General features: G+C 38.9%; 5 protein-coding genes and 1 long non-coding RNA gene across 6 annotated transcripts; 4 read left to right on the top strand and 2 right to left on the bottom strand.

Annotated features, from left to right (window-relative positions):
• Window positions 1-3669: 3669 nt before the first annotated feature.
• On the top strand, window positions 3670-6060 carry LOC116601145. The gene is made up of 2 exons (XM_048731471.1): window positions 3670-4662; window positions 4786-6060. Exons 1-2 carry the CDS (start codon window positions 4345-4347, stop codon window positions 6058-6060), a joined length of 1593 nt encoding a protein of 530 aa, XP_048587428.1. The 5' UTR covers window positions 3670-4344.
• A 12125-nt stretch (window positions 6061-18185) lies between these two features.
• Window positions 18186-36476, bottom strand: LOC5509761 (volume-regulated anion channel subunit LRRC8A). The gene is made up of 4 exons (XM_048730922.1): window positions 36175-36476; window positions 28569-29895; window positions 26053-28523; window positions 18186-19075 (listed from the first exon to the last, which is right to left on the bottom strand). Exons 1-3 carry the CDS (start codon window positions 36432-36434, stop codon window positions 27075-27077), a joined length of 3036 nt encoding a protein of 1011 aa, XP_048586879.1. The 5' UTR covers window positions 36435-36476; the 3' UTR covers window positions 18186-19075; window positions 26053-27074.
• A 3030-nt stretch (window positions 36477-39506) lies between these two features.
• LOC116616677 lies at window positions 39507-41326 on the top strand. The gene is made up of 3 exons (XM_048731469.1): window positions 39507-40276; window positions 40596-40658; window positions 41081-41326. Exons 1-3 carry the CDS (start codon window positions 39830-39832, stop codon window positions 41324-41326), a joined length of 756 nt encoding a protein of 251 aa, XP_048587426.1. The 5' UTR covers window positions 39507-39829.
• Window positions 41327-41503: 177 nt separating this feature from the next.
• LOC125556798 lies at window positions 41504-42667 on the top strand. The gene is made up of 2 exons (XR_007312423.1): window positions 41504-42315; window positions 42525-42667. It is a non-coding gene; the product is annotated as an uncharacterized LOC125556798 (long non-coding RNA).
• A 1483-nt stretch (window positions 42668-44150) lies between these two features.
• Window positions 44151-46020, top strand: LOC116616695 (the record flags this gene model as incomplete). Its single annotated transcript, XM_032378738.2, has 1 exon — window positions 44151-46020. A coding segment is annotated over one exon (924 nt), but the record flags the coding sequence as incomplete, so codon positions are not given.
• Window positions 46021-51834: 5814 nt separating this feature from the next.
• Window positions 51835-57782, bottom strand: LOC125570194 (the record flags this gene model as incomplete). Its single annotated transcript, XM_048731467.1, has 3 exons — window positions 51835-54128; window positions 54678-55410; window positions 57732-57782. Coding segments are annotated over 2 exons (333 nt in total), but the record flags the coding sequence as incomplete, so codon positions are not given.
• Between the last annotated feature and the right edge of the window lie 5175 nt (window positions 57783-62957).

The raw sequence follows: 62957 nt of genomic DNA, 5'->3' as shown, positions 1-62957 counted from the left end.
CAAAAAAGCAGGCCACCATCCTACAGGGTGGGTGCACCAATGTCTAAAGCATGACTGGAGGTATGTTTGTGAATTTTAATTTTCTTGGTGATGGAGTTTTTACCAGTAATAAGTGATATATTAATCTTCCATATCGCACGTGAAGTGTATCTAACTGTATCATTTTATCTTTGGAATGCTGTTGCATCCATCATTTGTTTCTTTGCAAGGGCAAAGCTGGTCAGAATGTAGCTTTGATACAAGTGTACATTAATGAAACTTTTATCAAGGGTAGGGTTTTTTATTAGAGCAAGGTCCCGGGGGGGGGGGGGGGGTGTTTTAGGATTTTTCCGATTCTGATATCTTTTAGGGGTTTTCACGCCCGGGGAGGAGGATTTTTCCGATTCTGCTATCTTTTAGGGTGTCTCACGCTAAGTGGTGGCCCAATCGCTTGAAATGTATTTTACAATAAACCACAAGTCAACTGATCGGTTAATACTTTCTACTTTATTGTCGGTAACATAACAATATAGGATCCGTCAGCAAATTAAAACCAGCATTGTTTTTTTAATGCTATCTCTCAGGGTTAAAAATTCCTCTGACAACACCCAATGTGCTATCTCTTAAAGGTAAGAATTGTTGTTGACCATGCCTTTAGTGCTATCCCTTCGGGTTAAAATTGATTAGGCTGTCGAGCACCCCCGTCTCTCAAGCTCCCGTTTCTCAAAGTCCCCCCACCCCCCACCTCCCCCCTGGGAGCAAGGTACTTAAATGACAAGACAACATCAAACTTGTGCTTTTTCAATAATAAATCTGTAAAGAAAACAGTTTTATATCAAACCTATAGGTAAAGAGAAAGGGGAAAATGTTAGGAATATGCTCATTTAAGCTATTATTGCATTATTGTTATATATTTTTTAAAGTAGTCACATTTTTCCAATAAAGTCATTCATTTCTCCTTTTTCTTCTCCACATTAACTTGTTGTTATATTTATTTCTCTCTAACCCTAACATAGGTCAATGAACATGGTTTGGTTTGAAACTAGAAAATGGAATTAAGCACTTTCAGTAATAATTTAGGATTTGCCTCCATTGCGTTCATTTTTGATTAGCCAGTATGGGTGGATCCAGGGTTTCTAAAACCAACAGACCAAAGGGTGGGTGCACCAATATGTAATGTATGACAGGGGGTATATTTGTGGAGTTTAGTTTCAACAAATTTTTCTGAATAATCAGTTGTGGTACATGAAAACTACAGTAGTGGGTCTATGGGGGGGGGGGGGGGGGGTAGGGGGTTTAAACCTCCCCTTGGACTTTCTCTTTTTATTATTTTCAGTGTATCTTTTCACCCCAAAATCGTTACGAAGGTAAAATAATGACGAAAATTTTTGGGCCAAATCCCCCCCCCCCCCCTTGGCAAAAAGCTAGATCCGCCCCTGATCTACAGTATGGCATCTAAATCTTTGGAATGCTGTTACATCCTTGATATATTCTTCACAAGGTCAAAGCTTGTTAGAATGGTGTTTTGATAAAAATATACATAGTGGAACTTCTATAAAGGGATATAAGAATTGACCATTAGACTCTTGAAAAAACATTCTCGTCAATGTGACACCTTGAACTTTGAAAGCCAAGTTTTAGTATTTTGTTAACTTTCATACTGCATATTTAATATTATTGAATGAGTGCTTGCTTGATCCATTTGGAGGGGCCAATACAATTCATAATTACATGGCAGTAAAATTTGACATATTTTTAATATCATTAAAAAACATTCTAGAGACACCAAGATCCCCTCTTAAACTACCCCTATCAGTCAATACAAAAAGGTGTTAAATGCTGGCCCCGCTTTTAGGCAGTGCCTAAATCTATATATTATCAATATTTGAGTATCAATCTCTCTCGGTCAACCTTTTGGAGGCCTGGGTCTAATGGATTTTCAAGATTAGTGAGATGATGATTTGACCAAGCGATCAAGTTTTTCTTGACAACTTCTTGCCGCCAGTCTCAAATTGATAGGAATCAGCATTTTTCACCTTATGTTTTCTGGAGACCAGGGAGAGGGAAAACTTTAGCTCTTCTTAATATGGGCATCAATGTCAATATAAGGCAATACATACGAAGGATACTATCCGTGGGGAATATGTTTGATATGGCTCAGATTTTTGGATTTTTTTAGTGGAGCGCGGAGCGCTTAAAAAGAACACTAAAACATCTAACAAACGAATCCTACCATTCATAACAAAATACAACCTGGCAAGCCCGAATCGCAAAAAGATTTTAATGAAACACTGGCACATTTTCACGGATCAACCTTACACTGCTAGTTCTTCCGTACACCGCCTCTAGTCTCTTACAAACGGGAAAAATCAATCAATGACTTTTTAGTTAGAGCTACAAATCCCTAAAAAAAGACTAACTCGCGCGGTTAGCTGTTTCTTTATGGTGAACGTAGCGAGAGGGCAGTAGGCAATATTCTAAACACACAGCGGAGCCCCATACCTAAGATTGGTAACCCATCGACTCGAGTTTTCGTGACACGAACACGCTCTATAAAAGGGACTTTCCTTAGGCAAGCTGTTTTCGTCATTTGACTTCACTGAGTGCAGAGCTCCACCAGAAAGCTATAATAAAGCTCCAAAACACATCATTGAAGTAAACACAGTCTATTTATTAGCATTTTGTTATAACCAAACGAAAACAGGAGGGAGAATTGGATAGGTTTTGAAGTGATGAAATTTGAAAATGTGTTCGCGCGCGCACCTGAATGACTCCATTTCCAATGAGCGCGCGCACGCTTTTTTTGAATTTTATTTTTCAATTAAAAAAACTGTCTCCTCTATGCTGATGATTTGGTTATACTATCTGACTCAGCCACCGGTCTAGAAAATTGCCTCCAGAAACTAAAAATGTACGCAGATAAATGGAAGCTCACAGTTAATATGAAAAAATCTAAAGTATTAGTTTTTGGTCCGCAACAATACCGGCGGCAATTTACAACAGGTAAATGGGACTACGGTGGAGAGCCATTAGAATGTGTAGACGAATACACATATCTAGGTCTGAAGTTTATTTCTCGGGAAATTTTAAAAGTGCCCTAAAAACTCTATACAACAAAGCCACACGTGTATACCACCCTATTTTAAACCGTCTGTCAAATGTTGAAAACGTGTCAATACAAGTACTGTTGAAATTGTTTTCGTCACTCGTTGTACCAGTATTACTGTACGGTTGTGAAATTTGGGGTACATGCCTTTTAGGAAGGGCTTCATTGTATGATATTTTTGAGACTAAATTTTTCAAAGTATCCAATGATTTCGAAAAACTACAACTGAAGTTTTTCAAGCGTATACTAGGAGTCCACTCAAAAACTACAAATTTAACTATCATCATCATCATCATCATCATATACGTTTCCCTAATTTGATTATTCTGCATTTAATTTCGGTATGCGCAACGATAGAACGCAAAAGTTACCGTGATACTGCTTGAGGTAGTTTATGAGGGCTTGCTCTATTCGCGTTTGAGGTTTATTTTGATTGAGCTACACACGAGACGTTTTAAGATTCGAAAACAGTTCCGCGTGTTTTTTGTTGTGTTCCTATATCCGCGAAAGGAACTGGATAAATTATCACTTAACGGAACGGTTGTTCCGTTTAGTGGTGAAGAATCGAAACGCTAATGGCACGCTTCGGAACAAAAGGACTTGTTTGTACAATGAAGAACAAAATGTCCCCTTTTCGAAGTCCACAAAGGAACTGTTGGTCCTAATTGATGCAATTAGGAACAACAGTTCCTTTTTTGACGCGTTCCCAATTGAGGACCACCACTCAAAAAGAACAAAAGTTCCTGTTTGCTACGGTTAATAGACTTAAAAGGGAACGCCTGTTCCTAAGTGGTTAAAAGTATAGGAACAGTGGGACCGATTTGGCCTAAATGGTGCCGTTTCTTTGCGAAAAGGAACAACAAAAGGGCCACAATGGACCGAAGTGGGGTGTTCCCTTTTTCGAAAACATGAACAAAAGTTCCGCATCTGTGGTTTTGTTTCTCAATCTCAAAAGATATGATTTTTCAAAGCGATGCCTAGAATCGCACAAGCTGTGCAAAAGCAAGGGCATGCCGAGGCTTGCTTGGGCATGCCATTTTGGTTTATCGTGCCCACAACCAATAGACTGCTGCCACTATTTCGAGACTGTCGCGTGGCAGTGTTAGATTGGCTCTTTTCACGTATTTGATAGCATTAAACATGCGGTACGCCGCATACGTTTCTCATTCTCGCATTAACCGTTGCTGACAAGAGATGGTAAAGCAGGGAATGTGATAAACTGGTCGCTTCTTCCAAATGCTGCGAAGAAACCAAAAAGAATGCACTTAGAAGAAGACGAAAATGACGGGCTGTTTCACTGCCCTGTACCAGACTGCCATAACGATGGGTTTGGAACTCAAAGAGGGTGTAGAAAACACGTCAAGAAAAAGCACCCATGGTTTTATTACTTTGATGAGAAACCCAGCGACTCAGACATCGAAGCTTCTCGAAACCAAATGGAAAAGGAGAAGGGGCAACGACATTCAAGTAATGGCGTCCCATCGTTTGACATGTCTTGCACGTTTGCTGAACAATTCACCGCGTGGCTCAAGAGCAGTGGAGGGGGCTGCAAAAGTGATCGACAAGCGCAGCAACTGGTTAGCAAATGCTTGAAGTTTCTGAGATTTTGCAGCGAGGACGAAGATCATCTCACATTAGATATTGTGGACTTTTGCTTGTGTTCGCCTAATCTACTTTTCAAATTTGCCGATTCAATACAGAGCGAGTGGCAGTTGGGTCATGCCGGTCGAATCGGATACCTGGACGCCATTGCAGAACTAGTGACCTACAGGAAAGTAAACGGAGTATCGGAAGCGGTGTTTAGAGGGCTGTCTACGACGGACACATACTTGAAAAAGGTGCGTAAGACCGTCTCAAAAATGATGCGACTACAGTGGACTAGCGATTTAGACATCGATGTGCTAGAGGCCAAAGGGCACTGGGCAACCATGGACGAGCTCCTTGGTGTGGTGTCTCGCTACTTGCCCCGCTACCAGGCCGTGCTGAGAACATGCAAGGACACGCCCGACAGCTCGTCTCCGTTTGATCTGTCGTTTGCCACTAAATTTCTCGCCGTTTATCTGTTTATCCAAGTCAAGGGCTCGCGGCCAATGACGTATCAGTATCTGACTGTGGACATGGTGCGCACTGCCAAGACTAACGGAGGTTTTGTCGACCAAAAAATGTTCAAAACAGCGGGCAAGTACGGCTTCGACTCGCTCCTTCTGACCGACACAAACAGGAGTGTGCTCGAGGGATACATAACCCACATTCGCCCGCTACTCAAACCCAAGTGTGAGTACGTCGTAGTTACGAGAAACGGGGGTCAGCACAACAAGCTCGGTGAGCTGATGAGCAAACTTGTGTTTGAAGCGACTGGCAAGTATGTTCACCCCACACGATACCGACAAATCGTCGAGACGTCTAGTTGCAAAGTGCTAAAAAGTGCCGATCGAAGCGCCATCTCTGGAGATCAGAAGCACAGCTCGAACGTCGCCAAAGTGCACTGTCGCAAGCAGCGTTCACGCGAAGTCGCCACAAAGGCGCGCGAATGCCTCGAAAAACTACACGGCGACAGTGGCACCAAGCTGGACAAAGAGGTTCTAACGAGGCTCTTCGACCTTTCAAACTCTTCAGAGGATCAAGACGACTGCACGAAGTCGTGCTCTTCAACGGACGAAGTTCAAGAAATCTCCACACCGCCAGCAGCGAGAATTAAGCCTTCAGCCCGCGAACTACCGGCAAAGCAGAAGCGCGAAGACGCTTTTGTGATGACAGAACTATGCCCGGCTCGCAGAAAATCGCTCCTTTTTACGCCCGAAGAGGACAAGTATCTTAAAGTTGGTCTCAAAAGATACGGGTTCGTGCAGTGGACTTCGATCTTAAGAGACCCCGACTTCCATTTCCAAAAAGGGAGGAGCCCCAACTCGTTGCTCAATAGAGCAAACAGAAAATACGGCACCATGGATAACCACTTAGTGGACAGGAAAGGCTAGGTGGGACATGATGTACTTACAGTCATTCTAATTTTGGCGTTTCGACATGTTTCTTTGTATTTAGTAAAACTGAATGTATCACGCCACAAGATCGGACTAACAAGCGTCTTACAAAGTGTGCATTACGAATACCCGTAATTGTATTTGTGTAGGTAAAATACCTTTAATCTTTTAAGTAATCTTGACAATTGGTATCATTACATAGCGTTGTGCGTATATGCGGGCACACGACTTTATTCAGACTTTATGGCGACTTTGTTATACAGAGTATCAGGAAGAATACAGAACATTAAAAAGATTACATTTGGCTGAGAAAACCGTCCAGTCTAGTTTGCCCTTTGTCTGTCGGTTGCGGTTTACGAAACTTGAGTTTTTCATTTCATCTACCCTCCAGATGCATTTAAATGATATGACAGAACAGAGGTTCTGTATTGGTCCGACGAGGTGGCATTCGGCCGCATCTCTTATGAGCTTGCTGTTGAGCTGAGAGCACGGCTTACTCATAGTGAATGAACTGATTCTTGCCTTTTTCTGTCTCTTTATATGGAGTAGCCACATTGCTTTATCATTGGGTAGTTTCAGTAATGCCATTGTAAGACGGTTGTTTGTTCGTTTTCAATAGGGAACACAAAAATGATTACGTAACTCAGTAGAAATAAAACAAAAGTATGCATTTCTCACAACAACATACGTGAAACAACACCCGCTATGATTCTACTTACAAACTAACACAAGAGTAATAAATTCGATCAGTTCCCGCTATACCCGTCAAACCCGGAATACCCGGTGTATTCAGAACAAAGTTGAACGATTTCTAAATCGTAAGAAACTTACAGTTACTACTAATGTCATAGTATTGTTGAATGGAATAGATTAAGCATGAGGTCGAGACTGAATTCATTATCAAAGAACGTTCAAGTTTGTTTAGAATACACCGTATATAATAATAATAATAATATATATATAATAATAATATATATATATATATATATATATATATATATATATATATATATATATATATATATATATATATATATATATATATATATATATATATATATATATATATATATATATATATATATATATATATATATATATATATAATATATATATATATAATATATATATATATATAATATATATATATATATTATTATAATAATATCATATATTATAATAATATAATAATAATAATAATAATAATAATAATAATAATAATAATAATAATAATATTAACAGTAGTAGTAGTAAGAGTAGAAGTACCCGCCATTCCCGGAGTACACGGTGTATTCCCAGCCAAATCCAACGTACTTTAGTAATGAATTCATGCAATACCCGCTATATCCGCCTTATCCGGTGTACACGGTGTATTCTAAGCAGAATTGATGTGTTTAGTTGATGAATTCATGCCATAACCGCTATACCCGCCATACCCGGAGTATCCGGTGTATTCTAAACAAACTTGAACGTTGATTATGAATTCAGTCTCGACCTCATGCTAAATCTATTCCATTCAACAATTCTATGACATTGTTAGTAACTGTAAGTTTCTTACGATTTAAAAATCGTTCAATTTTGTTTTGAATTCACGGTGTACTCCGGGAATGGCGGGTATAGCGGGTATTGCAGGAATTCATTATCTCATTGATTGTTTGTTCCATTGATTTATTGATTGATCGATTGATTGATTGATCGATTGATTGATTGAGTCGCAACCCCATGCGTAATGTATTCCCTTCAATATTGATCCCAGTTGTACTGTAAGTTTCTTACGATTTAAAAATCGTTCAACTTTGTTCTGACTACACCGTGTACTCCGGGTTTGGCGGGGACAGCGGGTATTGATGGGATTTATCTCTCTGACTTGTTGTTTTTGTTGTTAGTTGATTATTTACTTTTAATTTAATACGAATTCTCAGTCTTGGAACCTGTGTTCCTGTTCATATTTGGCATAAGTTCAGCCTTTTGCTGTTGCCACAGGTCTTCGGTTGATGCTTGTCATTCGTTACTATTTGTTTACCACTGCCATACTGTACTGCATTCATTAAAATTGGTTTGATTTCTTGTGTGTTTTTCTCCTATTTTTACCACCACCACCACCACCACCACCACCACCACCACCACCACCACCACCACCACCACCACCACCACCACCACCACCACCACCACCACCACCACCACCACCACCACCACCACCACCACCACCACCACCACCACCACCACCACCACCACCACCACCACCACCACCACCACCACCACCACCACCACCACCACCACCACCACCACCACCACCACCACCACCACCACCACCACCACCACCACCACCACCACCACCACCACCACCACCACCACCACCACCACCATCACCACCACCACCACCACCACCACCACCACTTATAACTTTCACTTATAACTTTCACTTATAACTTTCACTTATAACTTTCACTTATAACTTTCACTTCTTATAACTTTCACTTCTTATAACTTTCACTTATATTTTCTTTTTAGAATTTTCTTTCCAAGTCTCTTGCCCATTACATTTATTTTAGATGTTTAGATTTATTTCATTGGAATAGTTAGAATGCATTACTGGAATGCATTACTGGATGTATATTTGTAGATATTAATTCCCATGGGGATGGAAAATCACCACTTGAAATGGTACATTAAATCTTCAGCATTACATCTTATCTAAAATTGTGTCTGACATTATATTCCATCTTTGAAATCCTGTTTCATCCATTGTTCTTCGCAAGAACAAAGCTTGTCAGAATGTAGCTTTACAAATGTACATTAATGGAACTTTTATAAACCCATTGACTCCTGGCTTTTTTTGAGCTGAATTTACAAAATTTACAGACTGAAAACAGATACCTTCCCTCCTTTTCTGAGCTTTATACAGCCCGTAAAAGTCAAACACAGCTGCACCTAGTCAGCGGTATCCAAGCTTTCCAACAGTGCTTTGCAGTCCCCACTTTTAATCCCTCGTCGTTGTGCTGAAGCCAGCACAAGTTGATGGTTGCTTATTTTCATAAAAAATACAGCTATGAGCATATTAGGAGAGTGTCTCAGGACATAATGAAGTCTTTTGGTGCATAATTGAGTGCTTTGCTTATGGATATTTGCAAGCAAAGGTGGATTCATGATGATTTTTTCTTGTTTGGCTTTGAGAAAATAATTTTCTAATAAATCACCACAGCTCTCCTAAATGCTGTCTTTTCTGAAACCAAATTGATTCCAAAATTGTTTACACTGCTATTCTGGGTCTGTATGACCTGGAATTGATTTCTTTGGCTTCGGGGTGAAAAGACTTATAAAAAACCATCTGACTTTGGGGAGAGGAGTGTTGACTGCCCCTCCCCTCGTGAATTTTCCCCTGGATCTCCCAAAATGCTTTGCAATACGTAAAGACATCTTCGTGGTTGTACAATCCTTCAAGGAGTGGACATTGTGTTTTGAGGCCATGGAAATGTACCTGGAGGATCAGAATAAAGGTATCTATTTGTGTCTTGAGCTGTGTTGGCTGATCTCTCTCCCTTGTGTGGTATTTTGAGCGTTTTATTGAGAGGGGTGATTCTGCTTTTCTCTCCTTGTTCGAATTGAGATTTGTCAAAGAACCTGTGCTATTATTTGGCTTAAGAGTAGATGCCAACACCTTGGTTGGATGCATATATGCAAGACCATTTATCCCTTAGACTGATGCCTGAGTATCTTCATCTTGTTGTGTTTATTTTGCATTTATGAATTTTTGGGGTTGTGGGTACTTCCCAAAGCCGGTACAGGCCGGTTGAGGGGTCAATGTGTTAAGGGGAAGGGTTTTTTAGGGCAAGATACTTAAACTTTATAACACTAGCAACAACCTTGCTCTTTTTCAATAATAGAATTCTGTTCACATAGCTTGGATAGCAAAGACATGGCCTCTTTAGAGGCCTGTTGTGGTGAAAGGGTTAAGATAATGGGAAAGGGGAAATGTCAAGAAATGCTCAATCAAATTATTTTCATTACTGTTATATTTTTTTCACCAAACCTTTCAAGTTGAGTCAATTCACTTTTTATCTCCTCTCCCGTCGATTATTTTTTAGTCAATTGATATTCTTTGATTCCTCTCTACCCCAAACATAGATCAATAAAAGGGTTTGGTTTGAAATTAGAAGTTAGCATTTTCAATCTGTTTTTTCTTCATTGCATTCATTTGGGAGTAGGCCACCAACAACAAGGCCACTATATGGTAAAGTAGGGTGCACCAATATGTAATGCATGAAAGGAGATATATTTTTGGATTTTAATTTCCAGACATTTTTCTAAATATTCGGTCCAATGAAGGAGAGAATTGCCACTAAATCAATACATAAAAAACACAGTATGGCATCTAAACAGTCTAAATATATTATTTTGAATCTTTGGAATGCTGTTACATCCATGACATTTTGTGCACAAGGGCAAAGCTTGTGGGAGTATTGTTTTGATTAAAAAAAAAGATATTCATAATGGAACTTCTATGATGGGACATAAGAATTTACCATTAGACTCTTGACAACTTTGACAGCCATATCCACACCAGGAATTGTGTTTGTTAACTTTGATGTACTGCATAATTTAAACTATTGAATAAGGCCTGGATCCATTTGGTTGGTACAATAAATAAATCTCAGTAGAGAGCAGGATCCTAGATCCCCCAATAATACCTTTGATCAGTCAACACAAAAGGTGTTTATGCTGGCTCCGCTTTTAGGCAGTGCCTAAATTTATATATTATTATTATTATTTTCACTACCTGCGCGCGCTGCAAACACCGAACGCTTGCGCACGCACTGAAAATTTTATTTCAAAGTAGCGCGCGCTGTATCAGAATTTTAAAATACTTTTTCAATTTTCATCATGACATGACACTATTGGAATTTGTTTTTAAACTTAATTTCAATTTCATAATGTGAGATATCAGTGTGTCTGAGCAGGCCGAATGAGCACGCGCGGGCTTTGTTTCACTTCCGGTTCAGCGTTTTCTAAAAAAAAGCTTTTTTGTTGCCAAGTTATTTCAAAACGCAACATTCTTTCTGTATTCCTTTTTATTAAATTCTCCTACGTATAGCCAAGCATGGATTTAGCGTTAATCTAACAGAAACCAAAGTTATATTAAATAATCTGGATTTAAGGACTTTGAAAAATCATAAAAAAACAATTACTCAATCATTTCTAAAACGCATGCTTGGCTTAATGCACCCATCCCTCAAGATTCATAAAACGTATTCAGTATTTGTTTTCGAGCAATTTTACTTGAAATATTTGCTTTTATCTATCTATGACGTCACATTATGACGTCACTGGGTAACGTCATCATAATAGTCAGCACACCTGTGGCTTGCTTGCTTGGTCAAATCTTTTCCTTTCTAATCCTATGAAGTCCTTAGACCCAGGCCTCCAAGAGATTGACCGAGCCGGTTCGAAGGTCACCCAAATATTGATATGTCACGTGATTTGTGACGTCATCGATGACGCTACTAGAAGCAAAAATATGCGGACGTCATCAAAATAGAAAATATTTATATTTCACCAAGGAGACATCGTATGGCAACCAAACTCGGTAGGTGTCATGAAGGTGTCAAGGAGGATGCAACGATATGGTCACGATTCATTTGAAGCAAAAATCGTGATTGAAAGCAAAAACATTCATATCTCTTGAAAGAAACATTGTTTAACAACCAAACTCGGAGGTTGTCATGTTGGTGTCAAGGGGGGTGCTCCATGGTAACGATGAGATGGTAACGTGACGCCATCGATGACGTCAATAAAGTTAAACTTCTCTGACGCCGTGATCTGTGAAATCGTTGACGTTGTCAAAGACAGCAATATAATGATTTTAATATTTCTTAATTATTAAGCTAAAATAAGCAAATATTTGGTCGTTTGTAGGCAATGTCTAAATCTATATCTGAATTTTACAAGATCCCTTAGTGCTTATATAGAAGAGATCGGTCAGAGAGAGAACTCCATTATGTGCAATTATCAAAGGAATCTGAAAACTGTTGTTAAATTTTCAGTAGATCCATAATCCGGTACGTTTTAGTGTAAGAATCCGACAATTAGTTCTATTTTGTCTCTAAATCCGCAATGCGCGTGCCATGTTAGGCCCGGATCCGTCCCTACCCCCCACCCCCCTCTTCAATGTTCGTTAAAGTTCTTAAAACCTTTCACTTATATCAATCTAGTAAAAAATAAAGAATAGATAAACTTTCAAATTCTGAAAAGGGAATTGAATTTGATTGAAATTTTAATTTTCTACAGATCTTTGAAAATTTACCTGGCCGCGCGAAAGGAGTAAATCGAGTAAATAATTCCAAGTTTTGGCGGGAAAATCTGAAACAACGTATTTTCCTTAAATCCGTTAAAATTCAGAGACGGCAATGCCACAAAATATTGGCGAATTGTTTTCTATTGCAATGCTACCCACAATGAAGCGAAGAATAATTTAAAGCCGAATTGCCGAATTGTATGCGAAAAAAGAAAATATCGTTTTGTTGTAGGTTTCAAAAACAGCGCGCGCTCGTGAGAATGTCGCCATTATTGATTGCGAATGCAGCGCGCGCGCACAATGCAGAAACAATTCAAAGACTAAAAAATATCTGGGGATATCTTGGGATTCTTTCACTTGTAAAAACCAAGCTTTCTAAATTGCCGACAGTAAATCCCTAGTCTTTTCGAAAAAGAACGTTGCGCGGAGGTCCAGTCTTACCACAAATCATTAATCTGTTAATTGGGATGTGACACAACCGCTGGGGACGCTGCCCGTGGTGCCATTTCAATAGTTTACACATTAACACTCGTATGATTGCAAAACAGCATTGAGCACCCATTATCTAGACAATGACAAGAAAATTATTCACAAGCGCATGTGATCGTGTCTCGTAATGTTACTTAGGCCTGTTTAAATACTAAACATTTCATTTTCGTTGCTACAATGTTCAGGACCCACATACCGCATGGGAGATTGGGAGAAGGTCTCATTCGCGGTCCAACTGATGATGTGATCCCGATGCGAACGGCAGAAAAACGTAGATAACCGCACAAGCGGCAAGCACGTATGTCCACCCCGCCATCTTCGTGATGTGCCTTCGCTCGGGGAATGTGCTATGGTTGATGAAATAAACAACGCCTATTCCACGAAATCAGCAGGAGACTGCCATTTGAAACAAAAGAGTAAACAATATTGGAAACGAGTTCGCGTGGGCCGAAAGGGAATGTGGGAAGCTGAGTATTGAGATATCATATAATTTAGGAAGAGTTCATCAACCATAGACTATTTTATTTTTTAGTACTGCAAGGGAGCCGAAAGATTCCTCTTTCTTCGTCACATTGTCGGCTATGAAAGATTGCTTTTCCTGTGATCGTGTCCAGGGTGCTGAATCAGAATAATTTGTTGTTCTCCCAACTTAGAACGAAGAATGTATCCGCTTCAAGACACAAGGCCCTCAATGGCAGCGAACAAGTGCAAAACTAGCCTTTAAGTAAAATACGTGAATTTGTAAAGTTTGTGAAGCGTTTTGCCTCGATCCAATTGTGCAAGTCCAGGTTCTGTCAACAAGAAAGACGTTTTTTTTTAACAATTGAGGAATAAGTGATTTAAGATGACAATCAAATGCGTAAAATCAACAGTCAAAACCGTCAAGCAACAAAAATTCAACCCGCTGTGACATTGATGTGAAATACACTCACAAGATAATCAAATATGCAAACAAATAATTATGGTGAAATATTAATACATCTCAATGTTATTTTTCTGAGTGATAGTTCTCTCTCCGCTACTTTTCTGCCGAAGCAACATTTCCTTGATCTATCATAAACAGCCTTTTTGAGACGGCTGTACATGTAATCCTAGTTGTAAAACACTAAGCAAACAAATAACCAGTTCAAAAAAAACCTTTCGAGTTGGGAGGGAAAATAGATGTGACCTTTTCATGTAGATACACTTTTACTTTCTTGATGATATATATTATATATATTAAATGTGAAGTGGGGAGAATTGAGTTTATCTTAATTAATTCTTTTCCAACATCGCTTGTGTGATTGACATTATGTTCCGGTATTTCGTGGAAATATTACGAAATAATTTATGCTTCTTGATTCTTTTCAAATCTATAGTCTAATCTTTATTATGAGGGCTTATTAATGATTGTCTCTTGGAGTAGCGCAAAAGCCGAAACAGAAAATTATCATAATCAGAAAGACAAAACATAAAAAAACTGAAACCATACAGTGAAATTCCGCTTCATCGTTGCGACCCATAAAACTGTATTCATACAGTGAGACCCCGTTAATAAGGACACCATTGGGACCCATAAAACTGTTTTCATACAGTAAAACCCCATCAATAAGGACACCATCGGGACCCATAAAACTGTATTCATACAGTAAAACCACACTAATAAGGAAACCAATCATAAAACTGTATTCATATAGTGAGACCCCGTTAATAAGGACACCATTGGGACCCGTAGAACTGTATTTAAACAGTAAAACCCAGTTAATAAGGACACCATGGGACCAGTAAAACTGTATTTATACAGTAAAACCCCGTTAATAAGGACACCAATCATAAAACTGTATTCATACAGTAAAACCCCGTTAATAAGGACACCATTGGGACTCATAAAACTGTATTTATACAGTAAAACCCCACTAATAAGGGTTCCAATCATATACACCTTTTGCTGTTCATTACCAGGAAATCTACATTCATTTGCGGCAATTTACGATCAATAACGCGAATATACATTCATTTTCGTCATAAAGCGCTCATTTGCGTGAACACAAATTTCATTAGCGATATTTACATCGCCAGTAACATTCAATCGCAAAGAGCGACAGTCATTCGCGCCTTTCGTCATTCAAAGGCGAAAAATATACTTTAATCTGCGTGTTTATTCGATCATTAACAAAAAATCTATAGACAAATGTGCGAATTGACAGTCATATGGATTTAACTTATATTTATTAGTGTTTATTGACATCTTTAACAACAAGAGTGAATTCAATTGAATTTATAGACAACCATTTATACGGACATGACATAAATTAGTGCGATTATACAAACATTTAGACCTTCTTTGCATTCATTAACCAAAAATCTTTTTTTAATAAAACAATAGATAATTTGAGTGTTTTTTTAATCAAACTGCTCGCAATCGGCCTCGACGTGGACAACTGGGAGAAGCTTGCCGAGGATCGCAGCAGATGGAGGTCTGAATGTGCTGCCGCACTCAACTCAGGGGAGTTAGAGCTGAAAAGAGAGGCCGAAGAGAGAAGGCAGAGGAGAAAGGCATCCGAAATTCGAACTGGATCAAACCCATCTCAGACGTCTGTCCTCGTTTGTCGTTCATGTGGTCGCACATGTGCTTCGCGCATCGGGCTTTTTAGTCATGGAAAGAAATGCCAACGTTCATCGCGCTGATGTCATGGACACTGACTGTCCGAAGACTGCCTACTACTAGATATTTTATAAGCTTTTGCATTCTGACAAAAGGTTATGCAACCCTTTCCAAACAAATAACGGTATAAATGTAGACAACATTGTACAGTTTTTTCTGTTCGGCAAGAAGAGGAAGATTATCTCCCGGTGGCGGACACATTGGGGGTCAACCCTTCCACAGCCCGTGGTTTCGTTGCTAGATACATACGAGAAGGGAGAATTGAAGAAAGACCACGAGGTGGAAGAAATGACGTAAGAGTAGATGACGAGATGAGAGACTGCCTAAACGATATCATCAACGACAACTGCCTTCTTACTCTCAGCCGTATCAACCAAGAACTAAGAAGGCGACTGCCCTTGAAACCAAGGATTTACGACCGCACGGTAGCGAGAACGCTAGATGGCATGTTGTTCCGTGTAAAGCTGGCAAGGCCCCTCCCAGCGGAAAGGAACAGGCCTGACGTTCTACAGAAGAGAGTAGACTACGGCAACTGGTTCATGAACCGTGGTGTCGTGCATCATTCGGTCTTTGTAGATGAATGCGGCTACAATATCTGGACCGCACGTCACGGGAGGGCAAGACAAGGAGAGCGAGCCTATAGACAGGTCTGCGGGCAGCGGGGGAGGAACATTACCGTAACAATGGCAATATCACCAATCAATGGTCTTGTATTCCACTCGGCAATTATTGGTGGCATGAACGCACAGCGGTTCAGTGACTTTCTTACGCAGGCTAGACTTAATCTCGACCCGGACGAGATGGTGATATTTATTTACGATGGAGCGCCACCACATCGCAACCCTGCCATACCCGGGCCCAATACAGAGCTGAACTGCTACCACACCTTTTTGAACATTGTGGAGCAGGCAATAAGCTCTCTTAAAGCGGCTATAAAAGCTGACATCTCAAGGCCAGAATTACAATCCCGGATGGGAGATAGGGGTGCGGCTAGAGACCAAGGCCTTGCATTGGGAGTTTTCCGTACGCGTTTGCTTTTGCAAGCGTTGCAGCGCAATATTGGTACTATAACCCCTGCTAAATGCGCTCAGTGGTACCGATTCATGCAAACATATTTACCACGATGTCTGAATGGTGAGGTGATCGAGGGCTAATGCTAAGTGCAGCGAAATGCTCTATGTAGAACTTTAACATGACTCACCGTTATTGAAATAGATTTTTCGTTATTGAATGTAAAGAACGCGCAAATGCTTGTATAAACCTAGTAATGTATGTCATAATCACGTGAATGACTGTCTATAAATGCTATTGAATTTCACTCTTTGTTATAAAGATGTTAATAAATATGTGTTGCACATAGTTGACTGTCAATTCGCCAAATTGTTTATCGATTTTTTGTTAATGGTCGAATGAAAACGCAGATAAAAGTATATTTTTCCCCTTTGAATGACGAAAGGCGCGAATGACTGTCGATTTTTGCGATTGAATGTTACTGGCGATGTAAATATCGCTATTGAAATTTGTGTTCACGCAAATGAGTGCTTTATGACGAAAATGAATGTATATTCGCGTTATTGATCGCATATTGCCGCAAATGAATGTAGATTTCCTGGTAATGAACACCGAAAGGTGTAACTGTATTTATACAGTAAAACCCCACTAATAACGACACCAATCATAAAACTGTTTTCATACAGTAAAACCCCGTTAATAAGGACACCATTGGGACCCATAAAACTGTGATTATACAGTAAAACCCCACTAATAAGGACACCAATCATATAACTGTATTTATACAGTAAAACCCCATTAATAAGGACACCAATCATAAAACTGTATTCATACAGTGAGACCCCGTTAATAAGGACATTATTGGGACCCGTAAAACTATTTTCATACAGTACAACCCCGTCGATAAGGACACCATTGGGACCCGTAAAACTGTATTTAAACAGTAAAACCCCGTTAATAAGGACATTATTGGGACCCGTAAAACTGTATTTATACAGTAAAACCCCGTTAATAAGGACATCCTTGAGAGCCATAAAACTGTATTCATGTTAAACCTTTCGGTTGAGCAGGAGAGTTCCCAAATACAGGAAATAGAGATCTAAGGATAAATGTCCCTAAAACACACTCGCAGTTTATTCATAAAAGATTCCGGAAAATATGGTGCGTATGGTTTTATAAGAACATTTGAGCATTTGCGAAAACCCTCCCTAAAACAGCGCATTCCATTGAAAAGAATCTAATAAGAGGCCAATAAACAGTTTTGTACACCCCCACTTTTCCAGGAAAAAAGGTCCACTTTTTGGGGGTTTCGTATTTTGAGCCGTTCGATTCCTGGGGGGGAGCGCAAAAAACTGACGCAGGGCAGGGAGGAAATGAGAGAGAAGGGGCTCGGTGCCCGATTACGGAACGGAGAGGGGTTTCCGCGATGATAACACCGAGTACCGCCTGCAAGCATGGTTTTTGCAGAATAGTCGAAGGGATTTTTTACTGTAAGTATCAGTTAAATGTAAAAACCAATAAAGATGATGATTTCCTACATGTCTTTTTGCATGCCTGGATGACGACTCATTCAAATTTTGCGGTCTTTCTTATCTAAGGGATCTTTTTTTAAAGCCACAAATATTTTTCTCCAATCTGAAAACATGTGGCAGGAGTTTTCGTCAGGAATAATGACTTGGCACTAGCAGTGGGTACCGGCAACTTTATTCCACTTACAACGTTAGCGAAGAGTTTCGTACAAGATGCGATATAACAAAGACGCACAGTACCCTTTTTAGGTACAACACGCCCTGGACAGAGTTTAAATGATATAGTTTGCAAATTCTCAAATAAAAATTAGATTATAATTATCGGCGAGGCGCGACGCACGAGCAAATGAAATCGCAGTTTTAGGTGTTTGGTAGAAAATTTAAAAAACTGTTGTTGCAAACCACTCTATTTTGCGTATATGAGTTCAGTCCCACTTGTCTTATATGACGAGCGGACAACCGAATCGATTCCAACACTCGATTTTTTTTTTTTTTGATAATTCAAATGAATTGATTTGGTGGTCCACTTTTCATATAAGACATCAAGACCTTATGTGCAATTCATGTCGTTCCTTCTAAAGTCGTTATGGTAATAATACAAAAACGTTATAGTGAACGTCGCGTAAAATATGTTGCTAAGCTACGAGTGACATAGAGGAGAGTATTTTTTACACTTATAATCCCAAATTGAAAATCCCTGTAGACACTAGTTGACACTAGACTATAGAGGTCAATAAACAAACCCTAGGTAACTCTATGATATTAGTAAACTTTTTTGGCTAAAGAGTATGAGGTAAACTTCAAGCTCCGTCTTCCTTTCAAGAGGGGACACAACTAAAAACAAGCCAAGTTGTCAATCAATTCTTCCATCAACTTTTGGCCCGCTAACATTAAACTATAATCAATTTTATCCAGAATGAACAAGTTCCTCTGCTAGCTTCTGCAGGTTTACCGCGTACTTGACGATTATGCTATGAATATTATTAATTGCATTTTGCGCATACCACTTACAAGACATACACCTTTGTCAAAAGACGTTATACTACTCTAAATGTTACCCTTGGAATTAAGCACTTGCCCACCCCCCCCCCCCATAGAAAAATATTGTATTACCCATAATGCAGTGTGGGAAAAAGAAGAAGAAAACGTGTTGACCGTCATGTTTGTTTCTGTGTGGTTTATTTTCGGTTTATTTTTAATGTTACTCGAGTTTTCACAAATTATAAGGTAACATATTGGGGGCTCAGACAAAGAAAACGGATTCAGAAGATGACTGAAGAACTTCAGCTTAGTATCGAAGAGAGTTTGTGTCGCTTGACGGCCGAACAGTTACACGAAGTGGAAAACTTTTTGAAGCTACACGAGGACGACAAACTATCTAGGTTGAAACGGGTCAGAAGGATCTCACAAGCTGTGGATAACGAGCTTGAGAGCAAAGGAGACCAAGCAGTCAGCTATCTGAAGGGATTAGAGGAGGTTATTTCGGCGATTTCTGGAGCAACGAAGCCCAAACAAGAAAAACAAGCCCAGCCAAACACGAGTGCAAGTGCAAGTCCGAGCGAGGAGCTCCAAGCTCTGAAGGATCAAATGAACAAGCTTATGGGTATGGAATCAAAGAAAGGTATCTACATTTCGGATATAAAGAGAGAAATGAAGATTTCTGGGCAAATTGGAGAGCCAGGACAGAAAGATAAGTTAAGTTTTGTCAGTCTCGTGAGACAAATTGACTCTGGACTAAAGAAAGGACACACAGAAGTTGAGGTGGTCGATGCAGTAATAAAGTCCATTTGCCCAGGAATGAGACTTCGCAGCTACTTGGAAGGTATTCCAAGCTTGACTCTGGCCCAATTAAGACACATTTTGCGCTCGCATTATCAGGAAAAAAATGCAACAGAACTGTATCAAGAATTAGCAATTTTGGCTCAAGCTCCCGGGGAAACCCCTCAGAGTTTTGTGATCAGGGCTTTGGATCAAAGGCAGAAAGTTTGTTTTGCGTCACAAGAGTCTGATAGCAAAATGAAATACGATCCCGAATTGGTGCAAGGACTATTTTTAAGAACTGTGGAGACTGGATTAATGGATGATGGTGTAAGGATGAAACTAAGACCATATCTACAGAACACAGATACCACTGATGAAGATTTAATCCAGCATGTAAATATTGTGGCATCGGAGGAGTTAGAGAGGAAATCAAAGTTAACCAAAATAACTAAGAAAGTTAATCAGCTAACAAGTGATAATGTCGAATCACAAGGGAATGGTGGACGTAAGGACAAAGGGAAGACTGCTCCAGCCGCAGTCTCAACAGAAGACCTGATCCTAGCAGAACTCAAGTCAGTGAAGTCGGAGATGGCCACATTGCGGGAGACAGTGGCCCAAGTGCAACAGGAAAGGGATGGCAATATTGATAATCGGGATATACATGTACAGAAGGCCAAGAGAGTTTGCAAGCAGTGTGAGGATAGCAATACGATTGATGCATGTGATCATTGTTTTTATTGCGGTTCATCTGAGCATTGGGCACGGGGATGTCGTAAGCGGAGACCAACACAAAACAAGGATTCGGGAAACCAGCACCGGCTGCCACCGCGGGACAGGCGGTAGCCGGGTCGCAAGTTGCTTCCACAGGAAAGTCCCAAGTATGTGTGTTATGTGGGCATCAACCATCTGGTAGTGATTGTTTAGTTCAATGTGCGGGTTGTAAGTCAGCATTGTACTGCGGTGTGCAATGCCAACGGGCTCATTGGTTGGAACACAAGAAACTTTGCACTGCGATACAAGAGTTACAAGCCAAGAAAAACAGTGAGTACGCAGAGCGAATTCAGTCTAGTGTATTTATGTCTCATCTCACTCCAAAACAACATGCTGTTATTTGTAAACTGGTAGGACCAAAATGCAAAGTTTCCTGCATGCTTAATGATATTAGCACAGAGGCCCTCTGGGATACGGGCGCGCAAATTTCAGTTTTATCTAAATCATGGGTCAATGAGAATGGTTTGAACACTGATTTACAAGATATTGAGACACTCCTGGGTCGGGATAGAAACTTAAATGTATCTGCTGCAAATGGCAGTGAGATCCCATATGAGGGATGGATCCCCATAACATTGAAGCTAGAATCCCATGGGTATACAGGGCCAGATGTAGAAGTACCTTTTTTAGTGACCCCAGGAGAGTTAGAGTGTCCCATCATTGGATATAATGTCATAGAAACAGTGATTAAAGATTTCCCAGGGGATAATAGCAACACCACAGGGAGCCCATTACAGGATATTATGAAAGGTGCATTTCCAGAAGTCAGAGGGGAGGCAGTTGGGGCCTTGATTAACTTTATCCAAACATGTGACAACTCAGAACCCTTGTGCATCTTAAAGTCACCTAAGAAGAGTGTCAGCATACCGGGGGGGCAGACCCTGAGAATTAATTGTCGTGCAAATACCGGCCCAGTCGAGGAGAAATGCCCAGTTATCTTTGAACCAGATGAAGACCAGACATTGCCTACAGGGCTAGAACTCTACCAGTCTCTATTGTCCATCCCGAAAGGGAAAGCTACGCGAGTTGACATTTACGTCAGTAATGCCACCAAGCATGATATCACCCTCAGGGGGGGGCACCATCTTGGGTAGTCTTAACCTTATCAGATCAGTTACCCCAGCAGAAGTGAAACTTAGTGAGATGAACTTGTCTGATTCAAGGGGGGTACACCCAGGTGAAACACAAGAATCCAGGGGGGCGACCATAGATTCATCACAGAGGGTCCCAGGGGTGGTGATTGGAGATCTGAATGAAGAACAAAAAAAGGAAGTCACTCGTCTGTTACAGGAAGAGGAGGAGACCTTTGCCCGTGATAGTCAGGATGTCGGTTGCATCGAAGACCTTGAGTTAAATTTAACCCTAATGGATAAGACTCCTGTTCAGAAAACATATGTCTCAATTAGCCGCCCATTGTATGCAGAAGTCAAAGGCTATATTGAGGACTTGATAAATAAGGGATGGATTGTGAAGTCAAAGTCTTCCTACTCGTCGCCGGCTGTCTGCGTCCGTAAACGGGACGGGTCTCTAAGACTGTGCATTGACTATCGTGAACTGAATCGTAAGAGTGTTCCTGACCGTTTTCCCATCCCAAGGATTCAAGATGCATTAGACACCCTAGGGGGAAATAGTTGGTTTTCAGTACTGGATCAGGGACGCGCATATCATCAGGGTTTCATGGGGAAAGGCAGTAGACCATTGACTGCCTTTGTGACCCCTTGGGGACTGTATGAATGGGTTCGCATTCCCATGGGTCTTTCCCAGGCCCCCGCGGCCTTTCAAAGATATATGCAAGATTGTTTAGAAGATTTAAGAGACACCACATGTATCCCATATTTGGACGATATCATTGTCTTTAGTCAAAGTTTTGAAGAACATGTTAGTGATCTGAGGAAAGTTTTGCAAAGACTGCGGGAACACGGGATAAAATTGAAATCCAGCAAGTGTAAAATCTTTCAAAGGGAAGTTACATTCCTTGGACATGTTGTGTCAGAAGAAGGTTATCGGATGGATCAGGAGAGTATTAAGGCAGTTACGGATTTAAAGGATACGCCACCTAAGACAGTCGGAGAAGTTCGCAGACTTATGGGACTTCTAAGTTATTTCAGGAGATATGTACATAACTTTGCGACGTTAGCAGCACCCATTTATGATCTTTTGACGGAACCCAAGGGAGGTACAAGTACCAAATCGAAAAGTAGGTCGAGTAAGTCCTTATCACGCCAACCAGTCTCTTGGTCTGAGGAACATCAGCGAATACTGGAGACACTTATAGATACTATCACATCACCACCCGTTATGGCTTATCCGGACTACCAACAACCCTTTATTCTTCACACTGACGCATCGGAGCGGGGACTTGGGGCTGTATTATACCAACGCCAGAAAGGAACCTTGAGAGTCATTGGTTACGGGTCACGATCGTTAACTCAAGCCGAGCGCAATTACCATCTGCATTCGGGGAAACTCGAATTCTTAGCGCTAAAATGGGCAATTACGGAGAAATTTAGAGACTATTTGTACTATGCCCCTAAATTTACTGTCTACACGGATAATAACCCGTTAACATACATTCTGACCACTGCCAAATTGAATGCGACCGGACAGCGTTGGGTATCAGAATTGGCTGACTATAACTTTGTCATCAAATACAGACCTGGAAAGGCAAATGGGGATGCAGACGGTCTCTCGCGGATTTCACAAGGCATGGAGAAGTATATGGAAGAATGTCAGAAGACCATATGCCAAGAAGACATAGGAGCCACTGTGAATTCTGTAAAGTTCCAGGCAGGTGAAGATGGCATTCCGACTATCTCTTTGTCAGCATGCCTTGAAGATTCTCCCGACGATAATGTCACCTTAGGCACGCAAGCATGGTCGACAGAGGACATTGTGAGACTTCAGCGTGAGGATACAACAATTGGAAAGGTGATTGGTTTCATACTTAATGAGTCATTACCCAGCTTAAAGGAGCGAAAGAAGGAAACTCCTGAAACAAAGGCCATGTTACGTCACTGGAAGAAGTTGGAACTAGGTAAGGATGATATCCTTCGCCGGAGAATTGGACCACGTCTCCAATTGGTCCTTCCACGGAAACTTCATCATCTCGTTTATAAGGAATTACATGAGGAAATGGGGCATCTCGGTGCAGAGAGGGTATTGCAACTTGCGAGGGATAGGTTCTTTTGGCCCCGTATGCAACAGGACATTGAACACTATGTTACCTCTGTTTGTCGATGTATCAAGCAAAAACGACCGAAACATGCTCAACGGGCACCAATGCAGAGTATTCAAACAACAGCTCCCTTTGAACTCATTTCTTTGGACTTTTCACATCTAGAAAAAAGCAGTGGTGGGTATGAATATATCCTCGTAGTGATTGATCATTTTACTCGATTTGCCCAAGCATACGCAACACGGAATAAATCGGCCCCTACAGTGGCAGAGAAGCTGTATAATGATTACATCATGAGGTTTGGGTTTCCCCTTCGAATACATCACGATCAGGGGAAGGAGTTCGAGAACGATCTACATAAACATCTGGAAAAGCTTAGTGGGGTAGCTCACTCAAGAACCACACCATATCATCCACAATCCAATGGACAAGTCGAGCGTTTTAATCAGACCCTTCTTGCAATGTTACGCACACTACCAGAGAACCAGAAATCCAAGTGGAAAGATAGTCTTAACAAAGTTGTACACGCATACAACTGCACTCGAAATGACTCAACAGGATTTTCTCCTTTCTATCTACTTTATGGTCGCTCACCTCGACTTCCCATTGACTTAATGCTTGGTACCAGTTTGCAAGGCACTCCGCAACAGTATCCGAAATATGTGACAAAGTGGCGAGAAACCATGGAAGAAGCTTACAGGATCGCACGTTCTAAGTCGACAGCTCAAGCCGCGCGGGGTAAGAGGTACTACGAGAAGAAAGTGAGATGCTCATCACTTAAGCCGGGTGATCGGGTATTGGTACGAAACCTGTCAGAACGAGGCGGTCCAGGGAAACTACGCTCATACTTTGAGGATCAGGTGTTTGTGGTTGTGAATCAGAAGGGAGAATCGAGCCCAGTGTATGAGGTCAGACCTGAGAATGGCAAGGGCAGGAACCGGACTCTGCATTATAACCTCTTACTGCCATGTGATTATCTCATGAGTGACGTGATTACTCAGCCAAAAAGGAAAACCAAAACACGGAAACCTGCAACAAGGAACGCAGCAGAGTTGAAAGAGGAGTCGAGTAGTGAAGAGGAACCAGACTTTGTTTACGGTAGACAGGTTGGATATGCGCCCGACGAGAAAGAAGAAGCATCAAGCGAATCGGATGTAGTCCTGGGTCAGCAGGAGGAAGTATCAGGCGAGTCTGATGTAGCACCGGATCGGCAAGAGGAAATAGCATCAGGCGAGTCAGATGTATCTCTGGATCAGCAAGAGGAAGCTTCAGACGAGCTGGATGGAGCACCTGATCAGCAGGAAGGAGCATCAGGCGAGCTGGATGAAGCAATAGAGGAGCAGGCAAAGAGGGCATCACAGCAGCAGCAAGGGGAACAAGGTGATAGGGACAGCCAGGAGAACTATGCTAATGGCAGCATCATTGGACGACCCGAGCGGAATAGGCATCCACCTTTGCGGGTTACTTATGATGTTATTGGTCAGCCATCCTATTATCGGGGACTGGTCGCTAACCATGGTATAACTATAAATGAGTCAGCATGGAGTGCTTACGGTGCACCTCCTACACAAGAGTTACCATGTGCCACATGCGGGTTCAAGGCACCCTTCGGTTTACAGGTACCCTACGGTTATTCGGTACCCTGCAGTCTACAGACTCCCTACGGTTATCCGGTACCCTACGGTTTACAGGTACCCTACAGATGTCCTTCCTTCTCACCATGGACACCAGCAATGTAATTACAAGTACACTAGTACACTTACTTGACTTATATTTGTTTGTTTGTTACAAGAAAAAGAAAAGGAAAAAACGGTCTAGTTAGAGACACTAGTTGAATAATACTAGTATAGCCTAGCAAATAGTGTAGGTAACAAGGTGTAAGACCTTGAGCAGCATTGGGTATTTACGTGGCAATGACATTGTGCAAGAGAACTGTAGAGTAAAGAATAAGCAAGATACAGCTGTATGAAGAAACAAGTGGAAGCCATGGTTGGACTTGATCACCCTACACCATGCCTTCATGGAACTGAACATTGAAATAGTAGAGTAGTCAGATTTTTTTTTTCCTCAGTTGCATTGTAGTATTGAAACATACTAGTAACTTAAATGTCGAGGACGACATCTTTTCAGGGGGGAAGTGTGTTACCCTTGGAATTAAGCACTTGCCCACCCCCCCCCATAGAAAAATATTGTATTACCCATAATGCAGTGTGGGAAAAAGAAGAAGAAAACGTGTTGACCGTCATGTTTGTTTCTGTGTGGTTTATTTTCGGTTTATTTTTAATGTTACTCGAGTTTTCACAAATTATAAGGTAACATAAACTGAGAGCTATACCAATTCTTGGGAATATTCCAATATATAAACATACAGAAGTTATACTACTCTAAACTGAGAGCTATACCAATTCTTGGGAATATTCCAATATATAAACATACAGAAGTTATACTACTCTGAGTGATATGCCATTCTTGGGAATATTCCAATATATAAACATACAGAAGTTATACTACTCTAAACTGAGAGCTATACCAATTCTTGGGAATATTCCAATATATAAACATACAGAAGTTATACTACTCTGAGTGATATACCAATTCTTTGGAATATTCCAATATATAAACATACAGAAGTTATACTACTCTAAACTGAGAGCTATACCAATTCTTGGGAATATTCCAATATATAAACATACAGACGTTATACTACTCCAAACTGAGTGATATGCCAATTCTTTGGAATATTCCAATATATAAACATACAAAAGTTGTTCATGCAAGCGGAAAATGTCGATTGTCTAACTCAAGTTCTACGACCGAAAGGTACCATGGGTCTCATTATATTCCATCCAAATACAGGGGAATATGGATTGCATCGCTGGAGAGTTCATTTATATAACCTTCATGCTTCTAAAAAAAATTACCCATAAGCAACTAGCTGTCCTGGAACTGCCATTATATAAAGATACAAGACGTATTCTTCTCTAAACTGAGAGCTATGCGAGTTCTCGGGAGTATTGCAATATATAAACATACATACACGTATAAACTAAAGGCTATAACAATTCTAGGTAGTATTTAAATATATAAACATAAGGGACGTATAATAATCTTAGCTAAGTGCTTTGCCATTTCTAGGGATTAATGTAAATTTCGAAGGACAACTCGTTCTTTTCGATTTTAGTGATGAAAAAAACATGTTGGCGTGCGCGCTTTGACGTCAATGGCGCAGAGACGAGCCGATCAAAACAGAACATGCTTTTCACAGAATGAAGTGAAGCGAAGATACAATTCGCTTCCCCAATTCTAAGTGTTGGTACTTCCATTACTGTCATACTCATCCTAGAAAACACCAGGAAAGAAAAATAACTTTTTGGTGAAAGTATTTTTCGTTACTACGCTTCGCATGTAATTGGAAAAATCGATCTTCGGAATAAGCTGATGTTTTGTCCTATCAAGAAGAGTCAGCAGATCTTCACGGCAGCAGTAATCGCTCGACACTTTCACGAATTCCTTAATGAATGAAACATTGTGATCACAATACAGATCGGAGTAGACAATTAGGACATCTTCATCTTTTGGCTCCTTTAAACAAGGTATAACTTTGAATATTTCATCGTCATAGCCATTGCAGCTGGTACGATTATGAATAAGTAAAAGTACTTTTGGCTTTCCATTCAAGTGTGGTATCCCACACATAAGTCCGACCAGAGCCTCAACGCTGACTTTCTCCTCTCTTGACAGAAATACGTCTTGTCCATCACTACATGACAATACAGCCAAAATGACTGAATTATAAGGACTACGGATGCCTTTCAACTGTTCTTTTAAATTAGACAATTTACTTTCATTCGTTTGAATCGTATTTATTTCACTTGAACGTATTTCGTAACCAATAGTCCGAAATAAATAATCAAGGTCATCTTCGTTCTGATATACTTTTGATTCAAAATTGAAAATCATGGCTAAACCCTTCCGTTTTGATTTCATATTGTATGTTTGTTCGTCAGCAGCAGGGTCAAACGCCAGAGAAAACGTAAAGAACGGTTTTAAAATGTCTCCATTGTGTAGAACAGGACGGAAATATACTTCGGTGGGTTCTTCCATCCGGGAGCGCATGTCTTCGTCGATATGCAATACCGTTAACTTGTGTTGATGTTCAGGTTTATTCAGGGTAAGATTGCTATTGTGAGATAGAAACAGCTCTCTAAGACACCCTATCTGCCAGACGTATTCAGGGACTTCACTGATGTTGTTGTGTGCCAAGTTCAAATTGGTTAATTTATTCAACTGTGCAATACTTTCAGGTATTGAGGTAAGCCTGTTATTGTTCAAGTCTAACTTCTCCAGGGACACCAGACGAAACACTTCCTCAGGGATAGATGTCAAGTTGCCTTTTGTCAGTGAAAGTGATTTAAGACTTTTAAGCTTGGCCCACTTGTTTGTACAATCAAAGTCACGCATTGTCAGACCACATAAGGTCAATGATTCTAACTGCTTCATTTCAAAGAGGGACATTGGCACTCCATTTGAAAAAGTAAGCTCCAATTCTCGACCACTTTGAGTTGTTTTACTATCGAGCTTTTCCTTGGGCCATTTTATGCAAAGCATCAAGTCTTTAATAATTTTCTCGTTTTTACTCGAGCCAAAGATTGCAATTCTCAGTAAATGCCGCTTATTACTTGAACTTGCGTTCAGTAGATGAAGAATGAAGGCGAATTCTCCAGTTGCTGGATGTAATTCAGCAAGGCGTATTATGTTTAGATCCTGGTTGAACTGTCCGCCAGGAGCCGCTTGCTGCTGTTTCGTGTCGGGTCTACAATCTTGTCTGTTTACTAGAGGGACCGAGTTAGAATCCCCTTGTTCTTCTTGTTCTTGTCTACAATCTTGTTCGGTTGGGTCTACCATTGGGACGAATACCGAGTTAGAATCCCCTTGTTCTTCTTGTTCTTCTAGTTCTTCTGGTTCTTCTGGTTTTACTGGTTCTTCTGGGTTTTTTTTTTGGATTGGTGATTGGATATGCGTCATCAGCTCCTTCTTAAAGTCGAACGGTCGATTGAGCTTCTTATATGTCCAAGCGCAGTTAATAACAAGTATAACAGCACAAAAAACAAGTAAAATGTAATATATACACAGTGTAACGGAGAAGTATGAACTGAGGACATTGTAGCACGTGAAGCGAGAGTATTTTTCGTGGATGATATGATCAGTGTTACAATTGATTTGCTCCTTCAATTGTTCGTGAAAACAGGCGTTAACCACAATGAATGCTAAGGTTAAAAGGCACTGAAAAAATGCCCGAATAGCGTATAATAAACGCAGTGTTATTCCCCTTGTTGAATTGATATCTGCTTTAAATTTTGTTATGCTCTCTGATAACCCCTTGATCTCATCTGCGTCTGGCCTTGAGCTGGACTCGACACCATACTGCTCTGAGACACCTGCTTCTTGAGTTTGACAACTAACTGAAAACATTTCGATCTTATCTGGATCTGGACTCGAGCTGGACTCGACACCATACTGCTCTGAGACACCTACTTCTTTAGTTTGCCGCGAAAATAGTTGTTTAAAATCTATATCTCCTTCTTCTGTAAAAGAAACGTGCTTTATGTCCGAATCTAATAATTCAGTTCCCCATAGTGAGTTTGCTATAGCTAGAGATGTACCAGACACGTTTGAACATTCCGTCAACAGATTTAAAAAACACTCAAACATTCCTGACGTGTCAGGCCACTTGAGCCAGAAGTTATGGACAACTAGCAATAATATTGCCTCCCCGAAAACAATAAGAGGGAAGTATGATGTAAACAAGTGGACAGCTCTCTGGTTGCATTCCGCTTCTACAAAATCATACTGATTTCTGTCTTGAAGATTTGTCAACACCTTTCTCTCTTTACTTGTGGAAGTAGAATTAGGGTTATACAAGGAAGCAGTGCTGTAGCCAACATTCTGGGCACTTTGATTTATTTCCGGGCGACAATCGGCAGGCAGACAGACCAACCTTCCACTGGATGCTTGCATTAACCCGGCCAATACAGCAACTACAAGCATTGCAGCTATAAGATAATCCGTGAGCACGTCCCACCATGGCTTAAGAAGTCGATAGGCAGAGTTGCTTGCTTCAAATCGTGCGAGTTGCTCTATGGGAAACATCTTTGTGCTGCTGGTAAATGAAAAAAGAGAAGCCTTGTGTTAACATTAGCCGTTTACCAAATTATTACCTGGATAACAAGAGGCTTTCCCTAGCGATTTTCAGTGTTATAACTATTCGCGGTTTTTGCTACTCGAGCTGTTGAGTTTTTTCCGTCCGAGGCAAAAAGTGCTAAAAAAATGGAAAGGAAAGCTCTTCTAGCAGGGTACCAAATAATGGGTGCCGTTTGTCAATTCAGCGTTGGGAACAAGGCAAAGGAGGTTTGGTTTGCAGTCGTTTTGCGTCATAGTGGAGCCAGCGCGGCCGCAGGCCGTGCGCGGAGCTCCATAGGTATAGAAATATGGTATAGCTATGCGACTTGGTTTTGTGGTCATCGCGCGGGTATCCTGTGGTGTCACAATCCATTTATCCATCCATCCAGTCAATCGTGCAACTCCCAGGTCCCCTTGGTCTTACGTTTTTAATTTTTTTTTTTACCGCCATCAAAGTTCGTATGTTCACAGCAAAAAAGGCAGATTGAAAATAGTATTTAATGAGAAAATATGCGGATTCAAATGGGCTGAAATCTTTGAGGAACCGTTTTGTCTGAAGTACGAGCCGATAGTAAAATCTACCCTAGTGTTCGTGAATCCGTTGTCCGCAGCAAAAAGGACTTCTTAGAGGCTCTACATTACCATTCTTATAACATTCCTTCACGTCTATATATATGGAGATCTATAAGGAGATCCTGAGAAGAAAGGGCCTTGGATTTATGTATGTTTTCAGCTATAAAAATAATTCACTTGTGTCGACGAGTTTCTTGCTAGCAGAAAGTCGACAAGTTCACAGTTTACAACAAAAAGCGAACACAAGCGACAAACAGAAAGCGACAAAAAACAATGCCAAGGTGAGTTTTGAACGACGGTTTTTATTGAGAATATCACAGTTATTTTTCTTTTATTGTTGTGCTTTTATAATGCTCGTTTCTTCGTGTTTTTTTTTTCCAGAACCAATCGCTCAAGCTAAAACACTGTACCAGTTTGACGTCAAGATGTCATATCAAAGTCATCTATCCCTGTTTTGATTGGCTTAAATACCATCTACTTGAATTCCGATTGGCTTATGATTTTGGCGTGCACTTGAGTGGTTTTTATTCTACTGGCAATCGCCATGAAAATGTTAAATTCGTAAATACTTACACGTTCTATAAATTCAGGCATATATTCCTCACGGTAAGAAAGAATTTAACGACAGAAATATGTAGTAGTCTAGTTACTGTTTCAATGTCACTTAGCTTGTTCGATTTATACATTTGTTTATAGAGTTTGCTTTGAGAATTCGTGGTCTAAATCAAACAATTTGAGCATAACAACATCCTTTGATGTTCTTCGTTCTCTCTATACTTTATTGACTGCGTTGAGATGTTTAATAAAGGCTGACAAATATCATCCTATCATTTATTGCTGAAGAAGACCTTTCCTGTCTTTATATTCTGTGTATTTAAGCTTCTCGAAGATACAGCAACTTTTTTAATATTATCATAACTACAAATTACTTATATATACTATATATTTTACTATATATTAACTTTACAGTTACAAGAGAATTTTCTCATCGAAAATAAAAACACAAAATGCAACCTCTATTACCTATATTCTTTTTGCTTAGCTCTCTCCCCCCCCTCCCTCCCTCTCTTGACTATTGATATTATTTGCCGTTACCTCTCTGCACCCTAAATAAATTAAAATAGGTAATAGGTTTGAAATTAGACATTTTCAATCAATTTGTTCTCCTCCTTGCATTTAATTTTGGAGTAGCATTAGCATATGTGGATCCAGGTTTCTATACAAAAAATGCAGGCCACAATCCAACAGGGTGGAGGCACCAATGTCTAATGCATGACTGGAGGTATATTTGTGAATTCTAATTTCCTTGGCGATGGAGTATCACCAGTAATAAGTGATATATTAACCTTCCATATGGCACCTGAAGTGTATCTAACTGTATCATTCTTTTTTTGGAATGCTTTTGCATCCATCATTTGTTTCTTTGCAAGAGCAAAGCTGGTCAGAATGTAGCTTTGATACAAGTGTACATTCATGAAACTTCTATCAAGGGAAGGGGTATATTTGTGGAGTTTAGTTTCAACACATTTTTCTGAATAATCAGTTGTGGTACATGAAAACTACAGTAGTGGGTCTATGGGGGGGGGGGGGTGGTAGGGGGTTTAAACCTCCCCTTGGGCTTCCTTTTTCATTGTTTTCAGTGTATCTTTTCACCCCAAATTCGTTACGAAGGTAAAATAATGACGAAAATTTTTGGGCCAAATCCCCCCCCTCTAGGCAAAAAGCTAGATCCGCCCCTGAATTACAGTATGACATTTAAATCTTTGGAATGCTGTTACATCCTTGATATATTCTTCACAAGGTCAAAGCTTGTTAGAATGGTGTTTTGATAAAAATATACATAGTGGAAATTCTTTAAAGGGAAATAAGAATTGACCATTAGACTCTTGAAAAAACATTCTCGTCAACTAAGACACCTTGAACTTTAAAAGCCTTTTTTCACATCAAGTTTTAGTATTTTGTTAACTTTCATACTGCATATTTAATATTATTGAATGAGTGCTTGCTTGATCCATTTGGAGGGGCCAATACAATTCATAATCACATGGCAGTAAAATTTGACATCTTTTTAATCTCATTAAAAAAACATTCTAGAGACACCAAGATCCCCTCTAAAACTACCCCTATCAGTCAACACAAAAAGGTGTTAAATGCTGGCTCTGCTTTTAGGTAGTGCCTAAATCTATATATTATCAAAAACATTTGTTATAAAAGGGCTCATTCTTTTTTTCAAAGTCCGTTTCAATTATTATTATTTTTTTTAGGGGGGGGGGGGGGGCGCCCAATTGTGTCTGGTTTGCAGGGAATCAGAATAAAGTGGGGGAAAACGCACCGCCGGCGCTCTCATTTACCTGGCGTGGTACGAGGTAACGCATAGCTACAGAGCTCGCTGGAGGAGAGAAAACAAAGCAAATACAACCAGCTGAGGTGGGAATACGTGGTTTACTCAACACAAACAAAAAAACTAGATATCACTGCGGGTAAAAATTTTCCTAGAGCCTGAGCTTCTTTTTGAGTAAACTAGACCCTGCGCGCAGAGTCTAGTTTACCTAGGATACCAGAAGGATAGATCAATTCATTGGGCCCCTGTGTTGTGACATGTATGACAAAGATCTTAAAAAAGGCGTCTGGTCCAATTCTTTATTCCCGTTAGACATTGTCTGAAAGCAGAGCTCCAAAACAAGAAGCAAAACAGATAGGATTAAGTTCGAAACTATTAAAAACACTAAATTTTCAAGCTTCTTTGAGAATTGGGCAGATAAGAAATAGAGAATGGTTTTGAAGCAAAAAACTTTTCAGGTTAAGGTTTAATTATACTTATCTAAAGGAAGCGTTCTGAGAGACCAGCCAAATGTGGGCAGGAGCCTCTAAAAGATCCAGTGGTATGGTAGCTTATGCACTAGTCATTCGAAACCCCCTACCCCTATGGTCCTGGGGGAGTGGTCTCAACGTGGGGGGCTAGAGCACTTTTGAACAAGAATCTGTTGTGAGGGGGTGGTCGATTGACAGATTTTGACTTAAACTTGTACCCACCTTGGGGGAGTGGGGACAAACAAAAATATGACCTGAGGCCACTGACTCATGGCTTTTTGTCTAAAAAAGTTTAGTTGAGGGTTAAAACCAAATCACCCACCCTTTTCATCCTCGGGGACCCAGGACGTTGCGGAGATCGGGCACACAAGGAGCACACGAGAAAGAAAGAGGATTGAAAGACGCCCTGGGCAACTGCTCTGTAAAAGCTATTTTTGGATAGGCTTTCTAATCCAATTAGTCGCCTTACTAGACCAGGCGCCTTTTGCCAATTAGCACCATCACTTATTGACAGAAACTGTAAAAACAGTCTCGAAATTTACACATCGAGAGAGAAAAGAAAAACTATACGCTAAACATAAACAGTATTGGGAAGATTCTATTGAAAGGCTAGATAATTCAAGGGTTGTGTCAAGTTTGAGGGATTTGACTTCAACAATTTGATTAACCTTTGACGTACAAAAAAAATCCGATCGAGAAATCACGTGCATTCGAAATGAGTATGAGCCTCGTCATAGACTAGAAGTACTACGCCTTTTCTGTAGTATATTTTGTGTCACAATGATGCACGAAATCTTTCATTTCTAACAAGGACCTCAAGGCTTGCGAAAATAATTCGGTAGTCGGTGGTCCACTCTTCGATAATCCTATCGATTTTAGGGCATTCTCAGATGTACTCAGAAGGTATATTACCTGCTATTTCATAATGGAGCTTAGCGGGCAAAGACATGATAGGATATTGTGCCCAAGTTTCTCCCTGCTCGTGCAACCCTTCCCAGACTCCAGGCAAAATCTGACCGTGAGGCTTTTACCAAACCGAGTAGGTCGTTGTTATTTAGTAGTTTAGGTGTTTGTGAAGTGTTACTACGCGTGGGGTCTGTCTGCTTTTCTTACTAATAAGGAGCGCTCTCATTGGTCTCATTTTGATTTAATTTTATAATAAGACCACATAGTAAACAACACAATTTCTTTATGCTATTATATCTTTTAGACAAAAATACTTCGGTGCCAAATAAGAGGCTATATAGAATATCTGGATGTACATCAGGATATATTTCATTGGTAGCAGTCTAGTATCATCATGTACTTATTTTCCTATTCCTCACACACTAAATGCTATCTCTTTGGGGTGTAGAGGGCATAGGCTAGCATAGAGAACAAAGTCACAGCAGGGCTGGAACTGTAATAGAATTCAGGAAAACCAAAATATGTTTGGCTGTAATGTTATCTCTTTTTCTAAAAATTACTTTGACAACCCTCGATGTACTATATCTTAGGAGTAAATTTGCTGTTACACTCAAAAGGAGCCATAATTGTAATAACAGTACTGTATAATTGTTTTCAATTGTTCATGGCAATGTTATATGTTATAAGCGCAAAGTAAACGATGAGATATATTTATGCTATTTGAAGTCAAATTAGAAGGCTATAGAATATCCACATGAATTTAAAATATAACATAAACACTACTAACACACAATCCTCTACCTTGAGGTAATTTCCGGCCGTTTCCAACAGAATGACTTAAGCGCACTTTTTTTTTTCCGGATACTACCGTCCACATGTTTACGTATTCGTAACGGATAAATAACATTTTATTTTTTTCAATTTTCTTCTGGGGAGTGTTTCAAAAATTTCCGAATAAGGCCGGAAATAACGCTGGATACGTGTGGACGAGAGCCGGATTCGTTAAAAAAAATTGCTTTTTCACAAATTTCCGGATACCTGTGGACGTGGTCTAAAGCTCAATATAGGATATTTCTTCTCGCGGAGTCTGTTTTCTAGCGGGTTCTTTTTACGATAAACTACGAGCAGCATTGTTATTAGTTATGATCTCTTGGTTTACTAAAGCATTCCATGAGTTTTAGCCGAACGCAACCCGGGGAACCGAGACGAGCGTTGTGCTTTGCTTTGTCTTGGCAAAACAATATCAAAGGACACCCTCGGTGAGCTCGTGGAGTGCTTTTAATTAATAAACACAACAAAAGATGTTCTGAACGTATTTCTATAAACAAGCAAAAATGATACTATCTAAGAACAACAGATATTCTTAGTTATAACAGTGACATAGGTTCAACTTTAACGAACATTTTAAACTAACTTTGACTAACATCTAAGGATGCATCCCTTTTAGGCAATGTAATTTTAAAAGCTGACTTTCCATGCTAATGTATTGGAAATTAATCATCGATTATAACAATAATAATCATTGCTTTATTATTGTTATTTCATTATAAGCGTAATCATAGTTTGAGATCTATTTTGCATTTAGAACGAAAATGGCTTAAAACATGTACCCTTAAACGCAACTATTATTTTGGAACGTATAAGACAACTAAGTTTTTCAATTCCAACAATACTATTTGGAACAGACCATTTATAAGTGATGGGGTTGGGTCGTTTCTAACATGCACGATTTTTGGGTCAGATGGCACGAGTACGCTTCATAAATCTTGTACAAGAAACAAAAGAATAGTGCAGTGAAAATCGAAACACAGGCAAAAATGCTGCATCTTATTACAACCCAATAAAATGCCATGTTAAGGTAATCAAGACAGCAAATTTAATATTCTGTATTAAAGTGGAATACCGGTACAGCAATTGACAAACGTCAGATCAACACAACTAAACACGTGTTTCTCAGTGGCTCGCTCACCTTGAAATGCAGAGCAGAGGTGAGTACTCAGTGGCGCAGATAGTGGTTATCTTGGCTTGATTATCTATTATACAAATGTCAAGCACAAATTGCTTAATAATTATCTCAGTGTTTGTATTGTTTTGATTGTTTCTTTGCTGAGCTTTGTGGATCGAGTCTTTCGATCCGGTGATTGTTGGTTTGTGTCTAACAAACCAGTGATGTCGGATTGAGTCTTTCAATCCACGAATAAAATTGTAAATTGCCCAAAACAAGGGCATTACTGCTTAATGCATTAAGCTTAATGCATTAGTGCTTAATGAAAAAGCGCAATTGTACTCACTTTGAATGGAAAAACAGATATTTCTTGTTGTCGTGGGAAAACAAAATGGCTGCCTCACTCACGCCACGAGAGCCCTTAAAATCCAGGTGATAAATACGACAAATATGATTGGCTACCGAATGATACTACCGAACTTCCCAAATTGCTTGCTTCGATTTGATTAGTTGCCGAATGACACTGCGATTTGTCCCGATTCATCGGCTACGATTTGATTGGCTGCCGAATGATCTATTGTCTAACAGATTTGAGTTAACAATGAACCCCCTCTCGGACCACCCCAACACCTCCTGGAGATCTTATCTCCACGAACTAATAAAAGAATGCTATGCAAATTGTCGGCGGCAACTAAAGTATGGCTGTTTCGTTCGCAATTATGCAAAAAATATTTCGTCCATCACAAGTCTGTGGGCGGAACGTCTTGCATATCGGTTAGAAAGGAAACTTGGTAGAGAAACCCACAGCGTAAGACACGTCCGTCCGAGAAATTTAGTTGATTTAGCCGAATCATTCACTAAATTTTTTGCGACTGAATCTTATCGGCTGAATGATTCCGCCCCGATGAGATTCAGTCGCAATAAATACCTCGACTCACACAATAATTCTTTTCAAATACCATTACGGGATCGTTCTGTATCTTATAAATAGCATTGGGTGTAGTTAAGATCTTGTAATGATTGCAAGAAGGTAAAAACTTGTTCAAATATAAAAGAACTCACCGAGAGAAGCAGAGGTGACCTGAAAAGGGCGCCAAATGAGCAAACGGTGACCAGATAAGTCTATAGGGGGATTCAACAATTGATACCCTTTGCCTCTTCCTGACGTCACCGGAAATCCTAAATGTTATTTACTGGGATACGCTTTGATGGTCAATACAATCAAAACTGAAGCGTTCGATGGACCGCCCGTTAAGCCATCCAAATATTGAAGAACTTTCACAAGAAGTCCCTTATTAGAGTTGGGGTAATAATCACTGCACATTTGGGTAATAATCACTGCACAATGGCCGCAGGTTTTACACCCCAAGCACCAACTGGGAGACCGCGGTGATCCTAGATACTAATCCCTCAGAAACTAAACAGATACGAGCCGATAGTAAAATCTACCCTAGTGTTCGTGAATCCGTTGTCCGCAGCAAAAAGGACTACTTAGAGGCTCTACACTACCATTCTAATAACATTCCTTCACGTCTATATATATTGAGATCTATAAGGAGATCCTGAGAAGAAAGGGCCTCGGATTTATGTATGTTTTCAGCTATTAAAATAATTCACTTGTGTCGACAAGTTTCTTGCTAGCAGAAAGTCGACAAGTTCACAGTTTACAACAAAAAGCGAACACAAGCGACAAACAGAAAGCGACAAAAAACACTGCCAAGCTGAGTTTTGAACGACGGTTTTTATTGAGAATATCACAGTTATTTTTCTTTTATTGTTGTGCTTTTATAATGCTCGTTTCTTCGTGTGTTTTTTTCCAGAACCAATCGCTCAAGCTAAAACACCGTACCAGTTTGACGTCAAGATGTCATATCAAAGTCATCTATCCCTGTTTTGATTGGCTTAAATACCATCTACTTGAATTCCGATTGGCTTATAATTTTGGCGTGCACTTGAGTGGTTTTCATTCTACTGGCAATCGCCATGAAAATGTTAAATTCGTAAATACTTACACGTTCTATAAATTCAGGCATATATTCCTCACGGTAAGTAAGAATTTAACGACAGAAATATGTAGTAGTCTAGTTACTGTTTCAATGTCACTTAGCTTGTTCGATTTATACATTTGTTTATAGAGTTTGCTTTGAGAATTCGTGGTCTAAATCAAACAATTTGAGCATAACAACATCCTTTGATGTTCTTCGTTCTCTCTATACTTTATTGACTGCGTTGAGATATTCAATAAAGGCTGACAAATATCATCCTGTCATTTATTGCTGAAGAAGACCTGAAAAGGGCGCCAAATGAGCAAACGGTGATCAGATAAGTCTATAGGGGGATTCAACAATTGATACCCTTTGCCTCTTCCTGACGTCACCGGAAATCCTAAATGTTATTTACTGGGATACGCTTTGATGGTCAATACAATCAAAACTGAAGCGTTCGATGGACCGCCCGTTAAGCCATCCAAATATTGAAGAACTTTCACAAGAAGTCCCTTATTAGAGTTGGGGTAATAATCACTGCACATTTGGGTAATAATCACTGCACAATGGCCGCAGGTTTTACACCCCAAGCACCAACTGGGAGACCGCGGTGATCCTAGATACTAATCCCTCAGAAACTAAACAGATACTAAAAACAGGGGAGGGGGCACTACATAAAAAAAAAAAAAATAGCTATTTTCATTAATCTTGTATCTTGTACTTTTACTCCTATAGGTAGCTTACGCTAATACTAGGAGGCATTAAGCAAGCAAGCACTGTCACTGGGGGTGGTCACTGCCAGAGGGTTTATTGCGTCCCCAGTGGTTCTTTTACGTCCCTTCGGTTCAGGTTTTAGTTACAGCTTGAAGAGACGGGACCTCCGGTTTAGTGTCCTTATCCGAGAAGACTGGAAACACGGGAGAATAACTTCAACTCACTTGTGGCAAATTCGATTCAAGGCAGGAACCCGGAAAAAATCCCCAGTTTGAGCCAGGATTCGAACCTGGGCCACAGCGGTGAGAGGCCAACGCGCTAACACACTAGGCCACCCGTGCTTCCCGTGGCCACCCGTGCTTAATGACAATGTCACGAATCTCTGGAATGCGCTGGTTACATAACCCCAGATTGTAATAGATGTTTATTTTAAAAAGTGTGAATTCTCTTGTGATCTTGTTATTTAAAGAAGCGCTAGCAGTGATTTATCCACATTCGCAAGAGATAAAAAAAAACGGTAGGTCGTAAAATTGATTATCTTCTCTCCCATTTTTGCGTCGCCGAAGCCTTTTTTGGTCTATCTTGTTCATTTAGATTCTTCGGGACCTTATGTATATATTCGTAGGTGTTTTATTTTCCCCTGGACTTTCCGTTTGTATATCTTATAGCGGAGGCCGCGCAGCGCGCGGAGCCCCATAGGTATAGAAATGGTCCGTCTATAACTAGGCGACTCTTAACAGCGGTCATATCGCGACGCATGCGTAAGAGCAAAGTCCAAGCGTGGCTAATTTGCATTGATAAACACGGCTTTGACAAGCTTTATGTATTGAGCTGAAAATACAATGAAACGTTTTTGGAGCAGCTAAGAAAAGCGCTAAACAGCTAAGGCTCAAATTTTCACAGTTAGTTCTTGTTGATATTTTCTATGCATTTCGAGTTTATAGTTCCGCAATCCTGTTTATATTTTGCACGGCGACGTGATGAAGTTTGCGAAAGTTTGTCTTGCCGTCCTTGTTTTGACTGTATGTGTTTGTGTCCGTGGTTCATTTGGTGGAAAGTGTGAGAAAAGTGGAAAAACGAGGTCAACAGAAGACAAATGTAGTGGCATGCCGTGTTATCATGCTGATAGTCGATTGGCAAGGGCTGCTGGCATCCGGGAGGGGTCTCTACTATGCCTCGCACATCGGAACGAAGCGACCAAAGAAGATAATAGATGCTCGTTTCCCCTTTCTTCGCCGTCTCAAACACACATTTCCTCGCTCAGGGACCTTCCAAGTAGGCTTTACGACGCAGTAGACGCCCTTGGAAAAGAGAACATTCCAAAATATCGTTCTGGAACTAAGTGGTGCTCGGCATGTAAAAGAAATGGAGAAGCAACCCTAAAAGAAAAAGTCCCCGAAAAATACGTCCCCCCAGCAAAAAGACAAGTACGCTTAAATTATTCTAAACCATTTATTATGAATAAAAATAATGAAGATTTTAAAAATATTTTTTGAATTTAATCATACATTTTTTTTAGTATTAGGAAACATTAAAGTATACATATTATTACTTTTACAAATACAATCCCAATATACCTAACACGCAATGGTAATATTCAATTATAATATGAAATACCCTTTTTTAATGTGACTTCTTTAAAATGAACCAAACCCTTGTTTGATTCACACAATCCTTTTCTGCCTTTCCAAAATAAAGACTCTTTTCAAGCCACTTATATATCATATTATCCTCTATTTTTAACAGTGCAAAAAAACAGACAAGCCACTCACAGAAAATGAATGTCCCACTAAGTCAAAACTTAACAAGGCAAGTAGATGATAACATCACAACTTCCATATTAAAATTAAGGATTTAAAGTATATACAGACCGTTTTTTTCTGTTTCTATTTCTAATAGGTAAATCTTCAAAGGAAGGGGGGTGGGGGGGCTTACTGCAACATCTTGGATCGTGCCATGCAAGAAACAAGAGTTTCAGCAATAATTTTTTAATTGCATCTCCCTTTGCTCAAGTTAAATGCCCACCTCATGGGAATGCTGGGTAGACCCCACCTACCATGGAATTCCAGTCTTTCTTTATTACCACCCTAACAATCATGCATACTATTTGAAATGATGATGATGATATATTATAAAATTTCTAAAATGTATATGATTGTATATTATAATAGAATGATGTAAAATATTACAATTCTTCAATAAGTATATATGTTTTAATTTTCCAATTTCAGATTTGCATGATAGCAACATCACCCGTTTTAAGGCTATGCCAGTCTATCCAGGACGCAAAAGACAACCTAGAAAGTGATTCAGTCACAGTTACCAGACTCTCTGCCATCCTTGCAAGGCTGGAACAAAACATAAGGATGATATTTTCGAGAATGGAAAACCTCAATGCAAGGCAGACCATAGAGACCAAATTTGGTCTGGTCGAGATAGACAATGAAGGCAATGTCCAAATAGATAGCAGTGTTTGAGAAAAGATGTTTGTTTCTATCAATGAGCTAGATCAGTTAAAAGGTATCCTATTGTGACAGCTACATAATACACTATAATGCTGGCCCCCTGGGCCATTCCCCTGGATACGCCCCTGTACTCATATTGTTATCATACTTTTCACAAAGGTGAATGCTTTTTTTTCTATCAGTTAAAATGCAAAGTATAGTAGTAGGGCCCTAGGTTAGGAAAGTATATTTATGGTATTGTATTGTACACAAACATAAAACATGATTATATTTCATTCCAGATCATTCATTTGAGGGCTTGATAACACAATTTCAATCTTCACTATATGAATATTATGAAACCAATGAAGGCCCACCCTTGTACTCCCCTGTTGATGCGAGACTTTGTGGAAGAACATGCATGTGGATTGTATGAAATTATTCTAAACTTAATTATAAAAGATACCACTTCAAAAGAAAGGACTGTTGCCCTTCTTCACATCCTAGCATACTACAGGTATAATCTATCTAAAAATACAGCTGATAAAGAGGGTTTGTTTGAACCCTCTAAAAAACAAATGCTATAGGCCTGTGGTATCACATAAAAATTCGCTTGACATGTACTAGACTATATGCTTAGCTTATCCTACCTACTTGAACAACTACTTTGATCCTTTTTCTGTTATTGTCTGTAGATCACAGAAGACCTCTCAATTTAATAAGGACGTTGGTGCATTTCTTCACCACCATGGAGCATCAAGGTCTGCAATCAACACTGGACCAGTGCTAGGTGAGTGCAAGTAACATAATTAAAAATGACATCTAGTGTATCCCTTTGAACAATCTAAATCCACAAGATATTGAAACTGTGGTGGGTGACATGGAATTGGAAGACCTGTGTTCAAAAATCCTGCTTTTTTTCAGGATACAGTGTGGCACCAAGGACACTTGACAGGCAAAAAAAAACATAAAAAAGGAACTACCCAAATCAGCTGCAGGAACATCTAAAATATGCAGTTGATGTGAGCTTATTTTTGTCACAACTGACTTTGATTTTAATGTTATATACAGACCTAACCATGATACAGCATATGCATGCACTGCACAATGTCTGAGGAAGGGATTTAGGAAATTCTAGAGTGGTGGGAATGGGGGTGTATTTCTACTAATAAACATTTCAAAGTATAGTCAATTTCCAAGTTTAAATATTTATCATTTTTTTATCTTGTAGGAGAAGGGCTTCATAATGCTGCTTATAGATGACTTTCACAATATTCACACTGTGCGACTGCCAGGGAGTGATATGAAACTATCAGTGGCTACCCATATGACCTCTTCACTGTTAGATATCCACCCTTCTATCAAAGCCCCAAAGATGCCTAGAAGTATTGATGCTGTTCATTGTTCTCCATCTGTTTCAATGAATGGAATCATGCAAAAATGTGTTGGGGGGATCTCAGTTGGAAATCTCCTAACCATTGCTGAAAAGATGAAGGAGTGGCAAACTTCCTTCTTCAGCTCAGTTCCAGGTTATAGAAAGCTAAATGGAGAGTCAGTGCAGAGTCAATTCCATGAATTTCGTGTTTACCATGACTTAGCACATGAAGAACTATGCAAGCTAAACAGTTGTCGACTAGTCGATGAATTCTAACATCCATTAAAGTCCATGGAAAACTATAAGTTTGCACTTGACCACACAATTAGCAGTGCTGGACAACCATTATTAAACTACACCAAGGAATATGCACTTCCCTGCCCTGGAGATTGGCCTACCTGGTTTTACTTCAAGAAACTTGTTGCTCAGCAAAGTAACAGATATGCATCATTAATTCCTGAGCAAGGGCCCTTTCATGTCAGTTTGAATGCAGTAGAGGACATTATAACAACTTATCACTTCTTTTTTTCAAGGATATATACAGATGTATTTGGAGGTATCCTGCCAGTGAAACCAAAGACATTCAGATCAAATCTGGTCTTGATTGGCACTCTCCTTGGCTGGCTATTGATCCGAGACAAAGTTCTTGGAAAATTTAAACCGTGCAAAGACATGGCATTTGCATGCATACTCAATATCCTTGATGAAGTTCTCCCTCTAGTTTTTTTTCAATATGGAGTTGTTTTCCGTTCTGGTGACCTAGAACATTATGAGTCAATCATGTTCAGATTCCTGATCCTATTTATCATCTGGAACCGCCATCACTATGACAGGTCAACCCTGTCAATGTTAAACGATTTATGCCACCAACGAAATTTTTTCCCCGAATACTACAACTTTAAAAAGAAATGGCTTACAATCATCACCGAGAAAAAAGTGGAGATTTGGCACTCCCTGTTACGTTTCCATATACGCGATTACTACAAAGCCAACCAGATTAGAGATACAGCAATTGGTCTTACAACTTCAAAAACTGCAAAATCATTCTTTGCAAATTTTATTCGACCATATCTAAGAGGAACAAATTCAGAAAGAAATTTAAAATTGATTGTTGGGAGGTCAGCTGAGACACTGCTGAAGCTATTTGTTAGCATTGCACAGAATCTAGGACAATCAAGAAAACTTCCTCAAGAAACAACCAGGCAGGGGACTCCAAAAGGAAAGCCTCAGTTTTATATCAAGACATTTGATACCACAGTAGAGAACAAGGCCTTACCTCTTTCCTACAAATTTAGTAATGAATATCTTGAAAGCCTCCCAAATCCAAATAAACCCTGTGATTACAAGACATGTCAGATACAAGAAGATGATGAAGTTGTTAGACTCCCATGCTTCCATGCCTACCATAAATCTTGTTTAGTTCAATCTGGTAATAAGTGTTCCCACTGCTTCAAGCCACTCAGTGATCATCTTTCAAAATGAGCAACTGCTTTCAATACTACTCTCATAACTCCCACAAACTCCTCTCCATCCAGGAATACTGCTGAACTTAATGCAAATGACAATGATGATGAAATTCCTGTAGTAAGCACAAAGGATCCTGACTTTTATGACTCAGAACAATGGGCAAACTACGTTGACAGCATCTTAGAAGGAATAGCTGTCCCCCAACCTTCTCAGACACCACAATCTACAACACCCAACCAAACTTCTGCATCAACAAGACAACAAAGTCACTCAAACCAGCAGCATGCAGCTACTTCAGCAATTAATAGAACATTCAAAATTACAACATTGAATGTGTCTGGTTGTAAAATTTGGCTGTTTGAGAACAGTATCTCCCAATCTACCCTAAATGGGCGAAACGGATCAAATGCCTGCACTTTTATTGCTATTATTTTAGCCAAAACAGTCATTTCTAATTTAGGAACACTTGCATTTCCAATTGCCCAGTTGTCACCAGTTTGGGGAGTGATTATGTGTAATTGCATTTCTCATGGAAATAGAGTTCACCAACAAGTCACAGGAGGCCAGGCTATTTATTTCAGTGTTCAAGATGCTGCTGTGCATCTATCTTCAATTGGCACAATCATGGTAGAAGACTCCTTTGATGTAGACTTTGTGTGTCAGAATCCACAAGTCCCACAGTCATCACTTAGGTTCTACCTCCAGCGTCTAGTGAGAGAACCCAATATCGCTGCAATCGTAATAATCAATGGCTTATCTGTATGTTTCCTTGGAAGAGGGAATGAAGTGCTTCTCCTTGATAGCCATTTGCATGGAACTTTTGGTGCCCTTGTTGGTAAAGCTGCACTGCAAGATATTGATCAATATTTAACTATATGTAAGCAGTGGTTAAGTCCTAATGTAATTATGTGTACTGTTACTTTTATAAGTTTTGTTTAGAATTACAGTAATGTATTTGCTATTGCTGTCAGCAACATGCTAGTAAACACCCGACTAAGTTTTTGACAAGTTTCTAACAGGTTTTAGACAGTCTGTTACACAAGTTGAGTAAACTTCATATGTAAAGGATGTCAAAAACACAACAGAATCTTGTCAACTTAGATGAGTGTTCATGGTAGCACATGTCTAAATTAATATTACAATGAATTTTGAGTACTTTACAGCGATGAGAATTTGTATGAATAACAGCAGGCGATATTTGACTGATATGAAATAGTGGACTTCATTCGGGATAATTCAGAGCTGCATTGACAAATTTACTTACATAACCATGACGCAGCCCCTTTGAGAAAAATATTAGAAAAGTACTTCTAAGGCGATGTTAGAAAGAAAAATTCGAGACAGGATTAAGAATTAATTAGGCCTCATTTTTTTTGTGTTATGAAAGCAAAAAGTTACAGGTTTCATACAAGCTAACTGCTAATGAATAAGTCTCATATCCATAAAATTAGGGAAAGAGGGAAGAATAAAACAGATAATTAAGCGCGAGGAGGAACAAAGGAAGTGATTAAAAAAAACCCAGGAAATTGAGTTGTGCTTACCTCCGCTTCGTTTCGCATCCCTTATAAAGTCGCTGGAGCATAGATCGGTAAAATAAATGATCAGGGACGAAAGAAACCTTCTCTCTTTCTTTAGATCATAAACATTACTCAATGGCAAGAAATTAAAGTGCACTTTTCTCCCATTTTCCTCTCTTGTTTATGCTTCCATGTGGTAGAACGTCCGCCATCTTGGTTTTCAATTTTTGAGCATGCGCAGTGTTTGACCGCCAGCCGCGATCTGCCTCGACACAGGCCTCCAGAGCGCGCAAAACAATATGGCGCATAAGTATTTCTGTCCCTCGCAAAAACACACGAAAACTCACTGCAGAAAGCTAAGAATTGTCGAAAAAGAAGTGCTTGGAAAAAAAATCATTCGTGGTAATGCTAACCACGGATATAAACTTGTCTAATTATGTACAAAAGACTGTGTAAAAGCATGGTTGAAAGTTTTGAAGAGTCAAGTCTTGTGCTCGAGGGTCAGCTGAAATGTCAGAGTAAGCAAAAAGATACAGAAAGAAAAAACAAGGTAATTTTATAGACACCTTCTCCGACAAGTGCTCATATGTATTTGTTCTTGCACTGGCAGACGTAGGTAAGTTAGCGTATTGCATTAAAGTACTTAGCGGAACGAAAGTATCTTTCGCAGTTGAGCAAGGGCTTTAACACATGTTTAACACCTGTAATCCACCGGGGGGCCAGTGATTTAACAGAAGCCCTCAACAGGCCTTAAAAGGGGGCGGTGAATTAACGCTTTACCGTAAGTTGCGTCTGAAGGTAAGCAAAGTTATTCTTAGGCACCGCGGAGGGGGAGGGGCTGTGAGGAGGGGGAGGTCGCACTGCTTAAAGAAAAAAGTAATCATAAATAGGAAGTCTAAACAAGTCAATTGTCAACCCCCTACTTTTCAACATGCTCCGCGGTCCCTGTGTACAATTAAAGTATGGCATACTATAGTGGGTTGTTATCGAAAAACACCGGGGCCATGAACCGGAGGTTTTAACAGCGTCACAGGCCCCATTAGCCGGGAAAGTAACAAGCATCAAACATCAGATGAATGTTACTTTCCCCTCTTTGTCCCGGGGGTCGGGGTGCCATGGTTTCAATTGACTGGTGCATAATTTTTGTGAGAATGTTCATACCATCTCTGTATTCATCCGCATTGGCTCTCTTGTTTTTGTTTTTTTTCACATATTTGCTGTATTCTATCCGATTTCACAAGATTTCTGTCCAAGTTGGATGGACAGCTATGATATACTAGAAATAAAACCAAAAGTGACTTTTAATTCATTTCAACAAATGATTGGTCAAATTCTCACAAAGATGAGCAAGGCTTTAATTGAATTACTTGGGTAAACTCCAGCTTTCTTTGGAGAAAGAAACAGAGAACTGGTTTCCTAAAACCTTAAAGAAATTGAGAGTTGGTCTCCTAAAACCCTAAGTATTAGTAATTTGTGAAAAAAATGTATATTTGATAAACACTTGATACACACACTGGAATTCTGTTTTAATTTTAAAAAAAGCTGCACATACATATTAGGACCTTGAGGATATGTTATTACCTAAATATGCCTTGTTTTTATACCACCTACAATATTTTCAATAACCCTGGGTACATCAATGTTTTCTTACAAACCTTAAAAAACTTTTTTTTTTCTCATGTCACAATATAATGTGGTCCAATAGTAAAATTCAGGTTTCATAGAAAGCCAAGACAGCTTTTTGTAGAGGAGCAATTTGCTCAAAAGCAATGGTTTTTACCCTCTGCAGTCTCCTATAAAAGCTCTTTCAACCTCTGGCTCATCAGATCATAGAGCTTTATGAGACAGCAAAGTTCATATGTTCATTTTCTATAATGGGTATCATCTTAGAAAATTTTAGTTTTAGGTTTATGAATTAGGTTTTTGTGGTATAATATTTGTATCCTATTTTTAGTTTTAGGTTTTATGAATTAGGTTTTTGTGGTTTAATATTTGTATCGTAAGAAGATTACCAGTTTTTTTATTAAATGCTTTTCTCCAAACTTCTTCAGGTTGATCTCAGCCAGAGATTCTGAAATCAAGCTGAGACACAAGCTGCTGGCTAAGAGGCATGACCCAGGGCAGGATGTACATGTAAGGCATTGGTATTTAATGTAGGTCACCAAAAATAAACACATATAAAGTAACAAAAAGTAAGATAATATTTTAATGGAAAAATTGTTTTAAAAAAATGAACCATAGTTATAAAAGAATAAAACCTAGATTTTTTTCCAAGTTTGCCTGACAGGTTCTTGTATAATGTGTGGTTAGTGTCATTTAGGCTATTTAGGTTCATAAATAGTCTCTTGCTATTACAATGACTTATGGTGAAGTAATTGAGGTAGTAAGTTAATCATAAAAAAACAAAAACAGGTCTCCTATATGATCCCTTAAGATCATATTTAAAACTATTTAGAAATCAATTTTCCTATTTCAACCTATTTCAAATTATAGGTTAAATAGATGCTTATAAAAAGGATTCTAATTTGATAATTTTTGGTTAACAAGTTCATTCTAGGTTATGATATGTGGTTCTTAACTGTATAATCAAATAATGTACTCAAAATTTTTTCAAATATGTTGGAGTGCTTTTAATCCACCCTTAGCAAAGTTACATTCTAAAGCACAAGAGAGAAGGTTAATAAAGATATTTTTCCAATATTTGAATTGCTTACTTTAAATCATACACAAGAGAAAGAAAATGATAAGCCCTTACTTTGCAAGTTAACTAAAGTAATTTAAAGAAGTAAAAGGATTGGGACAGTACAGGCAGAGAGTGAGTACTTTTACCTCAAATCCACTATGATAGTGTTATTTGCTGATATACTTATTAATGTATAGGAATTTGATATGTATTTGTTGATTGTTTTTTATTTTGAAGAGAATAAAATAGCACCCAGTTTTTTGTGAGGAACTTTAATTGATCCTCATTTTGAAATAAATATGACCTCCCTTCACATCTGAAAGCCTTCCCTGTTAATCAAAGCATAAATTCATTTTGCTAATTTTGCTGCATCAGTTGTCTATCAAGTATAGTTTAGTTAATGATATCCTTAGTAATGTCAATAAATACTTTTTTTACCTAGAACAAAAAACATATTTGTTCTAGGTATTCCCTAGTAGGATTGGGAGGACATTAGCACTAGCACCGGCTATTTTGGGGTATTTTGGGCTTATGGTTATAAAACTGAAGTGCCATGGAATTGATCAAAACTGACTACAAATATAGAAAGAATAGATACTAAAGATCAGTTTGGAAAAGGGTGGTTGATAAGAATTAATTGAATTAAATAGCTTGTGTCCTTTTTTCACTATATTTGCGTTTTTTACCTAAGTGCACAACTATTATAGTTTTATGTTTACATCCAGTAGGTATTATGTTAAAAAAACAAACTGTTTTGAACTGAGTGCCTTTTTAAGTATATGTTAGAAAGGTTTTTCATGGATTTATTATCAGACGATACTAGCATTTTATTTTTAAGAATAAAATACTTCTATTGTACAGAGAAGAATGTGTGTGTACAATGGTTTTGTTAAAACTCGCGCCCAAAAACAAGATGGCGGTAGTCTTGCGCGCGCTTGTGTTTACTTTTTAGGTATATTTTATACCATTGGGCTAATTTTCATATCATGTCATCTCGTTTCGATCTATAATAGTTGAAGAAGAACCAAGAAGAGGGGAGGGGCGAAATAATGAGGAGGAAAGGTCACGCAGGCCACGAGGGTTGACAGAAGAACAAAGAGCTCGGAAGAGAGCGCGTGACCTTGTACTCACCGAGGAGCAAAGAATGCGAAAAAGACAGACGAGCTCCGAGTACAGGTGAAGTGATAAGCAAAGAGTCCGGAAAGGGCAAAAGGACTCTGAGTGCGAACTAGATGACGAGCAGAGAGCTCGTAAGAGGCAGAGAAACTTAGAAACACTCAACGCCCAGCGTGCAATGATGGCAGAAGACAGCTTGTTTGCTCGAAGGCAAAGAGAAAGGACTCGTGAGCGACAGAGGCCGTCTAGACTCCGGAGAAAACAACAGAGGCAGCCCTCCACTACTACCGCTTTTGTTGGTGAGTTTTCTTTGAGTAAAATAATGTCTATATTGTATCGATATTCTTTTGTAATTGTATCGATATTCTTATTTGTTTTCTTTCTTCATCTTGGACTAAGGCTATCATTTTCTATTGAGAGTAAGAGCAAATCTCAAACAAAGCAAACTAGAATCAGTAATGCAGAATTAGTTTATTTGTCATTTAGTTTATTTATCAAGCTAAGTATGCCAGATGTGGCATACTTAGCTTGGTTGTGTAAAATGCATAATAAGCTGAAACTGTTAAGCCCAATTCTGTTGAGTGAAATTCTCGTTCTGCATTATAATTGTGTGTAAACTTCGTGTACAGTAATCAAAAGGCCTATCCGGAAGAGAAATATTATAGACGTGTTTGTTTTTGTCAACCCAAATATTTCAAAATATAATAGTTGTCTTATTTCTTGTCACCTCAAATATTGCATAAATATCATAGTTGGGTTTAGTTTTGGCACCCAAAATATAATGCATAATTATTATAGTTTTTGTTGCATAAAATAATGCATAATTATGATAGTTGTGTTTTTGTTACCTCAGATGTTTAATAAATATTATAGTTGTGTTTTAGTTAAATCTCGTATACATACATACATATTGTAGGTGGTGATCTGTCATATTTCTAAAAGTTTCAAAGTTTTGATGTTACCCCTTTTATAGTTAAAATATCAACAATTTTTGCACAACAATTTTCAATGAAAGATACTGTACATGACAGGTGTACTATTTTGAAATCCAGGAGTACAAGCATAAAGTCCTATTAGCAGACTATATAATTTGCAGATACCAGATGAATGTATAGATGCTACATACACTAATTGTAGACACACTGAAGGTTAGATTCTAAACTGTTTTACATTTGACTCATTGCTGATTATAAACATGGAGAAAGATATTCTAACACAAAGTAAGGTTTGTATTTCTGAAATCCTTCTTTACTTTGCATACAACATAAGAGCTTTTTTCTTTAGGGGGACCAGGTAGGTTTTAATTCCTTTTTTCCCACTTAATGAGGTAAGTGTAAAAAAAACACTTATAAATTATTTAAAAAGTAAGCTGTATATCAATATTTTGGTGTAAATGAACCCAATTTACTTTGATACTATGAAAGAAATATGGCTAAATGATTTCAGTCAGGTCTTATTTATCTGACACATTTATGCTTTTTTCCCCTCAGTTCTCAAAGATGTTTTGCAAGGTTGTTGTGTGTCAATTACAGCATAAAATAAAAAAAAATTACATATTTACATGACACATTAATTAATTGATACCCATGAACTTATGCTGATATGATACATAGATTCTAGATGGTGTTATTGGTGTATTTTAGGTGAGCCCTAACATTTGGAAAATATATAATTTGATACTTCTCTCATCCTTTTTTATAGAGAAGAATAACAACAAGATAAAAAGAGGTGATGCAGCTGTAGGCGGCAGCAGTGGTGGGGCCAAGCAGTTTGTCTTCCACATATATTGATTTCCATATTTAGGGGAGTGCTTTAGGTGCCTCCTCTAAATATGGAAATTAGTTAACTGTTACGTGGTAGACAAACTGTTGTCTCTTTATTAATACATGTTTTAACATATATTATTTTATATTATACACCTATTTCAAATGAGGTTACAATACCAATGTCACGAACTGCAGTGCTTCAAAGATATCAAATGAGCCAACAAATAAGCATAGATCAAAGCCTACCCATGTTTCTTTTTGTGTGTCTTTTGAATGAACCAATCAGTATTACCACACATTGATCCTCCAATGCAATAGCTTGTTTGAAATAGGTGTATAATATATATTTCAAAAATATCCTAACCCGTTATATTTTATTATTCTTGATCTAAATAACCAATAGGTTCTCATGACAATACAATATTTTATTAGGTTGTGCATGATTTTTCATTGCCAAATTATCAATGATAAGACACAAGCATAATTTTATACATGAATACTTTTTGAATGAACCATTTTATTTATTTTTTGTCATTGCAATATTCATATTGTGGTGTGCACAATTTTTCATAGCCAAATTATAAAGGATAGGACACGAGCCTAACTTTAAAAATGAATAATTTTGAATGAACCATTTTAATTTCCTGTGTCAATACAATATTATTTCTATTATGGCTTGCACAATTTTTCACAACCAAATTATATGTGATAAGACACCAGCCTAAATAAATGCTTTTAAATTAAAAGCCATGATTTCTTAATAATTCAGAATAACACCTTTTTTAACATCATGCATTTTTCCTACTTACGTGTATACACCACTTTCCTACTAAAAGCAATCCCATACTGCTGGATCTCAGCTTTGACTTTTTCATGTCAAATAATGGTGCATTTGCACAATGATAATAAAAACAAGCATTCTCTAAAAGGCACCCATTTGTTAATAAAAGTATTTATTGTTATTCTCGTGCTCAATTCAATTCATTCATCCATCATAATCCTGGGTAGTCTTCCTGGTGGAGTGGAGGGAGGTAAATATATTAGTTGTTATTGAATACAAAAAATTCATTAATTTGATACCCCTAAAGGATAGCAGTATCAGAATAACCATTAAACACCCCCTGAGGGATAGTAGTTGGGTGAAGTTTACACCCTAAAAGATGATTATCTACACCCATCTACTTTTTTGGAGAGTTAAACCCCAGGGGGTGGGGGTCATGGCAGAAATTAGTAATGTACCCAAGACACCAGGATTTACTTGGAAATGGATATAAAATAAAACTACTCCAAAGCTAGTTTGCATCCCCTATATCCTTAAATTTGCTACAAGTATTGCTAAAAAGTGCATCCACGCAGGCTCCGCTTTTAGGCAGTGCCTAAATCTATATATTATATATATTATTCTAATATCTTCTTTATTTTCCTGTATTTCCCTGGTTTACCATGTTTTCTCCTGTATTTCTTTGCATTTCCCTGTATTTTCCTGTATTACAAGCATGACATTATTTAAGTGTTGACAGATGTGCAAAGCTATTAATGATTCACATCCACAAAAACAGCTTTATATTTTACTTGCTTCTAGAGTGAGAACTTTTTTATGTAAAGAAAAATGCAGGGAAGGGGGGTTCTACACAAGTTTATGCTGAAAAAAGTCATTCTGGCTCCGCTTTTAGGCAGTGCCTAAACCTATATATTTATTCCCTGGCGTAAGTACTAAAGTATAAATTAAATTCAACAATGAAAAAGGTTTTCAAAGTTTAAAAAGAAAACAACTCCGACAGATCGTTCCGCTAAGTACGTTCCTGTGAACACAATAAAGGCCAAAATGGGGCGGACTTCCATTCTGGCACAATTAAAGTACTCTTAGCATTGCAGAACTGCATATGAAACAAAACTGCGCTAATTAAACAAGGAGGTAATTGTTACACTTGTTTCCCCAATCTTGGGTGAAACAATCTACTGCTTCTGTACCAGGACACCAGAATTTTGAATTGAAACGGGGCAGATGAGAATTATAATGACAAGGCATTCTATCCACGTCATATGGCCCCCATATATTAGAAACCAGCTAAAATAGCTTCGGATTTATCATCCAATTATCTGGGTCAACAATACGACTTGAATAGTCGGCAAACTGATTCTCAGCTCTTGGTATCCATTGAGCCTGAAAGGAAACGCGGTAAGTCATATAAAAATAAAAAATACTGAGCAATATGCTGCAGATGTGGTACATGACTACCGTTGTGCACTATACGAACCACATTCTGGTTATCTGAAAAGATCTTTACCTTATTTCCCGCAACGACGCTCTTAAAGCTTTTGAGGGCTAACAATATAGCCAACAACTCCCTTGAAGAAGAGCTCTCTCTTTTGAGTTTCATCCCACACCCCAGAGCAAATACTCTGATCGCCATTAAAAGCGATATGCGCACCGTAACCAGAACCACTGGCATCGCAGGTTAAAACTGCGCTAGACGACAAAGGTCTATTGATATGATAGCCGTTAAATGCTTCGACATGAGACCACCAGAATTTTAGCTCATGCAAAACTCCTTCTGGTGCAAAAAGCACATCATTCCATGAATTTCTTGTCTCAGCAAAAAAAAATACATCTGTCGTGTAAACAACCGGGCGATAGGCCCTATAGCAACCGAGGGACATCACGAACCCCGCTATACTAGCCACACCCCTAACACTAAGGTTAGGAAACTCGTCAATGAGTGTAGTCAATTTAGACTTCAATTTAGAAATTTTCTTATCGGGAACGACAAAATTTATTCTTATTGTATCTATAACAATACCCAGCCATTCACCAAGCTGCCGTGGCTCCCAGTCCGATTTCTCAACACTAAATTTCCATTCAGAATTGTGGAGGTCTGACTTAACCAGAGAGCTTGCAAATTTAGCAGATCTGCAACCAAAAATTCCGTCATCAATATACAGAATGGCAAAAATACCAAAACTTCTCCATTGAGCAAGAAGTGGCTTAAACATCTTAGTAAATAAAAAACAGGCGGACGAAAGCCCAAATTCCTTCATATTTAAACTTAAATTTCTTGACAAACTGATCTACTAAGATCAAGAACCAAACGCAATTTGCGACCGCAAACTACTGAAAGTGGATTACAACAATAAGGTCTAAAAAACACTTCTACAGCATACTTGTTAAACAATAAATCATTAATTGCCTGAGCGACAAATTCTACATTATCTAAAGCACTTCTGTTGTTCTTGAAATAGCATGACGGAGGAAAACAAACAAAAGGAATCATGTAGCCGCTCAAAAGAACTCCAATAACAAGAGCTGACAGTTGTAAATTCTTGAACCACCAGGCGTTGGATGCCGAAATGCGGCCTTGAACAGACTCGCCAGGAGTTGAAGACTGAGTCACATCAGCACGTTTGTACTCATCTATAAGACTAATGTCACCTGATTTATCAAAGAGGAGTACGGTCAAACCTCTCATCACTTGCTTCCTTGCGGTGGCATGTAGGTGGCGGAGGCAGAACTGTGGAGCTTGGCGAGCCTGCCACTGATTTCCTCCGGCGGAGGCAGTTGAGAACTGTGGAGCTTGGCGAGCCTGCCACTGATTTCCTCCGGCGGAGGCAGTTGAGAACTGTGGAGCTTGGCGAGCCTGCCACTGATTTCCTCCGGCGGAGGCAGTTGAGAGCTGTGGAGCTTGGCGAGCCTGCCACTGATTTCCTCCGGCGGAGGCAGTTGAGAGCTGTGGAGCTTGGCGAGCCTGCCACTGATTTCCTCCGTTATTTGATGCATTCGGGAATCTTGTTGATCGGGAACAATTTCTCCAGAAATGATCCGATTTTCCACAAAGATAGCATCCGCTCATAGAATTGAATAAAGAACCAACATTAGGAGATGAAGAAAAACGTCTATTATCTGACCTAAACCTCTAGGCTTTCTTCGCCTTGTCAGCCTTTTTTTTCTCCCTAGCGGAGTGAACATATTTGAGTACTTTGCGAATACGCTTTTCATCTCCACCGTCTTCTGCCATAGGATCCTGCTTATACTCAGAGATAAAGTCCCAACCATACAAATCTGCCAAGACAATATGATTCATGCGACTTAGCGCCTTACCTTCATCAAGTGCATTCTTCACTTTGAGCAATTGTCCACCGTGAAGATTTTGGGTTGCCGAATCCAACACGTACGCCAACTTCTCTTGATGGCCATACTGTCTTCATTGCCTTTGGCCTTGAAAACGTGACGAGCAGAATTCTCAATTCGAAATTTCTTAACCGCCGATTCAACAGATTCTTCGCTTTGCCGTTTCAACTCAATTTGGAAATTCCCAAGTTCAGTAGATAAGAAACATTTAAGCTCCGATATGATTTCACTTTTATCGGTCATAACGGTCAGTTTCGCGTTACTCAAAATCGCAGTGGTACTAGCGTCCAACATGCCTCCAACATGAGATGAAATAATTATCATATCTCTATGTAGTGCTAAAGTAGTTACGTAATCTTACAAAATAAAAATAGTTGTTATATTTAAGCAAAAGATCACGTAATGTGATAACACATACTCAGAACCGTAACGAAAACGTTTTCCAACTGCACGTTGTTACGTTGGAAAGCATTTAAACTATGCGACTTGGTTTTGTGGTCATTGCGCGGGTACCCTGTGGTGTCACTCGCCAGCCAGCCAGTCAGCCAGCCGCGCAACTCCCAGGCTCCACTCGGCCCCGTAATGGCGGCAAAATTTGAGCACGGAGCAAGGGTAAAAATATTTTGTCATGCGATGATATAACAGTTATTGGGCTTTTTGTTGTCCTTTTTGTTTGCTTTGAGAATGCGAGTACTTAGCTTCTTTCATTCTTTGTTCTTTTTTCTATCTTTATTTTTGATTTTGTTGAAATATTTCATAAAGGCTAACCAATATCGTGTTGCATTTGTCATATACTGCTAAAGAAGACATTTGTCCTTATATCCTGTGCTCTTAGTCCTAAGAAGGTACATATCCTTAGAAGATACAGCATCTTTTTCAACTTACAAGAGAAATTTTCCTTACCGAGGATAAAAAAAAATTTCAACTCCTATTGCCAATATGTATTGTTGTTATTGTCTGCATCTTGCATCTCATGTGTTTATTTTTTTTCAAATAGTTGTGGAAATTAGTCAGATTATAAATGTCTTGATGAAAAGATTCTTTTGAAAGAAATGTCACTCTTTTATGAACCAAGGAACCAAGTTCTTTTTAAATTCTTTTATGAACCAAGGAAGTTCTTTTTATATAATAGAATTCTGTTCACATAACTTGGATAGCATAGACATGGCCTCTTTAGAGGCCTGTGGTGGTGAAAGGGTTAAGATAATGGGAAAGGGGAAATGCCAAGAAATGCTCAATCAAATTATTTTCATTACTGTTATATTTTTTCACCAAACCTTTCAAGTTGAGTTAATTTCCTTTATTTCTTCTCGACTATTTTTTTAGTCAATTGATATTCTTTGCTGTTTCCTCTCTACCCCAAACATAGAAGTTAGCTGAAATTGGAAGCTAGCATTTTAGCACTATCAGTGATGCCTTAGATATTTTTTTAGGATTTCCTTCCAAATTCAATGTTTTTTCTTCATTGCATTCATTTTGGAGTAGGCCACCAACAACAAGGCCACTATATAGTAAAGATTGGGTGCACCAATACGTTATACATGAAAGGAGATATATTTGTGGATTTTAATTTTCAGACATTTTTCTGAATATCCGGTCCAATGAAGGAGAGAATCGCCACTAAATCAATACATAAAAATTACAGTATGGCATCTAAACAGATGCCATACTGTAATATCTGTAACATCCATGGCGTATTCTGCACAAGGGCAAAGCTTGTCAGAGTATTGTTTTGATAAAACAAATATTCATAATGGAACTTCTATGATGGGACATAAGAATTTACCATAAGACTCTTGACAACTTTGACAGACACATTCACACCAGGAATTGTGTTTGTTAACTTTAATGTACTGCATAATTTCAATTATTGAATAAGGCCTGGATCCATTTGGTTGGTACGATAAATAAATTTCAGTAAAGAGCTGAATCAGATCCCCCAAAAATACCTCGATCAGCCAACACAAAAGGTGTTCAATGCTGGCTCCGCCTTTAGGCAGTGCCTAAATCTATGTATTACTTTGCTTTTGCAAGTTTGTAGTTTGCTTTTGCGAGTTTGTATTTTGCTTTTGCGAGTTTGTACTTTACTTTTGCGAGTTTGTACTTTGCTTTTGCGAGTTTGTATTTTGCTTTTGCTAGTTTGTATTTTGCTTTTGCGAGTTGTAATTTGCTTTTGCGAGTTTGTATTTTGCTTTCGCGGGTTTGTACTTTGCTTTTGCGAGTTTGTACTTTGCTTTTGCGAGTTTGTATTTTGATTTTGCGAGTTTGTATTTTGCTTTTGCGAGTTTGTATTTTGCTTTTGCGAGTTTGTACTTTGCTTTTGCGAGTTTGTACTTTGCTTTTGCGAGTTGGTATTTTGCTTTTTGGAGTTGGTATTTTGCTTTTGCGAGTTTGTATTTTGCTTTTGCGAGTTTGTATTTTGCTTTTGAGAGTTTGTATTTTGCTTTTGCGAGTTTGTATTTTGCTTTTGCGAGTTTGTATTTTGCTTTTGAGAGTTTGTATTTTGCTTTTGCGTGTTTGTATTTTGCTTTTGCGAGTTTGTATTTTGCTTTTGCGAGTTGGTATTTTGCTTTTGCGAGTTTGTATTTTGCTTTTGCGAGTTTGTATTTTGCTTTTGCGAGTTTGTATTTTGCTTTCGCGGGTTTGTACTTTACTTTTGCGAGTTTGTACTTTGCTTTTGCGAGTTTGTATTTTGCTTTTGCGAGTTTGTATTTTGCATTTGCGAGTTTGTACTTTGCTTTTGCGAGTTTGTATTTTGCTTTGTCGGGTTTGTATTTTGCTTTTGCGAGTTTGTATTTTGCTTTTGCGAGTTTGTATTTTGCTTTTGCGGGTTTGTATTTGTTTTTGCTAGTTTGTATTTTGCTTTTGCAAGTTTGTATTTGTTTTTGCTAGTTTGTATTTTGCTTTCGCAGGTTTGTATTTTGCTTTTGCGAGTTTGTACTTTGCTTTTGCGAGTTTGTATTTTGCTTTTGCGTGTTTGTATTTTGCATTTGCAAGTTTGTATTTTGCTTTTGCGAGTTTGTATTTTGCTTTTGCGAGTTTGTATTTTGCTTTTGCGAGTTTTTACTTTGCATTTGCGAGTTTGTACTTTACTTTTGCGAGTTTGTATTTTGCTTTTGCGAGTTTGTATTTTGCATTTGCGAGATTGTATTTTGCTTTTGCGAGTTTGTATTTTGCTTTTGTGAGTTTGTATTTTGCATTTGCGAGATTGTATTTTGCTTTTGCGAGTTTGTATTTTGCTTTTGCGAGTTTGTACTTTGCTTTTGCGAGTTTGTATTTTGCTTTTGCGTGTTTGTATTTTGCATTTGCGTGTTTGTATTTTGCATTTGCGAGTTTGTATTTTGCATTTGCGAGTTTGTATTTTGCTTTTGCGAGTTTGTATTTTGCTTTTGCGAGTTTGTATTTTGCTTTTGCGAGTTTGTATTTTGCATTTGCGAGATTGTATTTTGCTTTTGCGAGTTTGTATTTTGCTTTTGCGAGTTTGTATTTTGCTTTTGCGAGTTTGTACTTTGCTTTTGCGAGTTTGTATTTTGCTTTTGCGAGTTTGTATTTTGCTTTTGCGAGTTTGTATTTTGCTTTTGCGTGTTTGTATTTTGCATTTGCAAGTTTGTATTTTGCTTTTGCGAGTTTTTACTTTGCATTTGCGAGTTTGTACTTTACTTTTGCGAGTTTGTATTTTGCTTTTGCGAGTTTGTATTTTGCATTTGCGAGATTGTATTTTGCTTTTGCGAGTTTGTATTTTGCTTTTGCGAGTTTGTATTTTGCATTTGCGAGATTGTATTTTGCTTTTGCGAGTTTGTATTTTGCTTTTGCGAGTTTGTACTTTGCTTTTGCGAGTTTGTATTTTGCTTTTGCGTGTTTGTATTTTGCATTTGCGTGTTTGTATTTTGCATTTGCGAGTTTGTATTTTGCATTTGCGAGTTTGTATTTTGCATTTGCGAGATTGTATTTTGCTTTTGCGAGTTTGTATTTTGCTTTTGCGAGTTTGTATTTTGCTTTTGCGAGTTTGTATTTTGCATTTGCGAGATTGTATTTTGCTTTTGCGAGTTTGTATTTTGCTTTTGCGAGTTTGTATTTTGCATTTGCAAGTTTGTATTTTGCTTTTGCGAGTTTGTATTTTGCTTTTGCGAGTTTGTATTTTGCTTTTGCGAGTTTTTACTTTGCATTTGCGAGTTTGTACTTTACTTTTGCGAGTTTGTATTTTGCTTTTGCGAGTTTGTATTTTGCATTTGCGAGATTGTATTTTGCTTTTGCGAGTTTGTATTTTGCTTTTGTGAGTTTGTATTTTGCATTTGCGAGATTGTATTTTGCTTTTGCGAGTTTGTATTTTGCTTTTGCGAGTTTGTACTTTGCTTTTGCGAGTTTGTATTTTGCTTTTGCGTGTTTGTATTTTGCATTTGCGTGTTTGTATTTTGCATTTGCGAGTTTGTATTTTGCATTTGCGAGTTTGTATTTTGCATTTGCGAGATTGTATTTTGCTTTTGCGAGTTTGTATTTTGCTTTTGCGAGTTTGTATTTTGCTTTTGCGAGTTTGTATTTTGCATTTGCGAGATTGTATTTTGCTTTTGCGAGTTTGTATTTTGCTTTTGCGAGTTTGTATTTTGCTTTTGCGAGTTTGTATTTTGCTTTTGCGAGTTTGTATTTTGCTTTTGCGAGTTTGTATTTTGCTTTTGCGTGTTTGTATTTTGCATTTGCCAGTTTGTATTTTGCTTTTGCGAGTTTGTATTTTGCTTTTGCGAGTTTGTATTTTGCTTTTGCAAGTTTGTATTTTGCTTTTGCTAGTTTGTATTTTGCTTTTGCGAGTTTGTATTTTGCTTTTGCGAGTTTGTATTTTGATTTTGCGAGTTTGTATTTTGCTTTTGCGAGTTTGTATTTTGCTTTTGCGAGTTTGTATTTTGCTTTTGCAAGTTTGTATTTTGCTTTTGCTAGTTTGTATTTTGCTTTTGCGAGTTTGTATTTTGCTTTTGCGAGTTTGTATTTTGCTTTTGCGAGTTTGTATTTTGCATTTGCGAGTTTGTACTTTGCATTTGCCAGTTTGTACTTTGCATTTTCGAGTTTGTATTTTGCTTTTGCGTGTTTGTATTTTGCTTTTGCGAGTTTGTATTTTGCTTTTGCGTGTTTGTATTTTGCTTTTGCGAGTTTGTATTTTGCTTTTGCGTGTTTGTATTTTGCTTTTGCGAATTTGTATTTTGCTTTTGCGTGTTTGTATTTTGCTTTGGCGAGTTTGTATTTTGCTTTTGCGTGTTTGTATTTTGCTTTTGCGAGTTTGTATTTTGCTTTTGCGTGTTTGTATTTTGCATTTGCGAGTTTGTATTTAGCTTTTGCGTGTTTGTATTTTGCTTTTGCGAGTTTGTATTTTGCTTTTGCGTGTTTGTATTTTGCATTTGCGAGTTTGTATTTAGCTTTTGCGTGTTTGTATTTTGCTTTTGCGGGTTTGTACTTTGCTTTTGCTAGTTTGTACTTTGCGTTAGTTATTATTTACTTTGCATTTGCATGTTTGTATTTTGCATTTTAGTTTGTATTTTGCATTTGCGAGTTTGTATTTTGCTTTTGCGAGTTTGTATTTTGCTTTTGCGAGTTTGTACTTTGCGTTAGTTATTTTTTACTTTGCATTTGCATGTTTGTATTTTGCATTTTAGTTTGTATTTTGCATTTGCGAGTTTGTATTCTGCTTTTGCGAGTTTGTATTTTGCTTTTTTGCGAGTTTGTACTTTCAAAAGGCTTGAGAATTGTTTGGGGGAGGGGTTGGGTATATTTATTTCGGGGGAGGAGTTGGTATACCCTCCACAGCGGGCTCGCAAGCTAAAGCAGCTCAATGACTTTCCTGCTATCTCTTACGCAATTAAAATAAGTGAATCTAAAAATATCTAAAATATGGAAGGTTCTGTAAACATCACTCTGACATAATCGTTTTTTTTTTTCATCTCTACCACCTCTGCATACAGAGAAACGTCCCAATATGCCTTCCCTCTGTTGTTCTCGTAGAGAGGCTATGGTTGTTCTTTAGAATACCAGGGGTCACTTTAGATAGTAGAGGATCTTCAACGCGTTGTTGTGACGTTCCAGGTACTTTGACTGCGCAAACGCACTGCATCAAGCAAGAACATAAGCTCGATTCTCTTCCGTCTTGCCGCACATTCGACACATAGTGTCACCAGTGTTAAGCCCAGTCTTGCCCTTATGATAAGCCTTCGTTGGTAGCATCTTTTCATATAGCTCATGTTTGCCCGCTATGGTATTGGTAGGTGCAGTCTTCCATACTGACATACATGAGAAGCATTCTACCCGTTTCTTCATCATCCCACCTTTTGCGTGACAAGTTTCCCCTGCAAACTTGCTAATCTCTCCATAGCACAATCCTTCTTTATTCTTCAGTTCCACTCCGATCTTCTTAGCTGGCACCTCTTCCTTGGTTTGGTCGTTTATCATCGTCGGTGTGGGATGAGACGGGTTCAAACTCTACCCGAGCTCAGTTGCATATTTCTTTGCATTTTCGACCAGCGACCGCCGCCCCTTCTTTTCGCTTTCGTCTCGAACTTCCGCACAACGTCCATGGCTGGGTCCCTATTGGTATATAGTTTAACCGCAGCTTTGACTTTTTGTTTGCTTATACTCTCGTTCCACGCCCTTGAGCCCTCGCCCACCAAGTCTCCTCAGACGAAGCGTACATCTTAAGGTCATCAATGTAGAGCAGGTGTGTGATGATCTGATCCGATTGGTTTTGAAATCCTATAACCCTCAGTTGCACTCAGTTGCATCCACGTGATCGGGCTCACACACAGCGTAAAGAGCCTCGGACAAAGGGCCTCGCCCTGGGGAAAACCCCTTCTGAACATGATCGCCTCTGATCTATGCCTTGTGCCGTTTTCACTGCGATCTTAGTATTCCATGAACTGCTGAGCCTCCCAATCAACCTTACAAGCCAGGGCGGGAAATGATTCACAGAAAATATCTCCTCCAACTAGCGGTGGTCCACGCTATCATAGGCCTTTCTCCAGGGGCGGATCCCCGATTTCAAAATGGGGGGTGGATAATGGCTGGATGGACGGCTTCTTCTGATTCAGGGATTCTTGGTAGATCACATGGATCTATGATACTTTATTCTGTATTGGATTTGTCGCGTCACCCGCCTTCTCTCAGCATTGTTTTGTCGACAATCAGCGCAAAATTGGGAATTTTGTTTTGTTTTGTTATCCACCCAATCCCCCCCCCTGTATCCGACCCTTGCAAGAGTAAATTTAACATTTTGCGAGGGTCCGGGACACACATGAAGTGTATCCGTGAATATTTGTTGACAACTTGTTTACTACAACAGCTAGATTTATTTTGTATAACAAGCGATTTGATAACATATAATATTTGCTTGTAAAAATCCAATAATCCAATTCGAATTGTTCAGGTAAAGTCGCAATTTTCGCCTTTCGAAAAGATAAGTGCTAGCGTTTTGCCATGTGTTTTGCCATGTGTTTTGCCGTGCGTTTTGCCATGCGTTTTGCCATGTGTTTTGCCATGTGTTGTCACAAGACGCCTGGGGACAAGTCTAGTAACAGTTGTAAGTGTCGTAGCTGTCGTCTAGGGTCCCCCCCCTTAGCCCCCCACCCCTTAGGTGACCAC

The sequence above is a fragment of the Nematostella vectensis genome, chromosome 8 (assembly GCF_932526225.1).
Source record: "Nematostella vectensis chromosome 8, jaNemVect1.1, whole genome shotgun sequence".
NCBI classification, from domain to species: domain Eukaryota; kingdom Metazoa; phylum Cnidaria; class Anthozoa; order Actiniaria; family Edwardsiidae; genus Nematostella; species Nematostella vectensis.
This window is presented reverse-complemented; position numbering and strand designations above follow the sequence as displayed.

Coding starts and splice junctions, on each gene's coding strand:
- LOC116601145 (XM_048731471.1), top strand. CDS start 4,345: ATGCACTTAGAAGAAGACGAAAATGACGGGCTGTTTCACTGCCCTGTA. Junction 4,663..4,785: donor ATCGACAAGCGCAGCAACTG/GTTAGCAAATGC, acceptor GATTCAATACAG/AGCGAGTGGCAGTTGGGTCA.
- LOC5509761 (XM_048730922.1), bottom strand. CDS start 36,434: ATGCCCTTGTTTTGGGCAATTTACAATTTTATTCGTGGATTGAAAGAC. Junction 29,896..36,174: donor CCTCTGCTCTGCATTTCAAG/GTGAGCGAGCCA, acceptor TTCATTTACCAG/CAGCACAAAGATGTTTCCCA. Junction 28,524..28,568: donor ATTCTAACTCGGTCCCTCTA/GTAAACAGACAA, acceptor CAGCAGCAAGCG/GCTCCTGGCGGACAGTTCAA.
- LOC116616677 (XM_048731469.1), top strand. CDS start 39,830: ATGAAGTTTGCGAAAGTTTGTCTTGCCGTCCTTGTTTTGACTGTATGT. Junction 40,277..40,595: donor TCCCCCCAGCAAAAAGACAA/GTACGCTTAAAT, acceptor TATTTTTAACAG/TGCAAAAAAACAGACAAGCC. Junction 40,659..41,080: donor CTAAGTCAAAACTTAACAAG/GCAAGTAGATGA, acceptor TTCCAATTTCAG/ATTTGCATGATAGCAACATC.